This window comes from Schistocerca americana, chromosome 1 (assembly GCF_021461395.2).
Source record: "Schistocerca americana isolate TAMUIC-IGC-003095 chromosome 1, iqSchAmer2.1, whole genome shotgun sequence".
Lineage (NCBI taxonomy): Eukaryota > Metazoa > Arthropoda > Insecta > Orthoptera > Acrididae > Schistocerca > Schistocerca americana.
In genome coordinates this window covers 1,225,423,463-1,225,495,551 of record NC_060119.1, presented here as the reverse complement: position 1 = coordinate 1,225,495,551, position 72,089 = coordinate 1,225,423,463, and positions in this window count along the sequence as shown.

The following is a 72,089-nucleotide window of genomic DNA, read 5'->3' as shown; positions in this document are numbered from 1 at the left end:
CGTGTCATGGGGACATAAAATTGCTCTTGGCTTCCGGTACGACTTTCGTACGTTTCTCCCTTTAACTGAATTGCGTTCGAATTCAAATCGCTTTGAGCACTATGGGACTCAACATCTGAGGTCATCAGTCCCCTAGAACTTACAACTACTTAAATCAAACTTACCTAAGGACATCACACACATCCATGCCCGAGGCAGGATTCGAACCTGTGACCGTGGCAGTCAGGCGGTTCCGGACTGAAGCGCCTAGAATCGCACGGCCGTACTTCACCATGTCGCCACCAGAACATCCATCTATACACAGCCAAGTATTATGTACAGCATGTTGCATCCCTCCGTAATACTTTAAAGGTTTCTAGATCTCACACGAAAAGTGATAGAAATGTGATATAAATTGATTTATACATTCCTGGTGTAAATACATCAGCTACATGTGAAAAAAAACTTATGTTCTAATTATAAAATTGTATCTCTTTGCTGTAACTGAGGCGTGCCGACTTTCATCCTAGCGATTCTCCTCCATAGATCGTACTCTTTCGGATTGGCAGGATTCGAACCAGTGACCGTAGCAGTCACGCGGTTTCGGACTGAAGCGCCTAGAACCGCTCGGTCACAGCCTCCGCCTTGAATTGACAAAAATGAGCCATTGTGTCCAGAGAAGAGCCAAGTTCGGCTCGAGCGGCCGGCCAGGTTCGCGCCTCGAGTTATGAGCTACTTGTCGCGCGAGCGGCGACTTAGCAGCTCTGGGAGCGAGGGGGCGCGGCTTGTACGCGTCCGGTAAGTACAGCTCCGCTGCCGGTGAGGCACAAATTACAGGAGGCGGTGTGGGTTCATTTCGGGCGGCGGCCGGCCCAGCCCGGCCTCCAGGCTATTCCAGGATCGTTAAGAGGCGGCCGACCCGTAAATTGGCCGCCTCGCCGGCTCGCCACCCCACGACACGTCTCGTTTCGACGCAGTAACTGCTTCCAGATGCCGCCGCGCGCCCGTCTGCCCAGACAACGACACATCGCCGCCCGTGTCTCTCGCCTACGCGGTGCTACAAAAAGGCGTGCCCTGACTTCCAGGACGGATTCCACACTTACAGAAGAAGAAGAGAGTATGCGGGTACACAGACATACCATCTACGTATTTATCTATACAAGTAATTCATTTGCCGGCCGAAGTGGCCCTGCGGTTCTAGGCGCTGTAGTCTGGAACCGCGAGACCGCTACGGTCGCAGGTTCAAATCCTGCCTCGGGCATGGATGTGTGTGATGTCCTTAGGTTAGTTAGGTTTAACTAGTTCTAAGTTCTAGGGGACTAATGAACTCAGAAGTTGAGTCCAATAGTGCTCAGAGCCATTTGAACCAAGTAATTCATTTTGGAAATTTGTGGTAGTACCTATGGGACCAAACTGCTAAGGTCAACGTTCCCTAGGCCTACACACTACCTAATCTAACTTAGGGTAAGGACAACACACACACGCATGCCCGAGGGCCGGCTCGAACCTCCGACGGAGTTAGCCGCATAAAACCGTGGCAAGGCGCCGTAGACCTCACAGGTACATCGCGAGGCAATGTATCGGGTGATCAAAATGTCAGTACAAATTTGAAAACTGAATAAATCACGGAATAATGTAGATAGAGGTACAAATTGACACACATGCTTGGAATGACATGGGGTTTTATTAGAACCAAAAAACTACAAAAGTTAAAAAAATGTCCGACGGATGGCACTTCATCTGATCAGAATAGCAATAATTAGCATAACAAAGTAAGACAAAGCAAATATGATGTTCTTTACAGGAAATTCTCAATTCGTCCACCATCATTTCTCAACAATAGCTGTAGTCGAGGAAAAATATTGTGAACAGCACTGTAAAGCATGTCCGGAGTTATGGTGAGGCATTGGCATCGGATGTTGTCTTTCAGCATCCTTAGAGGTGTCGGTCGATCACGACACACTTGCGACTTCAGGTAACCCCAAAGCCAATAATCGCGCGGACTGAGGTCTGGGGACCTGGAGGCCAAGCAAGACGAAAGTGGCGGCTGAGCACACCATCATCACCAAACGACGCGCACAAGAGATCTTTCACACGTCTAGCAATATGGGGTGTTTTTCTTTTTCCTTTTTTGGTTCTGATAAAACCCCATGTCATTCCAAGCATGTGTGTCAATTTTTACCTATCTACATTATACCGTGGTTTATTAAGTTTTCAAATTTATACTGTCTTTTAGATCACCCGGTACTTTAAACACTAATGTTTGGATTAGGATTTAATGCATCTGCTAAAGAGAAACAAACATTCTTTACTAGACAATCACCAGGCTAACAGTTTACAAAACCAGCCTGCTCGTCGTAAGTTGTAGACACAACCCTAGAGAATGGGCCAAATGGCTCTGAGCCCTATGGGACTTAACATCTGAGGTCATCAGTCCCCTGGAACTTAGAAGTACTTAAACCTAACTAACCTAAGGACATCACGCATATCCATGCCCGAGGCAGGATTAGAACCTGCGACCGTAGCAGTCTCGCAGTTTGTAAGGTGCCTCTTAGGTGAAGAAGACATTTTTACCAGTTAATAAATTATTGTCTCTTATTGATGTATTCACGATAGTTAGGAAGTGCTGGAGTCAGTAGCCGGCCATGAGTCGGAGAGCATTTCCCAAGGTGGCTGGCTAGGTGACGAAGCGACCATATGTCGCGCGTAGTGGGGTGGGACTCGGCGCTGGACCGTCAGTCTGGGAAATATACATGACGGAAAGTACCGCCATCTGGGCGCCAAAGACACCGATATTGTTTATTTATATTTAATAATTAAAGTCATTTATGACAACATGAATACTAGTAGGAGCCTCTGGATGTTTAAAACTATTTATCATAATTTTGCGTCATTAAAATTCACACCCGTTCATTAACAAATGCATATCTTAGTAAGTACGAACTTGATCGGAAATATACGAACTATCACGAAACTTGTAAGAGATACGGACTGCGCGCCAAAGTCGGCAGTCGGCGTTAAGAGCTCTTCCTGTCTTGTTCGATGGTAGCCATGTTCTTGGTTACGAGTAGTTTGTGATATGAGTGTTTCATCATTGATGTAATAGAAATAAAAGTGATATTACGGCATTCTGAATGTTAATTTCGAGTAAATAGATACCCCAAAGTTGACCGACAGCAATTTCAGATAATTAGCTTCCACCGACAGAGACATCCAATGCACCAATGAAGAATCTCCACGGGACGACATTTACGAGAGCTGCACCGCGAACAGGTAGGAGGAAATCCGACGACACGACCCAGCAAGGCGGATCAAGGAAGGTCCGACTTACACTCGCAAATTCCAGGTGTAAATGCTTACCAGTCATACTGTACGTTACATATACCACCCTCTACGGACTCGCGGCTAAGCTGAGTAGTAACAGTATCAGTTCAGAAGCGAGGGGATCTTGCAAGTTCCGGACTGAAGCGTCTAGAACCGCTCGGCCACCGAGGCCGGCAAGGCTAGAGAAGTACCCAGATAATCTGTGGTCAGGCAAACCTGTTGCCATCTACAGTGAGTCCAAAAAGTATTCGTCTAGCTGCATATCATTTAGAAAACAAAGTCTGTGTAGCATGGAAAGAAATGTATACAAAATCTAAAGAGCCAATCATGTAAGAAGTACCTCGGTAAGTCATTTTTGTTGAAAACTAAGGAAAGAAATACATCCAAATCGACAGCAAGGTTGACAAAACAGAAAATGCAATACAAGAGCTAGTTCATAAAGTATTCGTCCACCATATGGACGCGCGAAAATTCTGCGAGCAGTGATTAAACTGTAATGCTGACCCACGGCACACGCTGGAGTCAACTCTATCACCTGTTGTGGTTCTGAACGGCTCTGATACAGTGCAATTAGCGGCATGGGCCACAAGGGTAGTGAGACGACGCTGATCGAAACTTATTCTGCGCGTACATAATGAGTGCAAATCTTCTTACGATACTGCAAAAGTATCGGTAGTGCTAGATCGACGGTTTGCGCAACAAAATCATTAAGAAACCAACCAAGTACCGGACGCCCTCACACTTTGACTGATGCGGACGTGAGATTTATCATGAGGGAATTGAAGAAGAAATCTAAAATCAGCGCTCCTAAGTTGGCTGGGGAGTCAGTCGGGAACCGCGCTGCTTCTACGGTCGCAGGTTCGAATCCTGCCTCGGGCATGGATGTGTGTGATGTCCTTAGGTTAGTTAGGTTTACTTAGTTCTAATTCTAGGGAACTGATGACCTCAGATGTTAAGTCCCATAGTACTTAGAGCCTTTTGAACCATTTGGCTGGGGAGTTAGAGTCTAGGGGAAAAAAAGGTATGTGCCAACACAACCAGAAATTCCATCAAAACGTTTGGGTATCACGGCCGGGTATTGCGAAAGACATTTTGGGTCAGTGAACAGAACTGAAAGAAATGTCTTCATTTTGAGATGGAACATAGATTCAAAAAGGAAGACCGGAATAGAGTAATATTTTCTGATGAGAGTAAATATAACGTATTCGGGTCGGATGGCAGGCGAATGGTGTGGCGTAAGAAGAATGCGGAGATGTTGCCACGCAATCTTGTGCCAACGTTTAAAAACAGTTGTGGCTCCCTGATGGTGTGGGGCTGTACGAGTGCTGCAGGTGTTGGAAAATTACATTTCATAGACTGGATCACCATACGTATATCAACATTTTAAAGGAAAATCTGAATCCTAGAGCCGAAAATTTAGTTCTGCAAGGAAATTAAATTTTTCAACAAGATAACGATCCAAAGCATACGGCTTTAAATACACGGCTGTGGCTCCTGTACAACACCCCAAAACAACTTAACACCCCTCCTCAGAGCCCAGACATTAATCCTATTGAACACCTTTGGAAAGTACTGGAAGATAACATCAAGAGAAGTGTAGTGGACTGACAAGACAGCCAGTCCACAGTGACGGGTAACCGAAAGGCACGCGCTTAAACTCACGCAGGCTGGCGTGAGGTCTGAAACAGGATACGTAATGAATGCTATAAAGAAAAGTACGTAGCTTCTGGAATACTTAACTTTAATCCACAATTGGTGAACATTGGTCTTGTTACTGTACATGCTTCATTAGATATATAGCAAAGGATAAATGGCGCCTTGCTAGGTCGTAGCAATTGACTTAGCTGAAGGCTATGTTAACTATCGTCTCGGCAAATGAGAGCATAATTCTCAGTGAACCATGGCTAGCAACGTCGGCTGTACAACTGGGGCGAGTGCTAGTAAGTCTCTCTAGACCTGCCGTGTGGCGGCGCTCGGTCTGCTATCACTGATAGTGGCGACACGCGGGTCCGTCGTATACTAGCGGACCGCGGCCGATTTAAAAGGCTACCACCTAGAAAGTGTGCTGTCTGGCGGTGATACCACAAGAAGAAACATTTCTAACGAGAGAGACCTAAAAGAAGCACTTCAAGACGAACGGAACAAAATTTCAGCTTGTCTGACGGCAAACTTGTTGAAGTCGATGCCCAGACGACTAGAAACAGTAATAGCTGCAAAGAGAAACCCAACTAAATATTCATTTTTGTGTTTGAAACCGTATTTTCAGACGAATATTTTTTTGTAGTAGTCCATGAATCAATTCTCCTTTTTGTCAAATTTGTTATTGCTATGGATGTATTTATTTCCTTGTCCTTCAATAACAATGACTTACCAAGGTTCGTTGCATATGACTGGATGTTCACAGTTTATGTTCCCTTCTTTCACGTGACATATACTTTTTTTTTTAAAATTACAACTAGACGAATACTTTTTGGACTCCCTATATGTATTTGCAGTTCAAAGAGATGTCCAAGTGAGATCCAACAAACAGCCCCGCCACGTACACACAGCGTCAGCGAGGTCGCTACTAGAGCGCAACGCGATACGAACTGAATTCTGCAGCCTAGATGGCCTGTTGTATTTCCTGCTTGACGTCACAGGGCAGGCCCCTGTGACAGCTTGCTGCCCCATCTCACCGGCTACAGATGAAGTCTTTCGGCAGCGTGAATAATAAACTATCGATCTGGCTGTTGAAGAAACACATACACACCCTCTACTGTAGCTGCTATTGCATAGCAATATGTATTTGAGAGATGTACCACAGTTTAGGGTGTCTTCTCGTTCCATTTGAAGCGCGCGAAGAAGGCTGTTGGAACGTCTCTTCGTTCAGTATTATTAGCCTAATCTTGTGCGACCAGTAATCCCCCCATCACCCAGCTAACACCAGTTTTTTAAACAGTCTAACTCCCAAATATAAAACATCTCCAAATGTCAAACAGCAGGTACAAAATTATCTGGATCTCCTAGGAGGTAAGGATTAATCAAGCACAGTATAATTAATAATGATGTTATTAATACAAATGTAATAGAATCCTTGAAAGTAAAGTGGATGAGATAGAATGGGAGACCGCATATTGCTTTAGGAAAAGATAAATGTTGGAACACGTGAGGCAATACTGACCCTACGGCTTATCTTAGAAAATAGATTAAGGAAACGCAAACCTACGTTTCTCGCATTTGTAGACTTAGAGAAAGCTTTTGACAATGTTGACTGCAATACTCTGTTTCAAACCTGAAGGTGGCAGGGGTAAAATACAATTTGTACAGGAACCAGATGGCAGTTATAAGAGTCTAGGGGCATGAAAGGGATGCAGTTGTTGGGAAGGAAGTGAGACAGGGTTGTAGCCTATCACCGATGTTATTCAGTCTGTATATTGAGCAAGCAGTAAAGGAAACAAAGGAAAAATTCAGAATAAGGATTAAAATCCATGGAGAAGAAATAAAAACTTTGAGGTTCGCCAATGACATTGTAATTCTGTTAGAGACTGCAAAGGACCTGGAAGAGCAGCTGAACGGAATGGACAGTGTCTTAAAAGGAGGATATAAGATGAACATCAACAAAAGCAAAACGAGGATAATGGACTGTAGTCGAATTAAATCGGGTGATGCTGCCGGAATTAGATTAGGAAATGAGACACTTAAAGTAGTAAATGAGTTTTGCTATTTGTGGAGCAAAATAACTGAGGATGGTCCAAGTAGAGAGGACATAAAATGTAGACTGGCAATGGCAAGAAAAGCGTTTCTGAAGAAGAGAAATTTGTTAACATCGAGTATAGATTTAAGTGTCAGGAAGTCGTTTCTGAAAGTATTTGTATGGAGTGTAGCCATGTATGGAAGTGAAACGTGGACGATAAATAGTTTAGACAAGAAGAGAATAGAAGCTTTCGAAATGTGCTGCTACAGAAGAACTCTGAAGATTAGATGGGTAGATCACGTAACTAATGAGGAGGTATTGAATAGTATTGGAGAGAAGAGAAATTTGTGGCGCAACTTGACTAGGAGGGATCCGTTGGTAGGGCATATTCTGAGGCGTCAAGGGATCACCAATTTAGTATTGGAGGGCAGCGTGGAGGGTAAACATCGTAGAGGGAGACCAAGAGTTGAATACACTAAGCAGATTCTGAAGGACGTAGGTTGCAGTAAGTACTGGGAGATGAAGAAGCTTGCACAGGATACAGTAGCATGGAGAGCTGCATCAAACCAGTCTCAGAACTGAAGACCACAACAACAACAGTTTTTTCATGTATCTCAGTGTTAACGACGCCATACCTCCTCAACTATGTCATACTGTAACGTAGCAAGTTATTTCGAGATGACATTCGTTGCACTAAGGCACCCAGCCTTTTGGTACGTTGGCTGCGGGATACCTATGTTGGTTTTGTTTTTTTTTGTTTTTGTGTTTCGCTCTGCTCACAACGCAGCTGATGCTGCCTACTGTCAGAATTGCATAGCGCAGTTAGTCAATACGAAGATTATACCCCCTACGAATCTAAATAATCCGTCCTAGTTATTATCCGATTTTGTTCAAATTTGGTACCAAGCCTTTTGTTGTTAATGGAATGGTGCTGTCAAAATGTCAGATTTTTATTTATAATAGTACCGGAGATAAAGAAAATTACCTAAAAGTCCTAAAACAAATGCTTGTTTTTTTTAAAACCATGTTAGCAACAAATACAGAGTGACTTTCATTATCATTTGAAGCCATTACAAAGTTACCAATGCATAAAAATCAGTTAATTATAGTTTTTTAACACTTTAGTCACTATGCATTACCTAATACAAAAATCGTTCAAAATTATTGTTTGATTGCATTATGTTGTGTGAGTGCGTGAGAATGCTTGAGAGAGTGTATGTGGGACATACGTTAAAACTTAATGTGTCATTTTTCATAAGACCTTGTACAAATAGATCGTGGGAAAGTTATGGTGCAACCATGATTCAGATGACGTGTGGCGTTGTGAGCTTGATTTTGTATAAAAGCAGCGAGAATGAAAGTTAGAGACTGAATAAACTTATTAATCAATTTGGAGAATAATTCGTACTTCGCTTATTTTGATTAAACAATATACTAGAAATTAAAGTATTAACGGCGATGATTAGACCTACTGTCAGATTATTGAATGGATAGTTTTGCGCAAGAACATTCTGATTGGTCGTTTAGATCAACAGCCAATCAGAATTCAGTTGTTCCCGCGCGAATATAGTTGAGTTGACAGTGAGTAGAATAGTTAAAGTCGCTTACTCACCTACCTACGTATAACACCATGTTAGATAGCTCCCTAAAATTACTCTGAAAAATGAAGAAATAGTGAGTTACTTGCGGTTCGAATACATCGTGACTGAAGCGACTGGAGTTAAGAACATTTTAAGGAAAGTTTGGTGTTTTTAAATTAAATAGTTTTGAGAGTTATGAGCGTGTGAACTTTCTGGTCGTAGTAACAATTCCGCGTGGCATGTTTCGTGCTCTGCACGGAATACTTTGGCGAGCACTTCTTTCGAGGAAGACCACTGAAACGACCGAATGTTTAACTCGCGGATCGTTGTGGGTATGTTCCTGGTAGAACGTGAAAATTAGTCAGGTCGGACTTGCAAAAATTCTGGCTGCTTTTCGACTGAAACTATGTTGTACAGACAGTGAACTTTGAATGATAGAGCATTACCATATTAAATATGGAGTTGATGGCCATTTCATCTATCGCAAAGCGAAAAACGTGGTCCAACTAAAACATTCATATTCCTTTACGTACTACACGAATATGTAATACAAATGGGGGTTCCTATTTTAAAAAAACGCAGTTGATATCCGTTTGACCTATGGCAGCGCCATCTAGCGGGCCAACCATAGCCCATCTGGTTTCCCCCTTCAAGTTAGACACGTTCCGTTCTTTGTAGTTTTTCCGTTTGTTGCTTATTTCGTGAGATATTTAGCCCGGTCACGATCAATGGACCACCCTGTATACAGGTTGGTCAGAAACGGAGTGAAAAGCATTTAAGGATGTTGCAAGGTAGGCTGTGCTGAGAAATACTTGTTAAGAAAATAATTCGTTACGTTGCGCCGCTTCCGAGTTAATTAGCATGGAATTTAGCCAAACAGGCCGTTTCGCGCGCAAATCAAAGAGGCCCGCCAGATAGAATTTGCGGCAGCGGCTCTCACAGTATAGGTGATATCGCAGGAGACTACTCAGTCTCTATCTTGGGTTCTATTCTTACTACCGGCACATGTCCAGTTTTTGTATCGCTCTCTTGTTCGCTTGTAGGAAACCAAATGAAGAACACGTCTGGCGACACCATCTCAGGGGGGCTGCGTGAATTTCCACGCACAACGGCCTGATTCGGTAAGTTGCGCCGTTTCCTAGTTAATTAGCATTGGGTGACTTCAGTGCTAATTAACTCGGAAACGGCGCAACTTGCCGAATTTTTTTTTTCGAAAAAATTATTTCTCAGCAAAGGCTACCCTGCAAGACTCTTAAAAGCTCTTCAGACTGTTTCTGACCACACTGTATATAAATATTGAAACATAATCAGCTGTATGAGAAAAATGGCAATTAAATTTGATCAAACACAATATACAACATGTGACAAAATTATGCAACGGTGAAACGATTGGGAATTACTATTTTAGATCCATAAATTTTGAAAATCTTTTTTTCCTACTTGCCCGCGAATGGCAGAGGTTTCTATTTCGTTTCTCGCTCCGGCACACAGTTCTAATCTGCCAGGAAGTCTCGTATCAGCGCACACTCTCCTGCAGAGTGAAAATTTCGTTCTGAGAAAGAGAGGATTCAAAGAATGTGTGAGCGATTCGACACAGGATCGTGTAGTCGGCACGGGTGCATTACGGAGATGCTCGACAAACTCCAAGGAAAATACTACAAGAGAAGCTTTGTGCGTCACGGAGAGGCTTACCATTGACATATCGAGATAGCTCCAGGAAGAAAACGAGCAACGGACTAGGAGGTGCGGAGAAGTAATGCGTCAGAATTTTTTATTTGAAAATTCCTAAAAATTTTTAAATAAAATAAACGTTATTAACATTTAACACCTTCATTCTTCATGGCTACTTACTTGCGGCTCTCTAGCGCTAGAGCGGTATCACGGTATACCTACGTGACATCTACGTGATTACTCTGCTATTCACAATAAAGTGCCTGGCAGAGGGTTCAATGAACCACCTTCAAGCTGTCCCTCTACCGTTCCACTCTCGAACGGCGTGCGGGAAAAACGAGCACTACAATTTTTCTGTGCGAGCCCTGATTTCTCATATTTTATCGTGATGATCATTTCTCCGTATGTAGGTGGGTGCCAACAGAATGTTTTCGCAGCCGGAGGAGAAAACTTGGTGATTGAAATATCATGAGAAGATCCCGTCGCAACGAAAAACGCCTTTGTTTTAATGATTGCCACTCCAATACACGTATCATGTCTGTGGTACTATCTACCCTACTTCGCGGTAATACAAAACGAGCTGCCCTTCTTTGTACTTTTTCGACGTCATCCGTCAGTCCTCTCTGATGCGGATCCCACAGCGCACAGCAGTACTCCAGAATAGGGCGGACAAGCGTGGTGTAAGCAGTACCTTTAGTAGAGGTTGCATCTTCTAAGTTTTCTGCGAATGAATCGCAGTCTTTGGTTGGCTCTACCCACAACATTATATATATGGTCGTTCCAATTTACGGTATTTGTAATTTTAATCCTAAGTATTTAGTTGAATTTACAGCCTTCAGATTTGTGTGACTTATCGCGTAGTCGAAATTTAGCGGATTTCTTTTAGTACTCACGTGAATAATTTCACACTTTTCTTTATTCAGGGTTAAATGGTTCAAATGGCTCTGAGCACTATGGGACTTAACTTCTGAGGTCATCAGGCCCCTAGAACTTAGAACTACTTAAACCTAACTAGGGACATCACAAACATCCATGCCCGAGGCAGGATTCGAACCTGCGACCGTAGCGGTTGCGCGGTTCCAGACTGTAGCGCCTAGAACCGCTCGGCCGCCCCGGTCGGCATTCAGGGTCAACTGCCGCTTTTCGCACCATACAGATATCTTATCTAAATCATTTTGCAAATCGTTTTGGTCATCTGATGACTTTACAAGACGGTAAATGAAAGCATCATCTGCAAATAATCGAAGAGGGCTACTCAGATTGTCTCCTATGTTGGTAATATAGATCACGAACAATAGAGGGCCTACAATGTCGGATATTATTTCTGTTTTACTCGATGACTTTCCGCCTATTACTACGAACTGTGACCTTTCTGAAAGAAATCACAACTGAGGCGATATTCCATAGGAACGCAGTTTCGTTAGAAGACGCTTGTGAGGAACGGTGTCGAAAGCCTTCAGGGAATCTAAAAATATGGAGCCAATTTGACATCCCCTGTCGATAGCACTTATTGCTTCATGAGTATAAAGAGCTTGTTGTGTTTCGCAAGAACGATATTTTCTGAATCCGTGCTGACTACGCGTCAATAAATCGTTTTCTTCGAGGTACTTCATAATGTTCGCATACAGTATATTTTCCAAAACGCTACTGCAAATCGACGTTAGTGATATGGGCCTGAAATTCAACGGATCACTCCTACTCCCTTTCTGGGTGTTGGTGTGAACTGAGCAATTTTCCAGTCTTTAGGTATGGATATTTCTGTGAGCGAGTGGTTGTACATAATTTTTAAATGTGGAGCTATTGTATCAGTATGATAGTGTGTAAAATAACTCTGTCGCTGGGTGAGAAACAGCTTGCTGTAATCGGGTTTCAAATTCGAAGAGTCCGTCCACACTCGGAGCACTCTCTCCAGCGGCTTTCCAGTGTTGGATCACACACCAGCGCTGCGACGTCTGCAACAATCAGACGCCTTGGGTTCAGTGTCATCGACCACCTTGCTTACAGTCCCAACGTGGCTCCATATACACTCCTGGAAATTGAAATAAGAACACCGTGAATTCATTGTCCCAGGAAGGGGAAACTTTATTGACACATTCCTGGGGTCAGATACATCACATGATCACACTGACAGAACCACAGGCACATAGACACACGCAACAGAGCATGCACAATGTCGGCACTAGTACAGTGTATATCCACCTTTCGCAGCAATGCAGGCTGCTATTCTCCCATGGAGACGATCGTAGAGATGCTGGATGTAGTCCTGTGGAACGGCTTGCCATGCCATTTCCACCTGGCGCCTCAGTTGGACCAGCGTTCGTGCTGGACGTGCAGACCGCGTGAGACGACGCTTCATCCAGTCCCAAACATGCTCAATGGGGGACAGATCCGGAGATCTTGCTGGCCAGGGTAGTTGACTTACACCTTCTAGAGCACGTTGGGTGGCACGGAATACATGCGGACGTGCATTGTCCTGTTGGAACAGCAAGTTCCCTTGCCGGTCTAGGAATGGTAGAACGATGGGTTCGATGACGGTTTGGATGTACCGTGCACTATTCAGTGTCCCCTCGACGATCACCAGTGGTGTACGGCCAGAGTAGGAGATCGCTCCCCACACCATGATGCCGGGTGTTGGCCCTGTGTGCCTCGGTCGTATGCAGTCCTGATTGTGGCGCTCACCTGCACGGCGCCAAACACGCATACGACCATCATTGGCACCAAGGCAGAAGCGACTCTCATCGCTGAAGACGACACGTCTCCATTCGTCCCTCCATTCACGCCTGTCGCGACACCACTGGAGGCGGGCTGCACGATGTTGGGGCGTGAGCGGAAGACGGCCTAACGGTGTGCGGGACCGTAGCCCAGCTTCATGGAGACGGTTGCGAATGGTCCTCGCCGATACCCCAGGAGCAACAGTGTCCCTAATTTGCTGGGAAGTGGCGGTGCGGTCCCCTACGGCACTGCGTAGGATCCTACGGTCTTGGCGTGCATCCGTGCGTCGCTGCGGTACGGTCCCAGGTCGACGGGCACGTGCACCTTCCGCCGACCACTGGCGACAACATCGATGTACTGTGGAGACCTCACGCCCCACGTGTTGAGCAATTCGGCGGTACGTCCACCCGGCCTCCCGCATGCCCACTATACGCCCTCGCTCAAAGTCCGTCAACTGCACATACGGTTCACTTCCACGCTGTTGCGGCATGCTACCAGTGTTAAAGACTGCGATGGAGCTCCGTATGCCACGGCAAAGTGGCTGACACTGACGGCGGCGGTGCACAAATGCTGCGCAGCTAGCGCCATTCGACGGCCAACACCGCGGTTCCTGGTGTGTCCGCTGTGCCGTGCGTGTGATCATTGCTTGTACAGCCCTCTCGCAGTGTCCGGAGCAAGTATGGTGGGTCTGACACACCGGTGTCAATGTGTTCTTTTTTCCATTTCCAGGAGTGTAATAGTGTATTTTAATACTACAGTATGCCATCTTAGGCAATGTATAACAATTAAAGCACTTGATGATGGCACTTTGAAGTCGAACTCATGATTGTGCAAGTGTGAATGTAAGACTGTAAACAAACAACAGTCTAATAGCGGTCTGACTTTAAAGAAATACACTACTGGCCATTAAAATTGATACACCACGAAGATGACGTGCTACAGACGCAAAATTTAAGCGACAGGAAGACGATGCTGTGATATGCAAATGATTAGCTTTTCAGAGCATTCACACAAGGTTCGCGCCGGTGGCGACACCTACAACGTGCTGACATGAGGAAAGCTTCCAACCGATTTCTCATACACAAACAACAGTTGACCGGCGTTGCCTGGTGTAACGTTGTTGTGATGCCTCTTGTAAGGAGTAGAAATGCGTACCATCACGTTTCCGACTTTGATAAAGGTCGGATTGTAGCCTATCGCGATTGCGGTTTATCGTATTGCGACATAGCTGCTCGCGTTGGTCGAAATCCACTGACTGTTAGCAGAATGTGGAATCGATGGGTTCAGGAGGGTAATACGGAACGCCGTGCTGGATCCCAACGGCCTCGTATCACCAGCAGTCGAGATGACTGGCATCTTATTCGCATGGCTGTAAGGGATCGTGCAGCCACGTCTCGATCCCTGAGTCAACAGATATGGACGTTTGCACGACAACAACCATCTGCACGACAGTTCGACGACGTTTGCAGCAGCATGGTTAGGTTAGGTTAGGTTGGTGTTGTTTAACGTCCCGTCGACAACGAGGTCATTAGAGACGGAGTGCAAACTCGGGTTAGGGAAGGATGGGGAAGGAAATCGGCCGTGCCCTTTCAAAGGAACCATCCCGGCATTTGCCTGAAACGATTTAGGGAAATCACGGAAAACCTAAATCAGGATGGCTGGAGACGGGATTGAACCGTCGTCCTCCCGAATGCGAGTCCGGTGTGCTAACTACTGCGCCACCTCGCTCGGTCAGTAGCATGGACTATCAGCTCGGAGACCATGGCTGCGGTTATCCTTGACGCTGCATCACAGACAGGAGCGCCTGCGATGGTGTCCGCAACGACGAACCTGGGAGCACGAATGGCAAAATATCATTTTTTGGGATGAATCCAGGTTTTGTTTACAGCATCCGTGTTTAGCGACATCGCGGTGGACGCACATTGGAAGCGTGTATTCGTCATCACCATACTGGCGTATCACCTGGCGTGATGGTATGAGGTGCCATTGGTTACACGTCTCGGTCACCTCTTGTTCGCATTGACGGCACTTTGAACAGTGGACGTTACATTTCAGATGTGTTACGATCCGTGGGTTTACCCTTCATTCGATCCCTGCGAAACCCTACATTTCAGCAGGATAATGCACGACCACATGTTGCAGGTCCTGTACGGGCCTTTATGGATACAGAAAATGTTCGACTGCTGCCCTGGCGAGCACATTCTCCACATCTCTCACCAACAGAAAACGTCTGGTCAATGGTGGCCGAGCAACTGGCTCGTCACATTACGCCAGTCACTACTCTTGATGAACTGTGATATCTTGTTGAAGCTGCATGGGCAGCTGTACCGCTCGCATCTGGTGGTCGTGCGGTAGCGTTCTCGCTTCCCACGCCCGGGTTCCCGGGTTCGATTCCCGGCGGGGTCAGGGATTTTCTCTGCCTCGTGATGGCTGGGTGTTGTGTGCTGTCCTTAGGTTAGTTAGGTTTAAGTAGTTCTAAGTTCTAGGGGACTGATGACCATAGATGTTAAGTCCCATAGTGCTCAGAGCCGAGTACTCGCAGCTGTACCTGTACACTCTATCCAAGCTCTGTTTGCTGAATGCCGAGGCGTATCAAGGCCGTTACTGCGGCCAGAGGTTGTTTCTCAGTATCTATGCACCCAAATTGCGTGAAAATGTAATCACACGTTAGTTCTAGTATAAAATATACAAATATATTATACCCGTTTATCATCTGCACTCCTTTTTGGTCTAGCAATTTTAACGACCAGTAGTGTATATTATGAGTGTGGCCCCGGGTTATGAAAAAATTATTAAATGGCTCCATCCGATTTTCATCTATTTCCAAAAGTTAAAGAACACGTTCGAAGCCTTCACTTTGGTAGTGTTGAAGCGGAGCAAGCAATGGTAAGGTTGTGGCTCCGTCAACAAAGTCCTGCATTCTACAGTGACGTTATTTCCGAAGTGGTCTCTCATTTGCAGAAATGTGTTCGTCACCGGGATGACTGCTTTAAGAAATAAGTATGTAGACATGATGAATAAAGATGTGCAATGTTAATGACAATTGTTTTATTCTCAAAACTTTAAGAGTTGTGTCTAAAAACTAAAAAACGAACTCCGTCGTCAGGCCACGAATGGCCTACCGGGACCATCCGACCGCCGTGTCATCCTCCGAGGAGGATGCGGATAGGAGGGGCGTGGGGTCAGCACACCGCTCTCCCGGTCGTTAAGATGGTTTTCTTGACCGAAGCCGCTACTAATCGGTCGAGTAGCTCCTCAATTGGCATCACGAGGCTGAGTGCACCCCGAAAAATGGCAACAGCGCATGGCGGCTGGATGGTCACCCATCCAAGAGCCGGCCACGCCCAACAGCGCTTAACTTCGGTGATCTCACGGGAACCGGTGTATCCACTGCGGCAAGGCCGTTGCCTTTAAGAGTTGTGTCATAAAAAAAATTCGCAGACATTATTTCAGCACGCCCTCGTGTTATTACTTGCCACATACGTCTCACGTAAAGACTTCAAACGAGAGAAATTAACGTGGAGGTTTTCAACAATCATTCTCCACAGGCAGTATTCGCGAATGAAGCAGGGAAGCGAGTAAAAGATAATGGTACGAGAAGTACTCTTCGCCATACGTCGTAAGGTGGCTTGAAATCGTTGTAGACGCAGATGAAGATAGTTCGTATCCTGTATTCGTTGCTAAGCATTCTCCAGGTTCAGTAAGCAGTAGCAGCGCGCAGTGTCTTAATAGCCCGGAAATATCGTGTTCAGCTGTGGCAATGGATATTACGAGGGTTAGAGCGCAGCTACACGACCCGTTAGTAACAGGACTGTCATCCAGTGTGTCTGTGGCGGTAAACGCCATTGAAGCGACAAGTAGACGACTAGCGTAGGCGTGTCGCCGAGCGGGGAGATAATTTCGTTATGTCTAGAGGCACACGCCGCGTCCGGAGACGGGCCGACAGCTCTGGAGGCATCTGGAAGCGACAACGCCTCCGCATCTGTGCTCGAGTAAGAACTGTTGGGCCGCCGCGTGGGTGGTCCCCCGGTTTTTGTGGCACGGCTGCGGTGGTTGAGCCCGAAGCGATGAAAAGCGGGGCGCACCAGTTCTCCCGCACGTCAAGTAGCAGAATGGGCTTTATTTATATCGCGCACGGGACGAAAAAATACGCGGTATCTGCGATGTGGCTCTCTTCAGAAAACGTTGTCGACAACAGTGCACTCCACTTGTGGCGCGCGCATTTCTGGGGAGAGCAAAGAACCTTCAGAGAGGTCAGAGATTTATACTGTGTTGAAATCCTGGATAAACAGGGGCCGGCGGTTCACACGAGAATTTGTCACGGTGCTCGTATATGAAGCACGAGAGAGAACTCTTGAAGCTGGTTTACAACAGCAGGAACCTAGAAGGCGTTTTGTGAAACTTTAGAAACGCGTGCGTACGTCTTTACGTCCAACATCGTCGCTGTGAATTATGACGCAAGACACCCAACACGATTCCACTTCACAATTTTGTTCTCTTTTAGGCAACGCAGAATTCCCTACTGTGTTTTGCGGGGCTTTCTTTTCAGAAGAAATCCTTTGTGAAATAATCATTATAAGTAGCAATTCCACATTCACCGCTGAACGTGCGGCGCACATCTTAGCTGATACAGTCACTTACTATTCTTGGAAGGATACCGTTTGTTGACCAGTTCTCCCATACAAGCCTAAGTGTACCGAATAAGGTTATCAGCCTAGGGACGCGTCACTAACAATACCCGTGCCGGCCGAAGTGGCCGATCGGTTCTAGGCGCTTCATTCTGGAACCGCGCGACCGCTACGGTCGCAGGTTCGAATCCTGCCTCGGGCATGGATGTGTGTGACGTCCTTAGGTTAGATAGGTTTAAGTAGTTCTAAGTGCTAGGGGACTGATGACATCAGAAGTTAAGTCCCATAGTGCTCAGAGACAGTTGAACCATTTTTTGAACTAACAATACCCGTACTATTTGCTATCTCCGATAGTAACCCAGGACTGTATTAATAACTTCACCTGAGTGGTCAGACATTTGTGAGGACGAACGTATGACGATTCTCTAAAAACATTACCACTCTCTAAGAATAATTCACTTACGCTGAGTAAATGAAGTTTCATTTGCGAAAAATGCTGTCAGACAGAGTTAAGTTAAGCCAGCTTCCAATCAAGAAGTCGAACGTAGCTACAGTTGAACAGAGTAAAAGACCAAGATCCTACCTAAAAATACTTCCAGCAGAAATTTTTCTCGTAAAACACACAGCGATACGCCATTTACAATCTCTGATCACCGTTCAGAGTCCATCATTAGGCTCAAGAATAAATGCAAAATCATGCTTGGGCCAAAGGAGATCGATACTTGACCATGCAGAAAGCAAGAAAATAACTTTATTTCAACATTTTCAGTATTTCAACAATTTAAGATTGGGACACATCCGGAGACCGTTCTGGGCAGGAATATTGCTGCACGTCTTGCGCAGCATGTTGAGTTTCACGGGTAGTGTATGGGCGGGCAGTATCCTGTTGGAACAACGCATCACCTTCCTGTTATAAGAACGGCAAAAGAAAGTGTCTTGCAACGTTCAGACTATAAGGCCTGGCCTGTGGCCAGTGTGTCTTAGATGAATCCCACTCTACGGGACAGCGCTCACCAGGCCTACGACGTAAGCGGAAACGACCATCACTTAGGTGCAGGCAGAATCTCCTGCCATAGCTGAAGAACATGGCGCACCGTTACATCTTCCAAGTGATCCTCCAACGACACCATGTTATGGACTGAGTGGAAGATGGACTACAGGTGTGCGTGTCCATAGTCCCACTGCCAATAACCGGTTCGCAAATCCACACATAGGCCCTCCTGCTGTGGTAGCTATTACGATCAGCCACTGCCGCCCTTACAATACGACGATCCTGACGGGCGTCTGTGCAGCTTGGATGTCCAGAAGATCACCTAATGGTGTGACTTTGTCCACGTGATCAGCGACACCAGCTTCTCTGTACAACTGACACAGCACGTCCAACTTGGGTGGCAATTCTCCGAAAAGACCATCCCGCCACTCGGGAGGCCACAATCTGTCCCATTTCAAATTCGCTTAGTTGCGTTCTTGCTTCCTCGCGTGTTCCGGCTGCAAGCACTCTCTATTAAAGGGTATCTACATCTACAGCTACATCCATACTCCGCAAGCCACCTGACAGTGTGTGGTGGAGGGGGTACCTTGAGTACCTCTATCGGCTCTCCCTTCTGTTCCAGTCTCGTATTGTTCGTGGAAAGAAAGATTGTCGTTATGCCTCTGAGTGGGCTCTAATCTCTCTGATTTTATCCTCATGGTCTCTTCGCGAGATATACGTAAGAGGGAGCAATATACTGCGTGACTCCTTGGTGAAGGTATCTTCTCGAAACTTCAACAAAAGCCCGTATCGAGCTACTGAGCGTCTCTCTTGCAGAGTCTTCCACTGGAGTTTATCTATCACCTCCGTAACACTTTCGCGATTACTAAATGATCCTGTAACGAAGCGCGCTGCTCTCCGTTGGATCTTCTCTATCTCTTCTATCAATCCTATCTGGTACGGATCCCACACCTGTGAGCAGTTGGCGAACAAGTGCAATGTAACCTACTTCCTTTGTTTTCGGACTGCATTTCCTTAGGATTCTTCCAATGAATCTCAGTCTGGCATCTGTTTACCGACGATTAATTTTATATGGTCATTCCATTTCAAATCACACCTAATGCCTACTCCCAGATAATTTATGGAATTAACTGCTTCCAGTTGCTGACCTGCTATGTTCTACCTAAATGATAAAGGATTTTTCTTTCTATGTTTTCGCAGCACATTACACTTGTCTACATTGAGATTCAATTGCCGATCCCCGCACCATGCGTCAATTCATTGCAGATCCTCCCGCATTTCAGTACAATTTTCCATTGTTACAACTTTTGTGGACTGGCAAGACAGCCAATCCACTAGGACGGGAGGCCGAAGGGCACGCGTTTAAGCTCACGCAGGATGGCGTGAGGTCTGGAACAGGACAAGGTCTTTATAGTAGCAAAAATAGTACGTAGCTTCTGGAATACTTAACTTTAATCCATAATTGGTGAACATCGGTCTGACGGTACATGCATCACAAGATAAATAGCAATTGATAATGGCGCCTTGCTAGGTCGTAGCAAATGACGTAGCTGAAGGCTATGCTAACTATCGTCTCGGCAAATGAGAGCGTAATTTGTCAGTGACCCATCGCTAGCGAAGTCGGCTGTACAACTGGGGCGAGTGCTAGGACGTCTCTCTAGACCTGCCGCGTGGCGGCGCTCGGTCTGCAATCACTGATAGTGGCGACACGCGGGTCCGACGTATACTACCGGACCGCGGCCGATTTAAAGGCTACCACCTAGCAAGTGTGGTGTCTGGCGGTGACACCACAACATGCGCAAAAAGCCTCAGTGAACTTCCGATGTTATCCACAAGGTCATTTATGTATATTGTGATATAGCAACGGTCCTATGACACTCCCCTGCGGCACACCTGAAATCTCTCTTACTTCGGAAGACTTCTCTCCATTGAGAATGACATGCTGCATTCTGTTATCTAGGAACTCTTCAATCCAATCACACAAATGGTCTGATAGTCCATATGCCCTTACTTTGTTCATTAAACAACTGTGGGGAACTGTATCGAACGCCTTGCGGAAGTCAAGAAACACGGCATCTACCTGTGAACCCGTGTCTAGGGCCCTCTGAGTCTCGTGGATGAATAGCGCGAGCTGGGTTTCACACGATCTTTTTCGAAACCCATGCTGATTCCTACAGAATAGATTTCTAGTCTCCAGAAAAGTCATTATACTCGAACATTATACGTGTTCCAAAATTCTACAACTGATCGACGTCTATAGTTCTGCACATCTGTTCGACGTCCCTTCTTGAAAACGGGGATGACCTGTGCCCTTTTCCAATCCTTGGGAACGCTATGCTCTTCTAGAGACCTACGGTACACCGCTGCAAGAAGGGGGGTTAGTTCCTTCGCGTACTCTGTGTAAAATCGAACTGGTATCACATCAGGTCCAGCGGCCTTTCCTCTTTTGAACGATTTTAATTGTTTCTCTATCTCTCTGTTGTCTATTTCGATATCTACCATTTTGTCATCTGTGCGACAATCTAGAGAAGGAACTACAGTGCAGTCTTCCTTTGTGAAACAACTTTGGAAAAAGACATTTAGTATTTCGGTCTTTCATCTGCCATCCTCTGTTTCAGTACCGTTTTGGTCACAGAGTGTCTGGACATTTTGTTTTGATCCACCTACCGCTTTGACATAAGACCAAAATTTCTTGGGATTTTCTGCCAAGTCAGTACATAGAACTTTACTTTCGAATTCATTGAACGCATCTCGCATAGCCCTCCTCACACTACATTTCGCTTCGCGTAATTTTTGTTCGTCTGCAAGGCTTTGGCTATGTTTGTGTTTTCTGTGAAGTTCACTTTGCTTCCGCAGCAGTTTCCTAACTCGGTTGTTCATCTGAAACTTACGACTTGCATCCGAGTCTGCGGCTTACAAATAGGCGACCGTGTTGGTAGTAGAGCGCCAAAGATGTTGCCAGTCTCAGTCTAGCACTAGACACCAAAAAGAAAAAAAAATTGGTTGATGTGATGATGTACATGTACACACAAAGAAATGATAAAAATTTCAGAAAAAACTGGATAATTTGTTCGACGGATAGAGCTTCGTGAATTGAGCAAAATAATGCGTTCGTCCATTTCTGGCCCTTACGCAAGCTGTTATTCGCGTTGGAATTGATTAGAGAGTTGTTGAGTGGTTCTCCTGAGGGATATTGTAACAAATTCTGTTCAACTGGTTCTTTAGATAGCCAGAATCCCGAGATGGCTCGGGGGGTTCCTGCTCATAATATTCCAAAAGTTCTCTCTTCGATAGAGATCCGACGACCCTTACTTGCCGAGGTCGAGTATGGAAACCACGAGGAGAAGAAGGCTGGTATTATCTTTCTGAAATGGAAGATCAAAGCCTGCAGCTCGTGGTCGTGCGATAGCGTTCCCGGGTTCGATTCCCGGCCGGGTCAGGGATTTTCTCTGCCTCGTGATGACTGGGTGTTGTGTGACGTCCTTAGGTTAGTCAGGTTTAAGTAGTTCTAAGTTCTAGGGGACTGATGACCATAGATGTTAAGTCCCATAGTGCTCAGAGCCATTTGAACCATTTTTTTGGAAGATCAAAATGGCTTGCCACAAGCGCAACAATATTAGGCGTAGAATATCGCAAAAGTACCGCTGTGCGTAATGGGACCAAAGGGGTACTGTTATGAAAGGAAATGGCGCGCCAAACCATCCCATGTGGTTGTCAGCCAGTACGGCCGACGAAAGTCAGGTTGGCGTCTCACCGTTGTCTGGGACTCCCCCAGATACGTCTCCAGCCTGAAATCTCATTGAGTGGAGTACAATCGCGTAAAATCGTGATGAATTCCGCTTCTAAATGACAAGGAACTCATTGAGTGCTATATCGCAAGTTCAATCGTTAGTAAGGGTCATTTGAAAGTGTTATGTTAACAATTACGACAGGAGAAATATAGGATGCTACTAAGTCACCGTGTGGAATAAAAGGGCGAAAGAAAATGGGTGTCCGTGAGATACAGGAATCAGACTTCCAGGGGATGTATTACACTTCACAAATTGAATATCGGCAATATTCAAGAAATTTTGAGCACAAACCATTAACTTCCACCATGAACACCGAATGAAAAATGGCGTACCACAGTGATCACAAAGGATCGCACTATCAGGATCGAAAGCGAACTCCTTGCGAGCTACAAACCTCGCAAGACGCTCAGCTGGGCATCTCCCCCTTAAAGAGTGCGTATGGAATCGTACTGATGTAACGGGATGATGAGAACTGATGGAATGTGATTGCATGCAATCCAGTGCGAAACAGTCTGTCATGGAGATAATCGTGGAACTGTCTGTCCTTCAAGACGTAGCTGCAGATAGTGCAATAATATGTTTTACAGGCACGGTAAAAAGAAAAAAAAAAAAAAAAACAAATATCCAGAGGCTTAATTTGTCCGGCGGTTGCCGGAGGGTAGTTTGCTCTAAACGACGACGATTTTTTGCTCTAAAGGACTGTGATTTTTATTATATATATATATATATATATATATATATATATATATATATATATATATATATATATATACATTGCATGGGGGCTTTATTAAATATGATTGAAAATATTTTTTAGTTTTTCTTAGCTGTAAGTCCGATTACGCTGTTTCGTAAACGGTTGGCCCTGACTAGTCTTAGTACGCAATCTGTCTGCATAGAACAATAACAAAGAATGAAATGAAATTTTCGTAAGCACAATTGATTAATTAAGTCCCCAGCAACTATAAAACCTACAAAACCAAAGCACAAATGTAATTGTTCTGTGTGTGGAAGTATGACTCAACGCACATCTGGCACGGTTCTTCTTCAACAAGACAAGAATTTTTAAATACTAATTTTACTGACGTGATAAAAGAAAGTTACAAATACTATAATTGCGTAAGGAAAGCAGAATTAAACTCTAATACAAGAACACACGCCAGATGCTTTGTTGACTGAACCTGTAATGACGCATTATTTAGGACACTGAAATAAAAAGAAACGGAGTTTATTACCTCATTTATATTGATGAAAATCACTCTAATCCTTACATTATATCTCACACCGACTCTCTACTATCACATTTCAAACAGAACTCTCCAATATCACATCTCAGCAAGCACTGCCTAATAGCACATCTCAACAAACACTCTCTGCTACAACATCTCAGCACACTCTACCCCGAGTCCTCGACAGGCACTGGCTACCACGAGCTCTCGACAAGCACTGTGGAGGCGGCTTAATAATACTCTTTGGCGCAATCTCTGGCACAGTGGCTCAGTGTAGCCACCTTTCATATGCCCCTCCTCCACAGGCCAGAATTTGATGGTATTTTTTGCCAGCATTGGTGGTGAAAATACCACCAAATTCGTCCACAAAAATACAGACAAAAATAAAAGATAATATTAATACCTAAATATCACATAATTAGTTAAAATTTAGGCTTTGCACTAACCTTTCAATAACCTAATATATGAAATACAGTAAGCAATACAACTTCTTTTCATACATGTGACTTTACATAAGAGTTCACAATACACAAAAAATCAGTTTATACAAATGTTCACACAAAATGCTTTTAATTGTTCAAAAAAAAAAAACAAATAGTTGATAATTCCAGCCCAGCAACGGTCAACAGGTGCAAACACCAACAAGTGACATCATTTCAGCAGAAACAGTCCATCAGTTGCACCCAGCAATGTTGAGTAGGTGCAGACACCAACAAGTGACATCATTTCAGTAGAAGCACTTCCATCTGTGGCACCCAGTAAAGTTGAAGAGGTACACACAGCAACAAGTCACATTAGTTCAGTAGAAGCAGTCCATCAGTGGCACCCAGCAATGTTGAGTAGGTGCAGACACCGGCAAGTGACATCATTTCCATAGAAGTAGCTTCATCTGTGCACCCAGTAATGTTGAGCAGGTGCAGACACCAACAAGTGACTTCATTTCAGTAGAAGCACTTCCATTAGTGGCACCCCGCAATGTTGAGCAGGTGCAGACAGCAACAAGTGACATTATTTCAGTAGAAGCAGTTCCATCTGTGGCACCCAGCAATGTTGAGTAGGTGCAGACACCAACAAGTGACATCATTTCAGTAGAAGCAGTTCATCAGTGGCACCCACCAATGTTGAGTAGGTGCAGACACCGGCAAGTGACATCATTTCCATAGAAGTAGCTTCATCTGTGCACCCAGTAATGTTGAGCAGGTGCAGACACCAACAAGTGGCTACATTTCAGTAGAAGCAGTTCTAACAGTGGCACCCAGCAGTGTTGAGTAGGTGCAGACAGCAACAAGTGACTTAATTTCCATACAAGTAGTCCATCAGTTGCACCTAGCAATGATGAGCAGGTCCAGAGAGCAGTCCATGATATTCACTATCACTGATCACACTGTTCATCAGAGTATATAAGCACAAATTAACCATGTCCTAGTGGCACCAATCATGTAGAAAAAGTACAAGTAACAGTCCATAATATTCACTATCACTGATCACACAGTTCATCAGCAGAAATTAAACATGTCCTAGTGGCACCAATCATGTAGAAAAAGTGCAAGTAACAGTCCATAATATTCACTATCACTAATCAGACAGTTCATCAGCGGAAATTAAACATGTCCTAGTGGCACCAATCATGTAGAAAAAGTACTAGTAACAGTCCATAATATTCACTATTACTAATCAGACAGTTCAGGCATGAACAATAGTTTGAATGCACATACAAATGCTTTTACACTAAACATACAAATCATAACAAACACTCAAATGATGTCAGATAATTGTCATATTAACTATTACAAATACTCAAATATCAGTAAACCTATAATATTTATGGGTGTCAGTGCAAGCCACAACAAACAAATAAAATAATATTTAGGAAATAGGTGGGTAGGATTAGGAAAGGAAAACACACAAAACACACTCATTCATCTTTCATCCACATTAAGTACTATTGTGTAATTGAATAGTGTCAACTGTGTAAATGCAAGTCTGTCAAAATCTAATGTTCATCATGTGTATCAAGTAGTAGTGGCAGCAATGTGTAACAGTCAATAATAGTTAAGTCAACGTCATAGTCATCATGTCAAGACCAATGTTTGCCAAGCCAGATCAAATGTACTGTTGTTGAACAACTGTCAGTGAGCCAAGATATGCAAATACTTCCTCTCTTCAAAAAAAAGTGTATACTGCTTAGTGATTTAACAAAGTGTGTATAGACTATCTTCCTTCTACTTTAGTGTTCTAGTCAGCTATCTTCATCCTCCTTGTTCCATATAGACCAACAAAAAAATATGCTCCTCACTTACTTTACCTCTTATACACCAAAACTCCAATAATCATCAGCATCACATAATCTCAATACTTCAATAATACCTCTTACGTCGATACATATAAATCTTATCATCAATATCATTTACCTTACCTCTTGTCCACAAAAACTCCAATAACCATCAACTTCACACAATCTCAATAATACCTCAATAATACCTCTTCAATACGTCGATACATATAAACCTTATTGCCAATATCATTTCACTTCCATAACAACTCTTTCCTCTAGTCAGTCTCCTCGAACAAGTACAGATAAAATCCTAGTGCAAACTTCAGTTCATCATCCCATACAATCTGAAGACACATTGTCAACACACAACCTCTGTGTAATCCGTCTGACCCAAATCTTCTACTCATTATGAATTATAAACAAAAGAAATGCATACATGACCTCTAACAGACTTAGTTCGAATAACTCTCAGTAATTAAGTACAATTACGGAGTGTGAATGATCATAATATTTCACAGTGTGTACACCACTTCAAGAATTATGGCAGAAGCAAACATGTGGAGTATTTTTGTGTCAAGTGTCACTTTCTACTTCAATTGCTCACGAAGAATGCAGTGTAATAATTGTTAATGGTCTAAACCTAGTAATGCCGGCCGCGGTGGTCGTGCGGTTCTAGGCGCTGCAGTCCGGAACCGCGGGACTGCTTCGGTCGCAGGTTCGAATCCTGCCTCGGGCATGGATGTGTGTAATGTCCTTAGGCTAGTTAGGTTTAATTAGTTCTACGTTCTAGGGGACTGATGACCTCAGATGTTAAGTCCCATAGTGCTCAGAACCATTTGAACCATTTTTTAAACCTAGTAATGGTATGTCATGTCGTTAGCTTCCTTCCTATTAGCATAAAGTTATACAGTTTCCATAAAACCTCCAGCTCACGTGACTTCAACGAAGTTCTTTGTACCAATGTCGTTCGACGAATTATAGCAGTTCATTTTCTTATCTTAAAAATATAAGGCACTGAGCGTAAGCAAAACAAGCAATAGCGAGTAAATATACCAGTAGAGAACAGAATGTCAACAAGTGGATGCAGCACAATTCCTACAACGAGGCTCTGCCAAGCGAACAATCTATAATTAATCCGATAGTGTGACCTAAACTCTCTGTTTGTACACAGTATATCAGCATTTCTATATACCAAATTAAAGAGTAGTTATGACAACAAAACAGAAATGTGTAAATATGCAATCCATACGCATAGCAGCAAACAGGTCATTAGCATCATATCAGCATAAGCAAATAAGTGTTCATATGTAATCTTAATAAGTAAACATGAAGGCGCAAGCAGATAAATCACAAAGTATAACTTACATACCTAACCACATCAGCACAATTAATCAGGTGACAATTATAATTTAAATAAATAAGCACAGCAGACACATAATGTAAAAAAATATGACATCAGTGAAAAAACAGTGCAGCCAAGTGATGCATAATATACACAAGTTACAACCCAGTTCAAACCCAGTTCATTAATAATCATTGTCAAAATCAGTTAACGTACGCAAGCACGTCGCTTCACAAGTAAATTCATAGAACATGAAATTAGCACAAAGTATGAATCACGTAATCGCGAGCAGCAAATTACGTCTAAAGTACGTACCTAAGTGGAAATATGTTACCTGAAAAATGAACTCAATTAATAGTTACCTTTTTTAGTTTATTAGTTTCTTCTTCAAAATTACATTCTTCCTGAAAATTTCTCGATTACAAGTCGTCTTAACGTCGGACACGCACAGAACTTACCTGAAGTTCTTAAATATTTTATAGAACCGTATCCTGAAAAATACTGAATGTTAATAACATAATTCATCATGTCACTATAGCTTTATACTGAATTTAATCGGAGAAATTAAACTGTGTATTTGTTTACGACTGTCAGTGCATTCGCACTGAGCGCTCGATCAGCTGTAGGCGCGTGACGTAGGAAGCAATTGTTCGCGGTCAACGACTGCCTTGTGCGGCGCGCAGACTTGACTGTTGCTTTGAGTATGTGCCGCCGCCAAAACACAGCGCGGAATCCTTGTACTCTCCGCATGTTTACATCTAGCTGTTGGTTTCTCAAAAGTATGTCATTCCACAAACATTTTTACGTTAGATATATGATGTATTCCTTTAGAGCGTCGAGATTTAAGAGTTTCTACTTCGACAGTGTTATCATGAATAATTTTACGAATTCTATATGGACCGTTATAAAGCAGAAAAAATTTGCGACACAAGCCTTTTCCTTAGTGAGACAAACGGTGGGACTTAATTAACACCTTCTGACCAACTGACAAGATTTTTAAACGACCAGGACGTTTAGCTGATCTCTCTCTTCTAGCAGCCGCAGATGCAATATTTCGTAGAGCCAGGTTGACAACTTCAGAATGCCGCAGTTTCCGTGAAGGCAGAAAAGGAACTATTTCAGAAATGCGATTTGTCGGTGCTTTATTTTTTAATGTCAATATAGGCGGTAAAGAAGTTGAATCATTAGGGAGTTCATTCACAATGTTTTGAAAAATATGAAGATACTGATCCCAAGTTCTGTGATTCTGATGACAATAAAGACGACACAATTTATTCATTTCCTTCATCCATCTCTCTGAAGCGTTAGATTGAGGGTGAAAAAGTGAAATGAAGATTGGCTTAATTTTACGACGCTGTAGAGTACGAAGCCAAATTTTAGAACGAAACTGTGGTCCATTATCTGATATAACCTTATCAACATGACCAACTTCTTTAAGAAAATGTTTGATGAAAGCGTTAGATACTGAACGAGCTGTTGCTTTGCGTAAAGGTGTAAAACACACATATTTTGACGTCAACTCCACTGCCACGAAAATGTACGCAAAACCATTAGTAGAACGAACCACTGGACCGAACAAATCGACTGCAGCCATCTCCTTTAATTTCGCTGGAATGATAGGAAACAACGGTGCTCTGTGAGAAACTGTTGGCGGCTTAGCCTTTTGACATAATTTGCATTTGGCCAGAACAGATCGAATACGTTTTTCCATATTACTGAAGTAGCAATTTTCTCGTAATTTGTGAAAGCATTTTCTGGGACCAAAGTGTGCATAACTGAAATGCGTATACCAAATCAATTTATTGACCCACTCATCAGGAATACAAACTAACCAAACAGAGTTGTCGACCGATTTTCGTTTAAAAAGAACTTTCCAGATAGATCGCAAAAACAAGGTGTGGCCAAATCGTCCAATCTAACAAAGCGTCGAAGAAAATTACAGACACCAAGAAAACTACGAACATCACGTTTTGTAGTAGGAACAGCATAATTACGAATAGCGTCTAATTTTTTCTGGATCAGGACGAATACCTTCTGTACAAATAATGTGACCGAGAAATTTCACCTGAGAACGACCAAATTCAGATTTTTCTAAGTTCACTGTAACGCCAACTCTTGCAAAAATACGTAATAATGAATCCAAAATTTTGTTGTGCTCACTCCAATAACGTTTAGCAATAGGAATATCGTCAACATAAGAAGTAATATTGTCACGAAGATAAACAGGTAACATTTCGTTAAAACTACGAATGAATGCTGCAGAAAATATAGTAAGTCCAAACGATAAATTCCAAAGTCACTTTTGGGTAAAACAGTCATATCCGGTTATTGTTTACTTACTCTCCAGATAGATTGATAGTCGAAGAGTTGTTTTGACAGATGCAAAGAATAGTAAAAGAGTAGGCAGCGGTACAGAAAACTAAAAGGGAAATAGCACCACTACAGCTCGGGGCCCTATGCTCGCTACGGCACATATTCACTTAGAGTAGTGAATCCCCTGAGGACTTTAATAGCCGCACATAATTTCCAGTTTGTGACTTAGTGGCAAATTTGGCGGGAGTGCGTACATAAATTGATCTAGCCATGCACATGGATGTATGTCATTCTTAGAATTGCGGAAGATCTTAAATTTCCGAACAGTCAAAAAGTGTTTATAGTCAAAGTTTTCGCCTCGTGGCGACAAAGACCTACCGCGTCTGTCCCAGTCCGTATGTCGATTATTGTCAAGTTCGCGCGCCTGGCGCTCTCTTGTTGCATCCCGTAAATGAAACAAATTATTTTCTTCAAACCCCTCTGGTATCTGTGATTTTAAATTTCTTTTGCCGTCTTTTCCTACGATTTCGCCTTCAATTTGTTTGACTTGCTTTTTTAATGCCTCAAATTCCCTTTTCACGCGTTGATTAAATTTTCCTTGATTTTCAACATGCTTATTAATGTTCTGGTACTCTTCGGTTTCTGCAAATGGTAATGGAGCTGTATCATCCGAATCTCTGTCCCCATTTGAACTAAGACTTATCAGTTTATCTGAGATCTCCTCAACTCTTTCCGATGAGTCACCTATTTTTTCTTTCTGTTTATCTACGTCTGCCGTAAGTGTCGCGACTCGGGTTTCGGTATTGTCACATTTAGTAGTTAACTGTTCACACTGTTGCGTTAAGTTATTTATTCTGTCATTTGGTACGGATTCCTCGATTCTTTCAATTATTTCTTCCTTATCGTGTGCACGTTGTAAATTTAACTCTGAAAATTTTTGTACTATCACGCCATCTTTTTCTTCCTGTTCCCTGCCTTGTTCCTCTTGTCTGATTTCTGTTGAAATTAAGCTATTATTGTGAGCCTTCAAAATCGGTTGTACTTCTTCTCTAATTTCTTTATCTGATTCGTCTTTCATGTATTTGAAACATGTCCCTGTTCGTGAGCCTAACTGTGTTTCCATTGTTCCCATATCAGTTTCTAATTCAGATCGTAACTGTGATCCCACTGCTTTCATCTCGGTTTTAATTGTTCCTATTTCTGTTTTTAATTCAGATTGTAACTGTGATTCCAGTGAGTCTAACCGTGTTTCCATTGTTTCGCTATATGTTTTTAATTCGGATCGTAACTGTGATCCCAAATTTAATATTGCACTCATCAACTGCTCCATCTCTTCTGTCGTAAATCTCGTATTCTGAAAATTTTTCGATTGTGAAAAATTTTGAACTGTTTCCGGCCTATTTTCCCGACTTATTAAATTGTTTTCAACTCCATTATTCATCATCCCTTTCTCCTGTGTTGGTGAGTTCGCCATTTTAACAATTTCGCTATTCTGACTATCCATCATTTTTGCCTTTTTCATTGACCGCGTAATCATTTACAAAACATAAAAAATTCGTCACTGTACGAAAATTACACACAATGACTCTTTATCTCCAACAATACCATTCACATGAAATGTTTCCCTCAAACACGATTAACAAACAATTGACATAATTGCACTAGATTGTCAAACGCGTATACAAGACAACAAAAAAAAAATTTTGAAAAATACCATTAGAAGAATGACAATTAGCAAATCTACACATGCAAAATAGATTACAACTACTAAACTACAAATTACTACAACAATACTACTGTCTACTATTTTTACAATCAGAAGAATCCAAGGGACGATCCGAAGCAGCGGTCGCCACGTGCATGGGGGCTTTATTAAATATGATTGAAAATATTTTTTAGTTTTTCGTAGCTGTAAGTCCGATTAAGGTGTTTCGTAAACGGTTGGCCCTGACTAGTATTATTACGCAATCTGACTGCATAGAATAACAACAAACAATGAAAGAAAATTTTCGTAAACACAGTTAATTAATTAAGTCGCCAGCAACTATAAAACCTACAAAACCAAAGCACAAATGTAATTGTTCTGTGTGTGGAAGTATGACTCAACGCACATCTGGCACGGTTCTTCTTCAACAAGAGAAGAATTTTTAAATACCAATTTTACTGACGTGATAAAAGAAAGTTACAAATACTATAATTGCGTAAGGAAAGCAGAATTAAACTCTAATACAAGAACACACGCCAGATGCTTTGTTGACTGAACCTGTAATGACGCATTATTTAGGACACTGACATAAAAAGAAACGGAGTTTATTACCTCATTTATATTAATGAAAATCACTCTAATCCTTACATTATATCTCACACCGACTCTCTACTATCACATTTCAAACAGAACTCTTCAATATCACATCTCAGCAAGCACTGCCTAATAGCACATCTCAACAAACACTCTCTGCTACAACATCTCAGCACAGACTACCCCGAGTCCTCGACAGGCACTGGCTACATTTTTGTAATGTGTTTATCTGACGTGTTACACACCCAGGAGGATCTACTCTTTTGTGGGTCCATGGAATGAATAATTAATCTACTCTAATCTAATCTATACGCAGACCAGGAATAAAGAAACAGCAAGTTATATTGACCGACTATTGGCCGAAAGCAGTGCAGTTGTGGTTCTCTTACACCGACTGCTGTGGCGTAAATATTCCCTACTGCCCTTGCAAGACCACGCACACGAGAAAGAATCGTAGTGGGCAGAGGATCTCCAACTTCTCGCAGCACAGTAAATAACTTTCCAGCCAATATACCATTCAGATTAACAGCTGATCTTGATGACACTCTGCCGGCCGCTGGTGGCCGAGCGATTCTAGGCGCTTCAGTCTGGAACCGCGCGACCGCTACGGTCGCAGGTTCGAATCCTGCCTCGGGCATGGATGTGTGTGATGTTCTTAGGTTAGTTAGGTTTAAGTAGTTCTAAGTTCTAGGGGACTGATGACCTCAGATGTTAAGTCCCATAGTGCTCAGAGCCATTTGAACCATCTTTTTAATAACACTGTCTTGTTACCTCTAATTTCCAGGGTTGCTTTCATACGCATTCCCTATTCAAATGCCAGTTGGTCATAGTTGAAAATAAATTCCTTACTGAATGATGGGATGAGTTTGTGTATCTCATCTACAAATTTTTGAACCGATTCGCAATTGGCTGTGCATAGACAAGTTGATGCTTTGTTTGAAATTTCATTTTCTTACATCTTCCAATTCTGTACCACTGTTTAGGTTTATGCATCCATCCAATGCTTTTTATATCCATAACGTAGTCTGTCGGTATCATGCACATCCTGTAAATTGATAGAGCATCTTTGAAACGCGCAAACACAAATTTTTGTACAAGTGCGCCTTGTCATCCCTTGTATATCTGTAGTTTTTCATATGTCCTACGCGACTGTATTGCTGCAGACTAACTCGAAATCTGCTCATAATTGTTTTTTACTATACTACGGATGATCTCCTACATACAAAATTATGTTAAGTTCCCTTCCTTAGAGAACTATTGTCATTTACTCCATTCCACTAGAGACTGGATTTGTGGCTCCCTGACTGACAAGGATTATGAACTATATTTTCGCACAATAGATCGTGTACAACACCACACATTCCACTGAATCTTTATGCAGAAACTCTAATATTTCATCTGCCACTTCTTTCTCACTCTGCGAAAGTACTTGGGTTTCTTTCTGACGAAATGTCAACTTCAGAAACTGTTGTTGCAGTGCAATGTTTGCTTTCTTTATCGTTGCCATTACTCTGCTTTGCATCAGCACCACTACCACTGTAGCACTGTTATGAGTTACTCGGCGACTAAGCAGTTCGACTACGCTTCGTAGCCTCATGCTGCGTTCACCATTGGATACCTCGCGTCCCATCACCTGTTGCCATGAGCAGTCCATATTGTGGCTGCATAGTAGACAATATGCGGGCGGCCGAATGCCGTAAACATCATTGCATCATTGGCCTTTTGTGAACAAGCACTCAAGGGTCCTCGTAATCTCTGATGACCAGTTCTTTTTTTTTTTTTTTTTTTTTTTTTTTATTCCGTAGAAATGTTGGAACACGTGAAGCAATACTGACCCTACGACTTATCTTAGAAGAAAGATTAAGAAAAGGCAAACCTACGTTTCTAGCATTTGTAGACTTACAGATAGCTTTTGACAATGTTGACTGGAATACTCTCTTTCAAATTCTAAAGGCGGCAGGGGTAAAATACAGAGAGCGAAAGGCTATTTACAATTTTTACAGTAATCAGATGGACATGAAAGGGAAGCAGTCGTTGGGAAGGGAGTGAGACAGGGTTGTAGCCTATCCCCGATGTTATTCAGTCTGTATATTGAGCAAGCAGTAAAGAAAACAAAAGAAAAATTCGGAGTAGGAATTAAAAACTTTGAGGTTCGCCGATGACACTGTAATTCCGTCAGAGACAGCAAAGGGCCTGGAAGAGCAACTGAACGGAATGGACAGTGTCTTGAAAGGAGAATATAAGATGAACATCAACAGAAGCAAAACGAGGATAATGGAATGTAGTCGAATTAAATCGGGTGATGCTGCCGGAATTAGATTAGGAAATGAGACACTTAAAGTAGTAAATGAGTTTGGCTATTTGGGGAGCAAAATAACTGATGATGGTAGAAGTAGAGAGGATATAAAATGTAGACTGGCAATGGCAAGGAAAGCGTTTCTGAAGAAGAGAAATTTGTTAACATCGAATATAGATTTAAGGGTGAGGAAGACGTTTCTTAAAGTATTTGTATGGAGTGTAGCCATGTATGGAAGTGAAACGTGGACGATAAATAGTTTAGACAAGATGAGAATAGAAGCTTTCGAAATGTAGTGCTACAGAAGAATGCTTAAGATTAGATGGGTAGATCACATAACTAATGAGGAGGTATTGAATAGAATTGTGGAGAAGAGGAGTTTGTGGCACAATGCGATTAGGAGAAGGGATCGGTTGGTGGGGCATAGTCTGAGGCATCAAGGGATCACCAATTTAGTATTGGAGGGCAGCGTGGAGGGTAAAAATCGTAGAGGGAGACCAAGAGATGAGTACACTAAACTGATTCAGAAAGATGTAGGTTGCACTACGTACTGGAAGATGAAGAAGGTTGCACAGGATAGAGTAACATGGAGAGCTGCATCAAACCAGTCTCAGGACTGAAGACCACAACAACAACAACAACTTCATGGCAAACCATCCTGAGGTTGCATGCCAGTATTTCAACAAGATAATGTCCACCCGCACATGGCGAGAGTTTCTACTTCTTGTCTTGGTGGTTGTCAAACTCTAGCTTGGCCAGCAAAGTCTTCGGATCTCTCGCACATTGAGAACGTTTGGACCACTGTAGGCGGAAGCCTCCAAATCTCGTGATTTTGACGATCTAGCGTGTCAGCTATATAGAGTGTGACACGATGGCTGCTTACATAAGGGCCAGCGGTAGACCTACGCGTTACTGACTTGCTCAGTTTGTGAAGGTCTTTGCCTTGAATAAATCGTACATTTTTTCTGAAGTGATGATTATTTGTTTGTCTGTACATGTAGGTAACTGTGGTGTCACCGCCAGACACCACACTTGCTAGGTAGTAGGTTTAAATCGGCCGCGGTCCATTAGTACATGTCGGACCCGCGTGTCGCCACTTTCAGTGATAGCAGACCGAGCGCCACCACACGGCAGGTCTCGAGAGACTGACTAGCACTCGCCCCAGTTGTACGGACGACTTCGCTAGCGATGCACACTGACGAAGCCTCGCTCATTTGCAGAGCAGATAGTTAGAATAGCCTTCAGCTAAGTCAATGGCTACGACCTAGCAAGTCGCCATTAGTAACATTGCATGTATCTAAAGAGTCTCACTTGTATCGCCACAATCTCCAGATGTACCACAAGGATGGATTGAAGTTAAGTATTCCAGCAGCTATGTACTTTTCTTTATAGCATTCATTGCGTATCCTGTTTCAGACCTCACGCCATCCTGCTTTAGCTTAGCGCGTGCCTTTCGGCTTCCTCGCATTGTGTCTTGCCTAGACACAACAGTAACATCTACCGATTTCCATCCCATTCGGATAATTTTTTCTTGTTGCGTCTTAGAGTATACTGCACTAAATTTCTGTTTATTTACCAGTTTTCATTTTAGAGGGATGGTTACCATCTACAGGCCACCCTGTGCAGCCGCGGTTTGTTCTCTGTATGGGAGCTACAATCTTCGTTTTCTCCCGACCAAACTGTCGTTTTGTCTCGGGTGAACACTTCACGCACGCAGGAGGCGCGCTTGGGATCTGGACTGACATCTGCTCGCGCAGAACTCACACCGCTTGGCTTCCGCGTAGAACAGGCGTCACACGGACGCAGAGTTCTTCCACGAAGATCGCGTTTCCCGTCGATCAGCTGTTCGCAGCGTCCCATCGCGGATGTCAGCTGGCGTGTGACGTCAGCCGCCCACTCATACAGCAATCGGAAGTCCCTTCCCTTCTCAGTACCGAGTTGTCCTGGGAACACTGGCCACTGTGGCTAAGTTCCTGGGATAGCACGCTAGTGTCCTCGCGGGCTCTGAAGTCCCAGTGCGTCATCAGGATACAGCACACCGCCTGTCTTAGAATGAATCACCATGTTTACGGATAAACCAGTTTCGTAACTGTAGAGATATGATAAACTGTGTGTACAGAGAGTGCCACGTGAAGCAAGCGCTGCATCTATTGTTCAAGAATGGTTCAAATGGCTCTGAGCACTATGGGACTCAACTACTGAGGTCATTAGTCCCCTAGAACTTAGAACTAGTTAAACCTAACTAACCTAAGGACATCACATACATCCATGCCCGAGGCAGGATTCGAACCTGCGACCGTAGCAGTCTTGCGGTTCCAGACTGTAGCGCCTAGAACCGCTCGGCCACTTCGGCCGGCCATCTATTGTTGCGCGGGAGAAAATGGATGGCAGGCAGCGGCCGAGCACCACTAAGTGCCTGATCAAAAGTATCCGGACACCCCTACGTAATACGGCTGTAACCAGTATACGTCACGGGAGGCGAACCCGTCAGAACAGAAGGAAGCAGGTACTTTTGTTGTTAGCAGACTAGTTGTAACAACAGTACTATAGAGACTGCCTACACAGGCAGGAGAACATATACATTTCTCCTTAACATCACGGAGGGATTAAAAATGAGATTTGTTAACTCATCTAGTGTATTGATACATTACCTGACTGTTCATGGCCCTTATGCCACGTATCTATACAAACTCAGAAGACAGATGAATGATGGCTGCGACTGAGGCAGTGTGGGCTCACCAGAACACACATTGTACCACTGCACGCTCTATGAAGATGCAGGGGGTAGTGGAGGTCAGATATTAAAGATATTGGATCCCAAAGCAGCACTAAGGGGTGACTCGACGTGGCGCATTTTGGACGATACTGCAGCCGCAGTATCCAGGAAGGCCAAGGAAGACTTCAAGAGGTGTTCAACCGTAAGTTATGACGCCGCCATCCAAGCTAGACAATATACTCTGCAGCTAGAGAGAAGATAACTGGAGATGGCGACCATCGAATATAATACTGTCCCAAGAATCTGCAATACATTGGTGCAACTGGTCGCGGAAATGTGGAATTTAAGTAGTAACAGGGACGGGTGGAATTACTTGCTGTATCAAAAACACACCTGACGTACTGCCTGACGCCCAAGGAATCCAAAAGACTATGGCTATTGACCGGGGTAGTATGAGGACGAATCCAGTAGCGGAGACAACTATCTACAAGTTAAGTGCACCAAAATAAATGAACACGCAGAGAACAAATTCTGTAGTACTTGTAATAGATTAGTAGCTGGGTAATTGGTTAAGGGTTTCAATGTAGTTTTGTGGTAGTAGAAGTTGTTGTGGCGTAACAAGCTAGCTACGCCACACTGAGAAGGGAGCCGAAAGGCACGCGTACACACACGCCGACTGGCGTCAAGTCTGCAACAGGATAAGTATTGAATTCTAATAAGAAAAGTATGCAGCTCCTCGAATACTTAACTTTATTCTATCCTTGTGGTACATCGCTCTTGATAATACAAATAAGACTATCTTCAGATACGGTTAATGGCGCCTTGCTAGGTCGTAGCCATGGACTTAGCTGAAGGCTGTTCTAACAGTCTCTCGGCAAATGAGAGAAAGGCTTCGTAAGTGTAGTCGCTAGCAAAGTCGTCGTACAACTGGGCGAGAGCTATCCCGTATCTCGAGACCTGCCTTGTGGTGGCGCTCGGTCTGCGATCACACAGTGGCGACACGCGGGTCCGACATGTACTAAATGGACCGCGGCCGATTTAAGCTACCACCTAGCAAGTGTGGTGTCTGGCGGTGACACCACAGAAGTAGTTATAATTTTTATCTTTCTTTTTTAAATTAAGTGTCAGAAATAGATAATTAATACATAATTTATTACTATCCAAGGAAATGTGGTTTGTATGGCCTATTTTAGCTTTTCAAGGTAAAAGGCAGTAATTACAAAGAATAAATAAATAAATGCAGTATGCTTGTCCTTCCCCTTCTGGAGTACTGCTGCGCCATAAGAGTGTCTTATCATTGACGGACGACATCGAAAAGATTCAAGGAAGGTACAGTTCGTCTTGTATTATTGCAAAATAAGGGCGAGAATGTTGCAGATATGATACATGAGTTAGGGTTGCAATCATTGACATAAAGACACTTTTCGTGGCGGCGAGATCTTTTCACGAAGTTTCAAATTTCGCCTCTGAATGCGAAAACATTTATTGACTCCCACGAACAGAAACAATCACGAAATAAAGGAAGAGAAATTAGAGCTCGCACGAAATATGTAATAATTCCTTTTTTCCACGCGCTTTTCGAGAATGGAACGTTAGAGAAATAGTCTGAAGCTGTTCAGCGGATCCCTGCCAGGCACTTAAGTGCGAATCGGGGAGTAGTCATGCAGATGCAGATGCGGAATGAGTCGATCTGGAGTGCTCAGTGTCTTCGAACATGGACTAGTCATTCTGCACTAATGGCCATTAAAATTGCTACACCACGAAGATGACGTGCTACAGACGCGAAATTTACCGACAGGAAGCTGATGCTGTGATATGCAAATGATTAGCTTTTCAGAGCATTCACACAAGGTTGGCGCCGGTGGCGACACCTACAACGTGCTGACATGAGGAAAGTTTCCAACCGATTTCTCACACACAAACAGCAGTCGACCGGCGTTGCCTGGTGAAACGTCGTTGTGATGCCTCGTGTAAGGAGGAGAAGTTCGTACCATCACGTTTCCGACTTTGATAAAGGTCGGATTGTAGCCTACTGCGATTATCGTATCGTGACATTGCTGCTCGCGTTGGTCGAGATCCAATATCTGTTAGCGGAATATGGAATCTATGGGTTCAGGAGGGTAATACGGAACGCCGTGCTGGATCCCAACGGCCTCGTATCACTAGCAGTCGAGATGACAGACATCTTTTCCGCATGGCTGTAACGGGTCGTGCAGCCACGTCTCGATCCCTGAGTCAACAGACGGGGACGTTTGCAAGACAACAACCATCTGCATGAACAGTTCGACGACGTTTGCAGCAGCATGGACTATCAGCTGGGAGACTAAGGTTGCGGTTACCCCTGACGCTGCATCACAGACAGGAGCGCCAGCGATGGTGTACTCAACGACGAACCTGGGAGCACGAATGGAAAAACGTCATTTTTTCGGATGAATCTAGGTTCTGTTTACAGCATCATGACGGTCGCATCCGTGTTTGGCGACATCGCGGTGAACACACATTGGAAGCGTGTATTCGTCATCGCCATACTGGCGTATCACCCGGCATGATGGTATGGGGTGACATTGGTTAACGTCTCGGTCACCCCTTGTTCGCACTGACGGCACTTTGAACAGTGGACGTTAAATTCCAGATGTGTTACGACCCGTGGATCTACCCTTCATTCGACCCCTGCGAAATCCTACATTTCAGCAGTATAATGCACGACCACATGTTGCAGGTCCTGTACGGGCCTTTCTGGATACAGAAAGTGTTCGACTGCTGCTCTGGCGAGCACATTCTCCACATCTCTCACCAATTGAACACGTCTGGTCAATGGTGGCCGAGCAACTGGCTCGTCACGATACGCCAGTCACTACTCTTGATGAACTGTGGTATCGTGCTGAAGCTGCATGGGCAGCTGTACCTGTACACGTCATCCAAGCTCTGTTTGACTCAATGCCCAGGCGTATCAAGGCCGTTATTACTGCCAGAGGTGGTTGGTCTAGGTACTGATTTCTCAGAATCTAAGCAACCAAATTTCGGGGAAATGTAATCACATGTGAGTTCTAGTATAATATATTTGTCCAATGAATACCCGTTTATCATCTGCATTTCTTCTTGGTGTAGCAATTTTGATGGCCAGTAGTGTACATTCCATTAGACCTCTATGCAGCTTCTCTTCAAGGTTTGGCTTACCTTTCCTCTTCATTCCAACTGTTTTAGAGCGTTTGTTTATCTTTCGTCCAAGTAGTGGAAGAGAAGTGGGCCTGCGTACCAATTGTCAATATACCTCGCGTATTTATTAAGAAAACTACGAAATGTACACAGCTTCCAGGCACACTCGGCTTCTGTCGCATATATACTACTACTGTGCCTGGACATATAGCTCGCTACCACTTAAAGCACCCTTTCTTAAGGGGTAGGGTAGTACTTGTGGAGCCGGCCGGAGTGGCCGAGCGGTTCTAGGCGCTACAGTCGGGGACCGCGCGATCGCTACGGTCGCAGGTTCGAATCCTGCCTCGGGCATGGATGTGTGTGATGTCCTTAGGTTAATTAGGTTTAAGTAGTCCTAAGTACTAGGTGACTGATGACCTCAGAAGTTAAGTCCCATAGTGCTCAGAGCCATTTGTACCATTTTTTAGTACTCGTGGTATAGTGGTAGCGTATTTCTGTATACAGAACGCTGCTGCTACCCTTAAAGAAGGCCTGGGCGTAAATAACTTGCGTTGCACACAGGTAGAGTTACGTTGTTTCTAAAAAGATCGATTCATATTTAAGACAGGGACCATTGTCGCTGAGTGCGGACGCGCACAAGGCAGCTAAGTCCGACGTGAGCTCTTGTGCAGCAGCGTGTGACAGAGGTGCTCAGCCGTAGTGGTCGCTAGGCGTATGGGGATACGGTACATTGCAAGGTACCAGACTTCAAGAATTGGATGTTATGGCCAGGCATAGCTACGGTGTTAGCTCGGTATAGTGCGAAAAGCATCAAGAGGAATTAATGTGAAGATCACTGTGGGCCCAAAATTGTTTATTGCAAAGCGACGCTAAGAAGAGCCTGTTGCCGTGCATTGTCGGTTATTGTTACTCTACGCAGCACCAGCAGCCACTCACTGAAGTAATAACAGGCCAACTTTAATATTTAGAAGCGTATCAAGGCTAGTCAGTGTAGTACGTTCATTTTGTGAATAACTACCAACTACCAACTACAAAACTCTGGGTTAGAAAGTACTTAAACCTGAACAATTACCAAGTAGGGTTCTATCCCGCCATTATTAATTAAAGCCGAGTGTCACTGTTGATGATAGAAAAGAATAAAACTGCCGAGATAATTTAATTTTGATAATTAGTTTAAAAAAGTGGAAGTTACAAAATTTTAAAAAATAATTGAGACTGATAGTTAAAGATAATCGACTTCGCTGCTCAGCTAAATCTTCACTTAAGAAACCAGTATCTGATTTTGTATTTTAGATTAGAACGTTTAATTTCTTCCTGTCATCAATAATTTCTGCTCTTGTCTCCAAAATACATAACAATTTTACGAAATATTTAATCAGTAGTTATTTAATGGAAGTTAGGTACTATAAGAATATTTTTCTTAACAGGGAATATTTATTTAAGAGGAATTATAATAGTGGAAATACTAGCATTAGGCATTATGGTACGCTGCACGAAAGTATTTATTACACAAACTGAGTGCCAAACAATTAGCGGTCAAGCGTATATGCTCAGAACTACTTGCTTTACTGATTTTACGATTAGGTTCAAATGGCTCTGAGCACTATGGGACTTAACTTCTGAGGTCATCAGTCACCTAGTACTTAGGACTACTTAAACCTAACTGACCTAAGGACATCACACACATCCATGCCTGAGGCATGATTCGAACCTGCGACCGTAGCGGTGGCGCGGTTCCAGGCTGTAGCGCCTAGAACCGCTCGGCCACCACGGCCGGCTTTCACGATTAGGTTTACGTCATGTTGTTAACTGTGGTTTTACATCTAAACTCCAGTCCTTGTTGATCCCGTTCCTCCCGATTGTTCTGCCTTAATTATTATTTACACATTTTTCCCACTTTTTTAAAGATTTATGCAATATTGTTCGGTCACAACGTGAGTTGGCGACCGTTTTTTGTGAGCATTGTAATCTAAACTATAAAATATGTAACGTCATTATGTGAAATTTCACTAACTACTTTGCAATTTCTATTGTTTGTCAAAACTCTTTCTATTCTTATCGCGTAACAGTAGTCGCGCATTAACGATTCAGATTCTAACTGGTTCTATTGTTTTTTTGGGGGGGGGGGGGGAGGGGAATTAATTTATCTTCAGAACCGATGCTTTTTCCCAGACAATAAGACGTTAGGAGCACGTGTCTTTAATTATTTCAATTATCGTAAAGTATAGGGCCGTTGTAGTATCGGGTCGATGGGAACCGTGCCTTAGTTGCTGAAATCGGTGTGGTTGATTACATCAGTCTCTTCAATTTGCCGTTAATGGAATGAACAAATTTTAATCTAACACAATGAATTCTTGGTTATTTGCACAGTTATGTGAAGAAATTGATGGGAACATTAATCGATTACGCCCTCACACTGAAGTATTCTGGCTGTAAAAAGACCAACATTTGACTAGATGAAACTTTCTGGCAGATTAAAACTGTGTGCCCGACCGATACTCGGGACTTCCAAACTTTACAGAAGCTCTCCTGCGAGCCTTGCTAGTTCTGCAAGGTCACTCCGCTGCAGAGTGAAAATTATATTCTGGAAACATCCCCCAGGTTCAGCCTAAGCCATGTCTCCGCAATATCCTTTCTTTCAGTAGTGCTAGTTCTGCAAGGTTCTCAGGAGAGCTTCTGTAACGTTTGGAAGGTAGGAGACGAGATACTGGCAGAAGTAAAGCTGTGAGTACCGGGCGTGAGTCGTGCTTCGGTAGCTCAGATGGTAGAGCACTTGCCCGCGAAAGGCAAAGTTCCCGAGTTCGAGTCTCGGTCGGGCACACAGTTTTAATCTGCCAGGAAGTTTCATATCAGCGCTCACTCCGCTGCAGAGTGAAAATTTCATTCTCATTTGACTAGGTTTTTCTCACTTTTTAAGAACGTTTTTGAAATTTCGATGCTAAACATCTGATTTTAAAAGAAAATTTCATCAAGTGGACACCAGACAGTGCCTATTTGACAGATTTGTATGCTACATTTAATGTGGTTCTGTTAAGAACAAAGCCCATCATTTCAGCTTCTCTTGCCAGAACTAAACTAAAGATGTAGAACTTAGTACGGTGCAATTTTTCTCAGTTTTCCAGTTTGTCACAACAATCTGTCAGCGTGGTGACGTTTCAATCTGTATTCAGCATTTAAATGTTCGTCACACAAAACTTGAGACTGCGTTTGATGATGTTTCAACGACGGGAATGCCACTGTGGATTATCAATCCATACAGTTATACTGAAGAAACTGATGGTATTACAAGAACACTTAAGCTACAATCTAGAAAGGAATATTAGCAATCGTGGATCCTGATTACTGTGAGAAAGTTTTTAACAGCTTTTTTTAAAGGAAGGTTGACAACCGTGCTGGAACTCTATTGGGGCGGCCATTGTGGCCGAGCGGTTCTAGGCGCTTCAGTATGGAACCGCGCGACCGCTACGGTGGCAGGTTCGAATCCTGCCTCGGGCATGGCTGTGTGTGATGTTCTTAGGTTAGTTAGGTTTAAGCAGTTCTAAGTTAGAGAACTGATGACCTCAGATGTTAAGTCCCATAGTGCTCAGAGCCATTTGAACCAATCTTTAGATATTGAACTACGATTAAATGTATCAGCCTTTTTTAACTTGCTATTATATAAGTCTCTCTCCACCAGATATGAAGATGGAAAAAATATCAAAATTTTCTCACAACACTCAATAATACAGGAATCTGACATTTTGGATGGAATTACCAATTTCATCTAGGCAACAGCCATTTTCAGAATCTACAATAGAAGTAAATGAAAATACATTACTAGCTACTACGTGAAGAGATTAAAAACAGATTTACAGAAGTTATAACAAAAGCAAGATACATTTCTCATTCAAGAAGTTGGAAAAAAAGAGTTAAATTTTCCTTGCATGCTTCAGTGCTTCAACCAGTAGTAATTATTACAGATTTTTTTCCTACACTATTGATGTTTGTTGTTGGTAAAGCCGTCCCACATACCTGTGAAGAATCTTCAAACTGCAAAGCTAGGTATTTGAATCTGATGATATATGCAGCCATAGATGGACAGGTACGGTGCAGTCTGTTCCTCAGGCCACTAAGCAGAATAATTAGTCCGCTTGGCACAGAAATGGATCATAACTTACAGTTCTGGCACTTGCAACTCGTACCTACCACCCTAATCATATCACAGCATTATAACCCCATACTTTTCAACTGTAAATTAATGAAATAAAAGTGCATGACTATATATTCACAAATATTTCACATGTAAGAGTTATATTAGTAACGAAGCAACATTGGCGACTGTTCCAAGCAACTCTGCCGAAGTTGGAATTTTAGCTCTGGTGCTGTGATTATTCGAGGACCGCACCCCGTCATTTGCTATTAGCACTTAACTCTTTCAGCAGCTGCGATGGCATACCGGTGTCGGCATGCAGTGACATCACTGCCGCGTTACGTATGCACTACGCACTCGTTTTCGGTCCGTGCTTCACACTCAATAATTCCTTCCCCTGCCACGCGCCTGCAGTTGAACGACCGACGGCGAGCAAAAACGCGCTCCCATCATGTTGGCATCGTTTAATAGTACAAGAATGTATCCACAACTTGATGTTCAGTTAGCGCCTTTGTTTTCGAACGTCCTTCTGTACATATAATCAATGAATAGTAGCTTGTCTTTAGTTGTCCTAAATGTGCAATAACGAATTCACAACAAGCTGATCTGATGAAAACGAATGGAAAATATAGCTTTTAACTGTAATTTACCGTTGAACTCTAGATTAGAATGTACTCCTCACTCACTGAAATAGAACAGAGATCATGCCCGTCTACGAAAACAGCAGCATAACCTGTCCACAGAATTACTGTGGCATGTTGCTCCAACCTATGAGCCTACTGCGACATCGTCGCCGTGTGCTGTCGATAGCATTGTTGCTATTTGGAGGGAAAGCAGACATAGTGATCGGCTACAGTGGTGCAGTGTGGAAGCCGATATTCGTGGCTGTAGGAACTTAAGTACACCCGGATGCCTAAAGAGAATAGAGAACGTCTAACAACACACGGTCGATGGCTAGATTATTTAATTGCTGATGAGTTAGTTCAACGTCTCATGTTTCGCTGTAAAAGCTATAGTTAAGTACGAGTCAGAAACTGTAACTACATAATGAGTACTAAAATGTAAACTTTCATGAGTCTCGTGTTCCAACACTCATTTGCGAAAGTAAGTAACTATTATTACCAATGAGATTGAAGTGTCTATTTTAAAGCGGAGCAGGAAAAAAACCTATGACACGAATCCATTGTGCTTTAGAAATGGGCAAGGTACTAGTTGTGAACCAATTTATGGAATGCAACGATCGGTAAGTGCAAACATTTTCTTTGGATTTCATCGCTTTTGAGACAGCTTTTGACTCGATTGGCACAAAATCTTTTTAACAGTTGTTAAAAAAAAGTTACTGATTTAATCTTCATCACAGTCAGTCACATTATATTCATTAATACCATACCTCTGCGATAGTTTACTGAAGAACATATACGTTAAATGTACGTCTTCCTTTATGTATTTTGAGGAAATGTGGAAAATTCTGAACCAAAAGAGGAATCACGCATGATGAGTTCATAATTATAGCGAAAAATACTCTCGGCAACACTACTGAAAATGCTAAAATGGGAAAACGACGACGGCACACGTATTAATGAAACATGTCTGTACCACATTCGTTTGGCTTGCGACACTGTATCGCTTTCTTCCAGTGAAGCTAAGCTAACACGTAAGGAATAGATCGACACATTAAATCAATAATGAAACAAAGCCTGATTAAGAGTTATCATAATAACAAAAAGGCGTACAATCAACACGTCTAGAAGAAAGTAGAACAAATTAACAATTGTGTCTTAGGAAAAGTTGACGAGTTTTATGTTTAGGGTACATGGAGAGAACTCACAAATGTCCGGAAAGTTAGTAAACGGAAGAGTCAAAAGTCTTGAAGTGCTTTAACTAAATTAAAGCTTTCTGTTTTCAGTAATATCAGAAATTGAGTCCGTCTTGCTGCAAAACACCTCGTTATTCGTCTATTTCGTTACTCTCCCAAACTAGTTTCGGGAACAAATATCACCATCATCTGTGGGATTTTTCAATCTAAACATGCAGAAAATAGCATGGTTTTTACACACACAGTAGCACATTATTACATTTTTTTACTATTCGCTTTTTTGAAAATGTAGTTTACTGTGGATACTTTCATACTACCTTATTTATTGTATGTTACAGTTTTAAGCAATTATTGTCGCTGTTTGTGACATATTTTCTGTGCGGTTTTTTTTCTGTTGCCGTTTTTTACTTAGCTAACATCATGTTATCTGCAACTATGTGAGCGGCTGTTGGTAAACAAAATACTAAAAGGTGAACTTCGTATGTCAACAATATATACTTGGGGTTGTGGTTTTGTTGTGGAAACCAGTTATTTGGTATGTACTGAGCTGTTACTTAGCTGTTCATGTGCTCACGTTCGTTGGATGGTATGTAGTTGCCTTTATACACAGAAAAACAAAACTTTCGCACTTTGTTTCTGGTCCAGAATACTACGCCATCTTGCTGTTCGCGTGTGTCGCGAGAGGTGTATCGCATGTGTCGAGGAAGGCTATGAAAAACTGTAGCGCGAATTACGACGACTTCCGTTCATTATTTATGTATCTATGTGTGATGGGAAAGTGGTTCTTTTGCGTGTGTGTGCTTACTGTTCTGTGTCCTTGGTCAGTTCTCTCAGAGCGGTAAAGAGTGTGTTGGTGCAAAGTTTTGTGTTTTCGTTTATTACATTTTTCCCTTCGGTTATAGCCTTTTGGATGTAAATTTTCTTCTATTGCTAGTTGTCGGTATAGCCTGTTGCTGTTTCTCAAAATGTGTGGATCGTTTTCGATATTAGTGGGGTTGTGGGTTTTGTTCATTAAATGTTCTGCAAAAGTTGAATGTATGCTGTTTTAGAGCTCTCATGTGCTCTGTGTACCTTGTTCGGAAGTTTCAGCTTGTTTGTCCTGTAGTGGGCCTGACAGGAGTTGCAAGTGAGTTGATATATTCCAGCGTTGCTGAATTTGCCAGAGGTTTTACTGACTGGTCTTAGTCTTTTCTGAACTGTATTGTTTGTTCTGAATGTTATTGGGATCCATTGCTTTTTCAAGATGTTTCCTATTCTGTGTGATATTTTTTTGTTGTATGTTAGTGTGTACCACCTCTCACTTGTTTCTGAGGTGGTATGGTCTGCTGTGTTGTCTGTGTGTACTGAATGTTTCTGTTTTACCTTGTTGTTGAGTTTGTTCATGATGTCTGTTTTGTAGTCGTTTTCAACAGCAAGTTGTTTGATTGTATTAGTTGCTGTATGTATTTTCCTGGTTTAAGAGGTGTTCTGTTTATCCAGTGGAGCATGTGTGTGAAACTGGCATATTTATGCACCGTTGGGTGGTTGGATGAACTGTGGATAACAGTGCTTATGGATGTGGGTTTTCTGTAGATGGAGAATTCATGTTGGTGGTTGTTTCTTGTGATTGTAAGATCCAAGAAATTTAGTTTCTTGTTGTTGTCTATTTCCATTGTGAAGTGGATTTGTGGGTGTACTGTGTTGATATTACTGTGTAGCTCTTCTTTCCTGTTATGTGTTTGATCTACAAGACTTATATCACCTACATATGTACCAGTAGATTATGTACCGTGATTTGTCACTCCACACAACGTTTTTCCACTGTTCAATCGTCAAATGTTTACGCTCCTTACACCAAGCGAGGCATCGTTTGGCATTTACCAGCGTGATGTGTGGCTTATGAGCAGCCGTTTCACCATTAAATCCAAGTTTTCTCAACTCCCGCCTAAATTTCATAGTATTTGCTGTGGATCCCGATGCAGTTTGGAGTTCCTGTGTGATAGTCTGGGTAGATGTCTGCCTATTACACATTACGACCCTCTTCATCTGTCGGCGGTCGCTGTCAGTCAACATTCCAGGTCGGCCTGTACGCTTTTGTGCTGTCGTGTCCCTCCACGTTTCCACTTCAACTATCACATCGGAAACAGTATACCTAGGGATGTTTAGGAGTGTGGAAATCTCGCGTACAGACGTATATCGCAAGTGTCACGCAATCACCTGACCACGTTCGAAGTCCGTGAGTTCCTCGGAGCGCCCCATTCTGCTCACTGACGATGTCTAATGACTACTGAGGTCGCTGATATGGAGTACCTGGCAGCAGGTGGCAGCATAATGCACCTAGTATGAAAAACGTATTTTTTGGGTGTGTCGAGATACTATTGACCACATAGTCTACATACGTGTCATGGACATTGTACTTTATTAACGATAATAAAGAAATTTGTACCGGAAATTTTTAAAACAGCTATTGTAGAGCATCGTAAATAACGAACAATGTTCAAGACTGAATTTATTCGCAAAACCGTATGTTTTGAGGCATATTTTGTTGGGGTGGCGCGTCGGGATGTGAGTGCCATTGATATCGGTGGGTTACCCCGCAGGTATTAGCACTCGGAGCGCTGTTCTTGTGTTACGTGACGAGACAGCCCCCGAGCTGAAGTAAGAATGTGAATCAGCCCCACGGGTCAGCAATTGTGAGCACCAATATTCAACTTCCAAACACGTGCAGGTAAAACTAAATGGACTCGATCTCACACAGAAGCATACTAACAGTCCTTCCCGCGGACCAATACAGACTGGGTACGTGACACTAGTAATTACACACCTTAGGTAGCCGGGGACCAGCGATATGCACATATTCAGATGGCGGTAGTATAACGTATAAAATGGCAGTGCATTGGTGGATCTCTCAGTTGTGCACAGATGATAAGTGTGAAAAAGATTCCGTCGTGATTATGGCCGCACGACGCAAAGTATGAGATTCTGAATGCGGCATGGTAGTTGGAGCTAGAAGCATGGGACATTCCATTTCGGAAATTGTTAGAGGATTCAACATTCCAACATCCATAGTGACAAGAGTGTGCCGGACAAGGAATGCTGCTTGAAATAGCAGCAGAAATCAATGATCAACGAACCACGAACGTATCTGTTAGGACAGTACGCCGAATTTTGGTGTGAATGGACTATGGCTGCAAAGGATGGATGCGAGTGCCTTTGCCAACAGCACGACATCACATGCAGCGCCTCCTCTGGGCTCCTGACCAGATCGGTTGGACTCTGGACGAGTGGAAAACCATGGCCTGTTCAGATGGGTCCCGATGTCTGTTGGTAAGAGCTGATGGTAGGGTTCGTGAGTGGCTCGACGCCACGACATTATGGACCCAGGTTATCAACAGTGGACTGCCCACGCTGGTGGCTGGCTCTACAGTGATGTGGGCTGTGTTTACATGGAATTGATTGGGTCGTCCGGTCCAACTGAACCGATCATTTGGGTTCTGAATGTGGTTAGGTTCGGCTCCTTGGAAACCATTTGAAGCCATTTATGTTCCCAAATAACGATGTCATGTCACCAGGCCACGATTATTCACTGGCAGGCCGGAGTGTCCGAGCGGTTGTAGGCGCTTCAGTCTGGAACCGCGCGACCGCTACGGTCGCAGGTTCGAATGCTGCCTCGGGCATGGATGTGTGTGTGATGTCCTTAGGTTAGTTACGTTTAAGTAGTTCTAAGTCCTAGGGGGCTGATGACCTCAGATGTTAAGTGCCATAGTGCTCAGAGACATTTGAACCATTTGATTATTCGCGATTGGTTTGACGAGCATTCTGGACAATTAGAGCGAATGATTGGGCCACCAAGGACCACAGACATGAATCCCATCGAAAATTTGTCGGACTTTAGTCAGTTAATACACAACATACAGCACGGGCAACACCACTGAAATTATGAATGGCTACAGAGGCAGCGTGGCTCACTATTTCTGTAGGAAAATTCCAACGACTTTTCGAATCCATGCGACGTCGAGTTGCTGCACTATGTCTGTCTGACACGATGCTAGAAGGTATCCCATGACTTTTGTCACCTCATTGCAGATCTAGAGAGGGAGGTGGTTGTAATTGACCAGTCCACGGTTTTCCACTAGTCCAGAGTCCAACTGATGTGGTCAGGAGCCCAGGGCAGGCGCTGCAGGCGATGTCGTACGGTTAGCAAAGGTACTCGCGTCCATCCTCTGCTGCCATTCTCCATTCACACCAAAATGAGAGGACACTATATAGGTCACTATATAGGACACTATATAGGTCTCTATGGTACACCTCGCTTGCGTGGTTCCAGTTCAGATTTTTTAAATAGAGGTGGAGCCCCTCCACGCCCACACCGGCATGATGGCCAACACAAAAGGTCTACTGCCATCTCTGAATAAGGGTTAGTATTCACTAAGGTGAGGTGTCGCAGGATGTGGGTACTGCGATGTTTGCGTACGTCTGGTTAGGATTAACCATTAATACGCGTTCATCTGGAGATAGATTGGTCGAAATCTGACGAAGGGTAGCGGTTTGAAGGGCAGAGGAAAAAAAAGTGCCAAAGCAAGAGCCAAGGAAAAAAAACCTCTGCGAAAGTTAGGTCGGGCGGCAAGAGCAGTAGCGGTTGTCTTGCTGCCTGCGATAGGTTGTGCAAGGATAGGCTTTGTTAGTAGTGGGTATCATGCATGTCGATACCTTGACGTTGTGCGTTTGTGCTTCTCGGCGGCTGGCGCTGGGTGCTGGTACAGAGTCCTCGTTCAGCGTCCTGCAACCTGCAACAGTTAGGTTTGTTATCGGTCTTGTGTCCGATAGGTCATATACCGGAGGCACAGTGTGAGGGAGTGTTGGCAGATTGTTCGTGCGTCTGTGGGCGAGCTCGTCGGAGTCCCTGCTGTGGCCTGTTGGTTGGCTCTAATAGCAGCTGGTAGTTGCCAGTCAGTGTTGCTGATGTGCAGGGGCTTACCGGCGTTTGTCGCTGTTTGCGTATGTTAGTTTACCATAGGTGGTTATGCCCTAGCTAGCAGTGTCTTTGGCCGCTTGTGTTTCCACCTGTGGTTGTGATCCTAGCTTCCCAGAGTGAGGATGAAAGGATTGTTCGAGTGTCTCGAGTTCCTGTATAGTCGTGTGGCGTGTTTCTTGAATACTTCCTTGAGGGTATCAAGGCGGTATTCATGGTGAAGATCCACGGTGCGTGTGTAGCGTGGAGCATTGCTGATGATTCGTAGCACCTTGTTCTGTATGATCTGCAGGCGGCGCAGTCGTGTGGGAGCTACATATTCCCAGACGGGAGCTGCGTACGTCATCAGAGGTCTAATCAGTGTCATGTATAAGGACCTCGACACCCTCCTATTCAGTGTGCTTTCCCTGTTGAGCATTGGGTGGAGCTGTTTGAGCCTCGCGTGCGCTCGGTTGGCAACGTATTCGATGTGGTCCCCCCATGTAAGTTTCCGGTCCAGCCAGACACCAAGGTATCTGACTTTCTCTCGGAAACGTATTGGGCGTGTATGTAGTGTTATCGGTCTACAGTGTTGGTGTTTGCGCAGTAGTTTCGGTCTGCGTGTGAACAGAACTGCTTCGCACTTGTCGACGTTTACTTTAATACGCCATCGCTCCAGCCAAGGCTCAGCTGTTCTGAGTGCTGTCTGTATTCGTGAGTTGATGTTCGACGGTTTCCAGTCTTGCGCGAGGATGGCTGTGTCATTGGCGTAGACGGCTAACGTCGTGTTTCGTGTCGCTGGGAAGTCATTAATGTACAGGTTAAACAAGATGGGCCCTAGGATGCTTCCTTGGGGTTCAGAGCGCCAGTCGCTGTACTTGTATCAGAGATGGACTGAAGGATTTTTATTCCCAGAGGTAAACAATACGAGCAGGAGTCGTGGTCGGTCGTTCGACGACCCCGCTTGACCGGTCTCGCTGGGAGGCGTCGGCCCCTAAGTTCCGGGAAGAGCGCACGGGCCCGATCTGGTGCCCATCTGCAGCCGTAAATCCTGTGCCCGGCAGGGGCAGCGCGCCCGCGGAATGCGGGCGAATGACCCGGCCGGGCCTAAGTGAGGCAAATTAGAGTACTCGCGCACACAATGGCCTCCCGGCAGGTTCTCGGGTTCACGACCACCAGCCGCGTCCCGCCACCGCCGGCGTGGGCGCACACTGGCGCTCTCTGCAGGGCTGCGTGGTGGGGGCGGACGGCCGCGGCCGCGGGGCCAAGGTTCGCCTCCCGCCACAGCGGAAGGTTCCACTGAGCGGAGGCGGTCTTCCGCGGATCAGCATTTAAAAGTCATATGCGCTGCGAAAGCCACTTTATGGTGCGTGGCGTTGAACGCTTCTGATACTACACTACTGGCCATTAAAATTGCTACACCAAGAAGAAATGCAGATGATAAACGGGTATTCATTGGACAAATATGTTATACTATAACTCACATGTGATTACAATTTCACGCAATTTGGGTGCATAGATCCTGAGAAATCAGTACCCAGAACAACCGCCTCTGGCCGTAATAACGGCCTTGATACGCCTAGGCATTAAGTCAAACACAGCTTGGATGGCGTGTACAGGTACAGTTACCCATGCACCTTCAACACGATACCACAGTTCATCAACAGTAGTGGCTGGCGTATTGTGACGAGCCAGTTGCTCGGCCACCATTGGCTAGACGTTTTCAATTGGTGAGAGATCAGGAAAATGTGCTGGCAAGCGCAGCAGTCGAACATTTTCTGTATCCTGAAAGGCCCGTACAGGACCTGCAACATGTGGTCGTGCATTATCCTGCTGAACTGTAGGGTTTCGCAGGGATCGAATGAAGGGTAAAGCCACGGGTCGTAACACATCTGAAATGTAACGTCCACTGTTCAAAGTGCCGTCAGTGCGAACAAGAGGTGACCGAGACGTGTAATCAATGGCAACCCATGCCATCACGCCGGGTGATGCGCCAGTATGGCGATGACGAATACACGCTTCCAATGTGCGTTCACCGCGATGTCGCCAAACGCGGATGCGACCATCATGATTAAACAGAACCTAGATCATCTGAAAAAATGATGTTCTCCCATTCGTGCTCCCAGGTTCGTCGTTGAGTACACCATCGCAGGCGCTTCTGTCTGTGATGCAGCGTCAAGGGTAATCGCAGCCACGGTCTCCGAGCTGATAGTCCATGCTGCTGCAAACGTCGTGGAACGTTTCGTGCAGTTGGTTGTTGTCTTGCAAACGTCCCCATCTGTTGGCTCAGGGATCGAGACGTGGCTGCACGATCCGCTACAGCCATGCGGATAACATGCCTGTCATCTCGACTGCTAGTGATATGAGGCCGTTGGGGTCCAGCACGGCGTTCCATATTACCCTCCTAAACCCACCGATTCCATATTCTGCTAACAGTCTATTGGATATCGACCAACGCGAGCAGCAATGTCGCGATAACGATATATCGCAATCGCGATAGGCTACAATCCGACCTTTATCAAAGACGGAAACGTGATGGTACGCATTTCTCCTCCTTACACGAGGCATCACAACAACGTTTCGCCAGGCAACGCCGGTCAGCTGCTGTTCGTGTATGAGAAATTGGTTGTAAACTTTCCTCATGTCAGCACGTTGTAGGTGTCGCCACCGGCGCCAACCTTGGGTGAATGCTCTGAAAAGCTAATCATTTGCATATCTCAGAATCTTCTTCCTGTCGGTTAAATTTCTCGTCTGTAGCAGGTCACTTCGTGGTGTAGCAATTTTAATGGCCAGTAGTGTACTATCTTGTTTACACCTCAACTTTCCTCTCCCATTAAAGAAGTATGGAAAGTATGTCGTTAAGCACTATATGAGCGCAATTTCTGTCATTTTCTCGTCATAATTATTACAGGAGACTTATGTGGGCCTCGCATACGGAAATCATTCTCAGACTGTATCTACACTAGTACAAAACTAATAGAAAATCTCCTTGTACTGAATGTACCAACTTTCCTTACCTTCATCGGTTTTAGTGAGGAACTATATTGGTACCCAAAAACCCAACACCAGCCGCAGGTTGCCTGTCTGATCGCTTCCATAATGAACTAAAATTATGTTTTCAGTATTTCGTATAATTACACATCAGAATCAAAATGTTAAATGTCGTCATAATCTACTCATTAAGAGGTGTATTCTTACGTTAATGCTTTTAACACAATGAGTTACGTATCACAGTTCGAAAATGTGTGTCTATCTTGAGGCAGAGTAACTGAAAGCGTGCGAATCAGTTGGTTGTAATTGAGCTGCCGGTGTTCCCAATACTGCATTGCGGGCTGTATACAACGCATGGCGCTAAAACATCGTAGGTTACTAAACTTCCTGGCAGATTAAAACTGTGTGCCGGACCGAGACTCGAACTCAGGACGTTTGCCTTTCGCGGGCAAGTGCTCTACCATCTGAGCTACCCATGCACGACTCACTCCCCGTCCTCACAGCTTTACTTCTGCCAGTACCTCGTCTCCTACCTTCCAAAATTTACAGAAGCTCTCCTACGAACCTCGAGGCAGGAGAGCTTCTGTAAAGTTTGGGGTGGGAGACGAGGTACTGGCAGAATTGAAGCTGTGAGGATGGGTCGTGAGTCATGCTTGGGTAGCTCATTTGGTAGAGCACTTGCCCGCGAAAGGCAAAGGTCTCGAGTTCGAGTCTCGGTCCGGCACACAGTTTTACTCTGTCAGGAAGTTTCATATCAGTGCACACTCCGCTACAGAGTGAAAGTCTCATTCTGGATCGTAGGTTATGTTCGTTAATCAGCGTGCAAGTCGAGTGTATTGAAAAAGTAATAGTTCTACTTTCTGCGACCAGGAGAAAATATTGTGCTGTAACTAGACAGAATGTGGTGTGGGTACAGGAATAGGGGAGAGACTATCGAATACATGACAACGGTGATTCTGGCACGTTTATTACGAAACGATCACAAGTTACATGTGTTCGGTATTGTCTCCCGACTCAGCAACACACTGTATCCACAACATGGCATGGTCAACAGTTGCTCGCAGCATGGACAGTGTGATCAGAGCGATATGTCGCAAGCCACTCTTCAGATCAGGAAGAGTCCAGATACATCCCTGATAGACACGGTGTTTCGAATTGCCACACAATCAGGTGTCACATTGGGGGACGGGAGGGGGAGAGAGGTAAATTATGGATAGTCACACGTTTTCAAATTGCCTAGAGATGATACGGTTGTTAGCAAAGGATTCTCGAAGCAAATTTTTCACCTGGCAAGCGATATCTGGTATCGTCTCATATTGCATGAAAATAGTGCTGTGGACAAAGTTGCAAAGCTGGAATCGCGTGTTGCACAAAGAGGTCCTTGTAACGTGCAGATTTCACTGTACACCTAACAGGCCATCGAGGTGTTATCTGTTCGAAGAAGAACGGACCGAGAATGAAGGAGCTTGTAAAACCACAACACATAGTCTCATAAGCTGATGCTGTGAATGTCACTGCCAGAGCTGAACCCCATAAACGACAGAGTAAAATGTACTCCGTCCGTCCGAAGAACGATCCCAACACACGTCATCCGTTTCCATTCATGCCAAAAAACCAAGGGCGTAGTCACAGCATTGTACGTTATCTGAGGGTTAAGTAGTGGAAAGACAACTCCCGTGATTTAACCCGACCATTGGTTGCAGAATTTGAGGCATGTGCTGCAAGGTCGTCTATAGCTACAGGCACTAGAACTGCTACGGGGATAGGCCCTCCCTCTCTCTCTTGCACCACCCTATTTACATGTTTCTTCAAATTTCTTGATCATATTCTTTAGCTATCAGTTTAATTGTACAACCAATATTTGAGAATGAGGGCACTTAGTGACTACTAAAAAACGTAAAGCATAATTTGAAACCTTTTCGAAACTACTTCTCTCTGATACCCCCCACCTAATGACGACTACATTTTGGCTGTTCACGCAGTAAAACTGCCGCATCAGGCATGGCGTTTAAATTTATTTCTTCTTTACTACTAACTCTACACACAATGTGTTGTGCAGACAGTATATACCACAGAACATACCCGCAAAATAATATCACTGTATGACGCACAGTTCAGGAGATATAATGTCATAAACATTTAGATATGTGATAAACGAATGTTCGCTCACAATGGTGCGCAGTGTAATTTCAACATCATGCATGACGTTTTAAATTATTACTTCTTTACTACTAACACTACTGGAAACACAATTTACAGACATGATCTAAAAATAACACTGAGTGTACATGCAACATTCTATTATCGCATGACACATACTTTTTTAATTTATTTATTTACATTCTGGATCTGGGCGGTACATATATTATACCCTAGATGTTGGGCAAACTTTCATTAATTTAAACGTGGTTACATGGACTATTGTTTGCTAGAGTCATTTTTATGATGTTTGTACAAGCATACTGTACAACAGGTAAATGCTTACCACGAGCATTTTTCATCATTTTCTTTTGTTAAGTGGGATATATTTAGCATATAATAAAATGCAATGCAATACTAAACACTTAATGCAGTTTGGCACTTTTGAACTCTCCTTTTTACAATACCTGTACATACATATTTTTCAGGAGAGAACTTCTTGGCATCAGCAAAATTCAGTTTGTAAGGTGCTGTGATACTGAGTAAAAAGAGTTTTCAGGAAGATATAGAATACCAGATTTTACAACAGAAATTCTTAACATGGACATTTTTCATAATTTTCTTTTGTTAAATAGGATATGTTTAACATATAATACAATTCAATAGAATGCAGTTACTGCAATTAGGCACTTTTTCACTCTAATTTTACAATACTTGTATGTACATATTTTCCAGCCATGAGATGTCCACTATTTTTGTAAATTCAGTTTTCAGGAAACTATGATAGTAAAAACAGATTTCCAGAAGATATGAAGTTACAGCGTTTTAAATATAAGTATTTTGTTAATGGTCTTTAAGTGACATGGCAGCCTATGAAACAATAGTGATCCTCAGTGATATACACCTTTCTTGCACAGGTTGGTAAAACAATGATTTCTGTATATGTCACTACTTGACCTTATATGGTATTCATATACCGTTTTATTTTGAATTAGTACATTTTCCTTTATTAGCTTGCTTTTTTTTTGCATACATGACAACATTGAGTACATCATACATGATAGGGGCAGGCTCTTAAGTCCTTTAAAGAAAGGTTTACATGATTTTTGGTTGTTTCTGGAAAGTTATGCTGCGACGGGAAATTCCCTAGAATATGATAACATATACAAACAGCGAATGTATGCGGATATAGTACACTGCTCTAACTATGTCAGCACTTGTTCCATATAGTTCTCATTGCACTGGTCATTTTGGATAGTTTAGAATTTAAGAATATGATGCGGGAATTCTATTTAAGATTGTCTTGTAAATAAAACCCAAGGAAATGGAAATGAGCGTATGGCATTGTTGGCAGGGAGGCCCCAACCGGGGGAGTTCGGCCGCCAAGTGCAAGTCTTATTTCAGTCGACGCCACACTGGGCGACTTGCGTGCCGGTGCTGATGATGAAATGATGATGACAACACAACACCCTGTCCACGAGTGGAGAAAATCTTCATCCCTGCCAGAGACCGAACACGGGCCCACTTGCATGGGAGGCAAGCACGTTGCCATCCAGCTAAGCAGGCGAACTAAATGCCAAGAAATCTTCTTTCAGAGTCACTGTTAATTTTTTCACGGGATATGACGTCATAAAATCGAGACGCATAAAAAGCTAGCGTTCTCTTAAAATGGAGCGCAAATTACTCAGCTTATATTAATTCAGTGTTTGATAATGAGAGAACTTAGCGACTTGCAACAAACTTTAAACATAATTTGAAACATTTCCTAAACTTTCTCGCGCTTACATGTTTAAAGCCAAATATTTAACACATTAAGTCAGTTGTAAGATAATCAAACGTTTGAAGCTGATTCATACGTGGAAGTTCGATTATTTAAAGAGTACAAGTTTACTAATAGACTACAGAAACGCGTTTGATAAACGAAGTGGTAAAAACTGTGGGAAGCTTTGGGAAACAAATGTAACCCATCTCATAAGAGATGTACATGGTTTATAAGTCAGTAATAAATTACAAAAAAAAGCAGCGGACTGTAGACATATGGCAGAAATAAACCATGAAGTTAAGCTGTTTTTAATATAGTATACCGACGATGTAAGCAAAACTTGGGTATATACAATAAAACATTTTAAAATTGATATGTGGATGTTAGTATCCTGTTCTTTTTTTACGATCAAATAACTAGTAGAATGTAAACGACCAATAAATGACCAACAAGAAGCAACTTTTAATTATATTAAATGTATGGAGAATATCATCTCAACATTTCCGTTACGAAGACAAAATAAACGTCATTTTTTAGGAGATTAGCCCATGGGAGTTATTATAGAAATTTCTAAGCACAGCTTACAGCAGGTTAACACATATTGTAGTTCTTGAAGAAATACTACAGAGCCAAATTGCATTTAAATAATTATTTTGAACTGATGACCAGTTTCAACAGTACTTTGCTGTCATCTTCGGAACTGCAATACGACGCAGACATGCACTGGATCCATAGAAATATTTTCTACTCTAGCAACAATGAAACACATACATATAATATTTTACATGTAGGTAACATCGTCTTCAAAATTGTGCCACATATTTTGACAATGTTGAAAATTTAGATAGATTAGAAATGCAAGCTTTACCAGCAAGTAGATCGCAACCAATTAGTATGTAATTAACAAAAATAATATGTACAATCATGTTGCCATGCAACTGTGGTCGATTACGTGCGACCACGCAGTTGTTCTTCTGGAACTGTACTGAGTTGGGCGCTGTGACAGGCAAGCTACCTCCTACGTATGCTAAATTGCAGCGTGGTAACAGAAGTAACTATTTGCGTGACATTACATAAATTATATAGTTCGGTTGTCATAAATTTGGAAAGAAATTACAGTACTCCAGATCTAAAGTTAAAGGAAACCACAAACATCTTATAAAGACTGTACAGCAGAAGTAAGTGTCTAGCTTTTATAAAGGAGCAATGTAATTGTTTAAGTAACACACTGCTAAAAATTATTTTATTCTGCAATGTTCATGTTATTTTCATAGGATTTAAAAGCAAACCAACAAAAGTTTTTTTTAATTTTTTTAATTTTGTTGTCACTGCACATCGCAAGTACTGTAAAAAATTCTTTTTTAAAAAATAAATGACCACTACAGTATAAGGTTCAATGGTTCAAATGGTTCTGAGCACTATGGGACTTAACTACTGAGGTCATCAGTTCCCTACAGTATAAGGCAGACATTATTTACACTCATCATTTCTTAATCTGAACATCTCATCCATTTATGTGTACGTATTTCGGGTGATATCGACGTTTTTATTGCGCTACCTAGTAGTACAAACGACTAACGTAGTAACATCAGTGTACAATTACAAAATCCTGACTTAACATTTCAACTCATACAGAATACAATTATTCAACGAACAGCCTCCAAGACTACATGTCACGTAACGTATAGATTGTATCATACAATCCGTAAAAAATTGTCTTCTTAATATAAGCTTACCATAGGATTTCTACACGAATCCCATGTCGTTTTTTTTTCTCATTTATCTCCATATTTATATTTGAAGAAAAGCTTCCAAGCTACACGGATGAAAACCGTTTTTAAATATGAGGCAGTCCAACTAGGATATGTTAATTTTCCTTGTCGCTAACTAAAACACATCCGGACTAACACAGACATCAACTAGCTTATACTAACATAATAATAAAACATTTTATTTGTACATTGTACGAATTGCTGTGAAGAATATTAATGTAAAACGTCATGGCACCCAATCACTAGGTGAAATTTACTATATTTATAATGTGAGTGGCAAATAGCTGTGAGTGATATTATCACGTCAGGCAGCAAGAAGGATTCTAAGGCTAATTATGTAGAATGAGTTCGCTGTGGTATAGGTGATGCCAAAATTTGTAAAACACCCCTTGTCAAATAATCATGAGCCTCCTTACCACAAGCCTAGGTGGCATAGGTATAGTTTTATGAACTATATATTCTTTTCCTAATAGCACCCACTGAAGGATTTCTTGTACTGGTGTACAGCTATACAGTATAAAGTACGATGCGTTAAAGGTGCCATCAACACATTTATAAAATTCATGCCGTTCATATGATTTCGAGATAACGATGAACTGATACGTCCAACTGATACAAAAGTAACATTGTGTACGTCCCAAGAAAGCTAATTTGTTTATATGGGATGTCTTTTCATTGTATGTGAGTACGTGTGTAAAAAGATAAAAAAGCACAAGTAATGGTAGAAGGAACCGAAAAAAGTCATGTTCCATTTGTCAAGCAACGACTGTTTACGGGCTGTTTGTGTCGCTTCGGTCCAGGAGAATTCGTGGTAAACTTGCAGTCCGTTTACACACACCCTGGGGAAACGAACTGCTATGTTCCCACGAATGCCCTTGGGTCGAAGCGACACAAGTTCAGACAGGCAATCCCAGCTTTTTTTGTATCAAATGTAAAACTCAGAATCAAATACGGTTATGAGAGTTAAATGAAGTGACGAAAATCATGTGTCCCTAATAATACAGCTTGTAACCTTTCGCAATCAACCTCTTGGAGAGGAAGTCTGTGTAATTCATTGCTCCATCTGACATTTCTCATTAGTTTCGCAGTAGTATCTGCCCACGGAGCTGCGCACAACCTAGAAAAGAAACCCAGCAAAGTGTCAGCAGAGCACCGACCCAGTTTCAGTACTGTCGCTTGTTGTCAGTACTGCAATTCACAGTTGCAGTCTACGCATAAAGGAGAGGTGGATCCTCAAATGCTCTTTTGTTGATGACTTATGGCAGAATTTATCTCAGTAAACTCGCAGAAGAATCAGCGTTGTTTCCCTAGAGTATCAGTTACACGGGGAGCCTTCGCATCACACAGAAAGAGTATTACCCAGGCGGGTCACATAGAAAAGGTCTCGTAATAGCTTCGTAGACTCGTTTTTGCTGTGCGCTCGTGTATTGTGCTATAGAAAGACTTTTCTTTACTTTTCACGTTAACTCGAAAGAAAATGTTGGAATATACAGGGTGTTACCAAAAGATACGACCAAACGTTCAGGAAACATTCCTCACACACAAATAAAGAAAAGATGTTATGTGGACATGTGTCCTGAAACGATTAATTTCCATGTTAGAGCTCATTTCAGTTTCGCCAGTATGTACTGTACTTCCTCGATTCACCGCCAGTTGGCCCAATTGAAGGAAGGTAATGTTGACTTCGGTGCTTGTGTTGACATGCGACTCATTGCTCTACAGTGCTAACATCAAGCACATCAGTACGTAGCATCAACAGGTTAGTGTTCATCACGAACGTGGTTTTGCAGTCAGTGCAATGTTTACAAATGCGGGATTGGCAAGTGCCCATTTGATGTATGGATTAGCACGGGGCAATAGCCGTGGCGCGGTACGTTTTTATCGAGACTGATTTCCAGGACGAAGGTGTCCCGACAGGAAGACGTTCGAAGCAATTGAGCGGCGTCATAGGGAGCACGGAACATTCCAGCCTATGACTCGCGACTGGGGAAGACCTAGAACGACGAGGACACCTGCAATGGACGACGCAATTCTTCGTGCACCTGACGATAACCCTAATGTCAGCGTCAGAGAAGTTGCTGCTGTACAAGGTAACGTTGATCACGTCACTGTATGGAGAGTGCTACGGGAGAACTAGTTTTTTCCGTACCGTGTACAGCGTGTGCAGGCACTAGCAGCAGCTGATTGGCCTCCACGGGTACACTTCTACGAATGGTTCACCCAACAATGTGTCAATCCTCATTTCAGTGCAAATGTTCTCTTTACGGATGAGGCTTCATTCCAACGTGATCAAATTGTAAATTTTCACAGTCAACATGCGTGGGCTGACGAGAATCCGCACGCAATGTGGTTTATGCACGATGAAGCTCCTGCACATTTCAGTCGAAGTGTTCGTACGCTTCTCAACAACAGATTCGGTGACCGATGGATTGGTAGAGACGGACCAATTCCATGGCCTCCACGCTCTCCTGACCTCAACCCTCTTGACTTTCATTTATGGGGGCATTTGGAAGCTCTTGTCTACGCAACCCCGGTACCAAATGTAGAGACTCTTCGTGCTCGTATCGTGGACGGCTGTGATACAATACGCCATTCTCCAGGGCTGCATCAGCGCATTAGTGATTCCATGCGACGGAGGGTGGATGCATGTATCCTCGCTAACGGAGGACATTTTGAACATTTCCTGTAACAAAGTGTTTAAACTCACACTGGTACGTTCTGTTGCTGTGTGTTTCTATTCCATGATTAACGTGAGTTGAATAGAAGTAATAAAATGAGCTTTAACATGGAAAGTAAGCGTTTCCGAACACATGTCCACATAACATATTTTCTTCCGTTGTGTGTGAGGAATGTTTCCTGAAAGTTTGGCCGTACCTTTTTGTAACACCCTGTATTGTTCACATACAGAATTAATTTCCCTCTGCAGCGAAGTATGCGCTGATATTCAACTTCTTGGCAGATCAAAATTGTGTTCCAGACCAGAATTCGAATCTGGGACCTAGTGGAAGTAAAGCTGTGAGGGCAAGTGTAACTTTTGAGGATTTTCAGAATTCCAACGTCGACTGTCTTACGACTTCACGTACTGTCACAAATACAGCCAAGGTTTCATCAGACGAAATTAGCATCGCTTGATGAACGTCATATGTACATGGTATGCATCTGTAAATCACAAACTAATAGGTGACAGGAATATTTATTGATATAGATCCTCATAGATACGTTACACTTCCTGCAGGGTTATGAAGATAGTTTATTGAGCTATTTTTCAAAGAGATACAGCAAAGCGATACAATTTTTTAAATAAAACATAAGTTCTTTTCTATTGTGTAGCTGATGTATTTAAATCAGCTATGTACAAATCAGTTTAAATCACATTTTATCACTTTTCGTTTGGGAATTATAATCCTTCATAATGTCAGGGGTGGATGCACATACTGTACATAATACGTGGTTGTGTGCAGATGGATGTTCTGGTGGCGTAATGTTGATGTACGGGAAGTGTTCAAATGTGTGCCCATTTTCCTTAATGCACAGCGCGAGGCACATTCTGAACTACCTGCAGACGAGATGTAACGTCGTCACTGGTGTCACAGACCGACAAGCTTCTTCGATGTGGTTTTAGATGTAAAGTTCGGTTACACCGCCGACCATCCTCTTATACCGCCGTATACACTGTCTGTCGCACTCCACAAACAAATGGCTCTTAGTGTGCGGCGGAAACTGACGTTCGAATGAAGATGGCATTCACGTTAAAATGGGATGTTGACATGTAGTTGATGCTCGGCGAATGGCGACACGATGCCAATGAAGCAGCCACTGAGTATTTGGTGAGAAGGGCTCCGGCAGCCATTAAGCTCATACGTGCTGAACAATGGCTTCGTGAAACAAGTAGTTTCAGAAGGCGTGGTGAGAAATGAAGAGATGGAGACGTCTGCTTTAGCTGTGATAAATACGTAATGATTTCAGGTTATGTGACGTTGCTGCTGTCGTCGGTATGAGACTTAAATCACATAGTACAGGGCCACAGGTTCCACACGACCCAGTCAACGCAGGAGTGGCATGGGGCGGTATCAATCGGAAAGGTACTGTCTTCAAACTTGCCTTGCGTAATTTCACTCAGGGTGCTTAACACAGTGTTATGTTCTCGTATGAATCCACATTCACAAATTATGGTGCTGTGAACCACTATAATATTCATTACTGGGCCACAGGAAGTCCTAGGTGTGCATGTCCTGTCGATCATCAATGGAGGTGGTGCATTAATGTGTGCTGTGGAATCTTTGGGGATGAAATCGTCGGTCCACACCACTTCGCAACTTAACTGACAGGTGAGAAATATCGAGCTTTCATCGTCGGCAGTTGACATAGTCACTGTAGCGCCACCACCGTTTAGGATAGGGAAAGTTAGTTTTGTGCAACATTCTGAACACATGTTACAGCCAGATGCAGGCCGGATTGCAGTGAGTTACGCGTACCAACAGTTGCGAAGTAGAATAGAGGCCACAGGGCCATCAAATTGCTGAAAGAGTATACGTAGGAGTTTTGCATGTCGCAAATCACAGGCAGAAAGGGGCCCACTGGCCAACCTAGCATGTTTTGAGTATGTGACGCATATGTCAAAACAGAGGCACACTGCCACATATAAACAGGTGCGGGTTTCTAACGAGATTAATTCAAGTGTGGCAGGTTTCCTGGACGGCGGGGCATGTCACACCACCCCACCAGCTACATGCAGCAGCAGATGGGGTGCCAGCATCCCAGTCCACGGGAGGTCGTTGGTTTGACCCTCTGAGGCCAATGCGGGGTCCATAGTGCCGTGTCCCACTGACGTGTCCTGAGAGGGAGTGGAAGGACTGCGGTGGTGCGCGTCAGAGAACTTACTTGGCATGAGGTCTCGGTGGTGTGGACCAACTCCTCACTGCTCCGTTGTAGAGAAGGCTGCAAGGTGAGCTAGAGTACGGAACTCGGATAGGATCTTAGGGAACCTTTGCCGTGCGGGATTAGCCGAATGGTCTAGGGCGCTGCAGTCATGGACTGTGCGGCTGGTCCTGGTGGAGGTTCGAGTCCTCCCTCGGGCATGGGCGTGTGTATTTGTCCTTAGGATTATTTAGGTTAAGTAGTGTGTAAGCTTAGGGACTGATGACCTTAGCAGTTAAGTCCCATAAGATTTCACACACATTTTTTAGGGAAGCTTTCATGTATGAACACTCGATGTATAGAACGATTATACTGGAAGTACCCCTGGCACTTGTGATTTAAATAAGATTCTATATACAGTCTCCAATGATTGTCTATCTGGATATGCAGTTGCCATCCCTAACTTCCCAAACCTAAGTCCTAATACAGCAGAGGCGAGCGCACCAGACTAAGTGTCAGCTGTGTCGATTCAGCCTAAGTCCCTACTTGTTGCTGTGCTCAATACTCTCCTGCAACTCTTGCAGCATCCCGACGCTGACTAACGTGGACCGGCGTCCTAAGTACCTCACTCCGTCACTGTCCTTCGATCTAGCGGCCATCCGCTTTTATAGGGGGTAGTGCACCCGGCACCACTTGTTCTAGAAGGTTCTAGCCCTGAGTAGGCTAGTCACGCGGCAGCATGTGATGCATACATGATGAACTAGCCATTCTCCACTGTTTGCTGTGTCCAAGGGTTGCCACTAACTGCGCTTGAGCCTCGTGATACTGCATACTCCGCTCTTGTTAGTCGAGTACACATTACTCATTACACATGAGATAGTCTGGTCACGTCCGCCTCGCTTGATCTGTAGCAATAATTTTCCAGCCTACAGCCTACATGATTTTAATTCTATCTTCTACTATTCGCGACAATAGGCAGCCAGCTAGCAGCGGGCCACTCTTCACCTCACTACCATGGACAGTCTTCGTGGCTCCAACACACACCGGTGGCTGACATCCAGGGCGAGGGTTGCAGATTCGGCTATGGATCACAGGCGCTTGTTGTCGCCATGTCCTAAGCCACGCCATTGAGGGAACACGCTGCAGACCATCTTGCTGTTGTCTGGCAGGCCGCTTGTCGGCTTCTCGGAGTGGCACGGAAACAACGAGGACAGGGACAGCTGAGTTGGCAGCCAGCGCATCCTGGCGCCATCGGAGTTCCACGCCTGGCCAAGGCCGGCTCGATGCAGTGTTGCATCGCACGAGCTCCTGGGGTGCTTCCTCAGCATTGTGGGTCCCTGTGACGCAGACCGAGGTGTACGAGGGCACTGTGGTTCGAAGCAATAAACCATTTGGAAGCTCAGACGAGTCTTAATACGGTGCCTTCTACCTCTTCTCACTACATTTGGTCATCCTGATACATTCAGTGGCAGAAGTTGCCATTACAGTCACCTTGGAAACAACATTCTGGACATTAGAGGCTGCATGTCGATGCACCACGATATTCACCCAGACCATTCTGTGCATGATGTTTGGGAAGAACTGAATAACAGTTTCCCCTGTGGTCCTCAGGAATGGACTGCACGGTCGCCACAGTTACCACCGCTAGCTTCCTTTTTTTGGGGATACCTAAAGCATCGTGTTTCTGTTACTGAACGCACGGCACCAGCTGACTTCAAATGAAAACTTGTTGCTCCATGACACTGGAGACATCACATTTCATCTCCGGGTGGTTCATAAGGTGTTCTGTATTGTTCATTCAGGAACATGGGCACACATTTGAACAGCTCCCATACTTCAACAAATGGGTCCAAAGGGCTCTGAGCACTATGGGACTTAGGTCATCAGTTCTCTAGAACTTAGAACTACTTAAACCTAACTAACCTAAGGACATCACACCCATCCATGCCCAAGGCAGGATTCGAACCTGCGACTGTAGCAGTCCTGCGGTTCCGGACTGAAGCGCCTAGAACCGCACGGCCGTACTTCAACATTTCGCCACCAGAACATCCATCTATACACAGCCAAGTATTATGTACAGCATGTTGCATGCCCCCGTAGTACTTTAAAGGTTTCTAGATCTCACACGAAAAGTGATAGAAATGTGATATAAATTGATTTGTACATTACTGGTTTAAATACATCAGCTACATGTAAAAAAAACTTATGTTCTAATTATAAAATTGTATCTCTTTGCTGTAACTGAGGCGTGCCGACTTTCATCCTAGCGATTCTCCTCCATAGATCGTACTCTTTCGGCGCTCGTGATGCGGTCGCGAGGTGGCGCGCCTGAAAGAGGTGATCGACCGAGCGAACATGCGGATTGAGGGGCAGTTACTAACAGCGTGTGATCGATAGTGAACACTGAGCGGCAACATTGCCGGCAAATACTGTCGCTATGAAAAGGTTTATTCGGGTCGTCGGCGGCTGTATTGGGGTCGTTTTGAGATGGACTGCATAGCGAAAAAGTTTGGTGACATGCTGTTGGACACAGACTTCAACTGAAGTAATCAGGTGATATCATTGTATTTACGTCATTCGTTGAAAACACATTTTCTGCCATCCGTATTGCAAGCGTGATGATACCTGAGACAGTTTACTAGTTGATTCTCAGTCACGAAACTGTGTGCACAATTTATCTTGTGGTTCGCCACTGCGAAACTTGTCTACATCTACATCTACATGGATACTCTACAATTCACACTTAAGTGCCTGGCAGAGGGTTCATCGAACCATTTTCATACTACTACTCTACCATTCCACTCTCGAATGACTTGTGGGAAAAAGGAAAGCCTAAATCTTTCCATTCGAGCTCCGATTTCTCTTATTATGATGACCATTTCTCCCTACGTGGGTGGGTGTCAACAAAATATTTACACATTAGCAAGATAAAGTTGGTGATGTAAATTTCGTAAATAGATCTCACCGCTAAGAAAACCACCTTTGTTTCAGTGACTGTCACCCCAACTCGCGTATCATATCAGTGACATTCTCACCCCTATTGCGAGATAACACGAAACGGTCTGCACTTCTTTGCACTTTTTCGATGTCCTCCGTCAATCTTACCTGGTAAGGATCCCACGCCGCGCAGCAATATTCCAGCAGAGGACGGGCAAGTGTAATGTAGGCTGTCTCTTTAGTGGGTTTGTCGCATCTTCTAAGTGTGCTGCCAACAAATCGCAGTCTTTGTTTCGCCTTCCCCACAATATTATCTATGTGGTCTTTCCAAATTAAGTTGCTCGTAATTGTAATTCCTAGGTATTTAGTCGAATTGACAGACCTTACATTTGTGCGATTTATCGTATACCCAAAATTTATCGGATTTCTTTTAGTACACATGTGGATGACCTCGCACTTTTCTTTGTTTAGTGCTAATTGCCACATTTCGCACCATATAAAAATTCTCTCTAGATCATTTTGTAACTGAAATTGATCGTCTGATGATTTTATTAAACGGTAAATCAGAGCGTCATATGCAAACAATCTAAGGGGGCTGCTCAGATCATTTATATAAATCAGGAAGAGCAGAGGGGGCCTATGACACTACCTTGTGTAACGCCAGATATCACTTCAGTTCGACTCCATGATTTACCGTCTATCGCTACGAACTGTGACCTCTCTGAGAGGAAATCACGAATTCAGTCACACAACTGAGACGATACTCCATATGCACATAATTTGATCAACAGTCGCTTTTGAGAAACGGTATCAAAAGGCTTCTGGAAATCTAGGAATATGGAAACGATCTGAGATCCCTTGTAGACAGCACTCATTACTTCGTGGGAATAAAGAGCTAGCTGTGTTGCACAAGAACGATACTTTCTGAATCCGTGTTGGTTATGTATCAATAAGTCATTTTCTTCAAGTTGATTCATAACGTTCGAGTACAGTATATGATCCAAAATCCTACTGAAAATTGAGGTCCGTGATACGGGTCTGTAATTCAATGGGTTACTCCCCTTCTTGAATATTGGTGTGACCTGAGCTACTTTCCAGTCTTCAGGAACAGACCTTTCTCCAAGTGAGCGGTTGTATGTGATTGCTAAGAAAGGCGCTATTGTGTCTGCATAGTCTGAGAGGAACCTGATTGGTATAACATCTGGACCGGAAGACTTGCCTTTCCTAAGTGATCTGAGTTGTTTCGCAACATATAAGATATCTACTTTTGTGTCGGTCATGCTAACAGCTGTTCTGTTTTCGAATTATGGAATATTTACTTCGTCTTCTTTCGTGAAGGAAATGCGGAAAACTGTATTTAGTAACTCCGTTTTCGTCAAGGAATTGACATTGCCAATGTCAGAATTGCCATTCTGACTGTAGTAATGCGTTTTGGCGTCTGACTGCGGTAGTACTCTGATTTACCATTTAAACCTCGGGGCCTTACTGTGTATTATTTCTTAATTTTAGTGTATAGTCTGCCTCAGAAAGCACTGTGTAGCACTGAACAGACCGATGCACCAATGTATGATTATTCCGCCAGATCTTTTTTCGGAGTCATGAATGTTTGGATCTATCAAGGACGTGAAATTATTTAAAGGCAAATTTATCATTTTGTGCCTTTCCTTGAGCTAATCTCATGACAGTGTGATTTGAATTGCTTGTTTAAAATACCTGGGGTTTGAGTGCGATTTGGTTACTGTTAGGAGGCAGTGACAATTTGTTTAACGTGTTTTGGCACTAATTTGATATTGTTTTTACCTAATGTTGCTCTAAATGCAGCGACTTTTGGTTTGTTAGTATAGGATTATTTATTTAAGTAGTTAAAGTTGCAGCGTGTTCGTTACCGTATGAGGACGCGCGATTTATTGTATCGTAATTTCTTACGATTTGTTGTATCTCTAACGCTCCCTTTATGCTCCAGGTACACCCAGTAGCAGCTGCCTGTATGACATTAATCCGGTGTGAGGGAGTATGTGTGAATCAAAGTCGGTCTGAGACTTGTACACCTACAACTGACCGTCGTACACGCACTCTGTTGTGTACGAAGTTCACGTCCGTACCTGGTCGGCGCCTGGAGCTCAGACACATTTACGTGTCGCCTGCTGGTCCGAGATTCACGAACTTAAAAGCAATTCCTGTATATATAATTACTGTAATTTCTGTTGTTCTTGTTGTGGTCTTCAGTCCTGAGACTGGTTTGATGCAGCTCTCCATGCTACTCTATCCTGTGCAAGCTTCTTCATCTCCCAGTACCTACTGCAACCTACATCCTTCTGAATCTGCTTAGTGTATCCATCTCTTGGTCTCCCTCTACGATTTTTACCCTCCACGCTGCCCTCCAATACTAAATTGGTGATCCCTTGATGCCTCAGAACATGTCCTACCAACCGATCCCTTCTTCTGGTCAAGTTGTGCCACAAACTTCTCCCCAATCCTATTCAATACTTCCTCATTAGTTATGTGATCTACCCATCTAATCTTCAGCATTCTTCTGTAGCACCACATTTCGAAAGCTTCTATTCTCTTCTTGTCCAAACTGGTTATCGTCCATGTTTCACTTCCATACATGGCTATACTCCATACAAATACTTTCAGAAATGACTTCCTGACACTTAAATCTATACTCGATGTTAACAAATTTCTCTTCTTCAGAAACGCTTTCCTTGCCATTGCCAGTCTACATTTTAATCCTCTCTACTTCGACCATCATCAGTTATTTTAATCCCCAAATAGCAAAACTCCTTTACTACTTTAAGTGTCTCATTTCCTAATCTAATTCCCTCAGCATCACCCGACTTAATTAGACTACATTCCATTATCCTTGTTTTGCTTTTGTTGATGTTCATCTTATACCCTCCTTTCAAGACACTGTCCATTCCATTCAACTGCTCTTCCAAGTCCTTTGCTGTCTCTGACAGAATTACAATGTCATCGGCGAACCTCAAAGTTTTTATTTCTTCTCCATGAATTTTAATACCTACTCCGAATTTTTCTTTTGTTTCCTTTACTGCTGGCTCAATATACAGATTGAACAATATCGGGGAGAGGCTACAACCCTGTCTCACTCCCTTCTCAACCACTGCTTCCCTTTCATGTCCCTCGACTCTTATAACTGCCATCTGGTTTCTGTACAAATTGTAAATAGCCTTTCGCTCCCTGTATTTTACCCCTGCCACCTTTACAATTTGAAAGAGAGTATTCCAGTCAACATTGTCAAAAGCTTTCTCTAAGTCTACAAATGCTAGAAACGTAGGTTTGCCTTTCCTTAATCTTTCTTCTAAGATATGTCGTAAGGTCAGTATTGCCTCACGTGTTCCAGTGTTTCTACGGATTCCAAACTGATCTTCCCCGAGGTTGGCTTCTACTAGTTTTTCCATTCGTCTGTAAAGAATTCGTGTTAGTATTTTGCAGCTGTGACTTATTAAACTGATAGTTCGGTAATTTTCACATCTGTCAACACCTGCTTTCTTTGGGATTGGAATTATTATATTCTTCTTGAAGTCTGAGGGTATTTCGCCTGTTTCATACATCTTGCTCACCAGATGGTAGAGTTTTGTCAGGACTGGCTCTCCCAAGGCCGTCATTAGTTCCAATGGAACGTTTTCTAGTCCCGGGGCCTTGTTTCGACTCAGGTCTTTCAGTGGTCTGTCAAACTCTTCACGCAGTATCCTGTGTCCCATTTCATCTTCATCTACATCCTCTTCCATTTCGATAATATTGTCCTCAAGTACATCGCCCTTGTATAGACCCTCTATATACTCCTTGCACCTTTCTGCTTTCCCTTCTTTGCTTAGGATTGTGTTTCCATCTGAGCTCTTGATATTCATACAAGTGGTTCTCTTTTCTCCAAAGGTCTCTTTAATTTTCCTGTAGGCAGTATCTATCTTACCCCTAGTGAGATAAGCCCCTACATCCTTACATTTATCCTCTAGCCATCCCTGCTTAGCCATTTTGCACTTCCTGACGATCTCATTTTTGAGACGTTTGTATTCCCTTTTGCCTGCTTCATTTACTGCGTTTTTATATTTTCTCCTTTCATCAATTAAATTCAATATTTCTTCTGTAACCCACGGATTTCTACTAGCCCTCGTCTTTTTACCTACTTGATCCTCTGCTGCCTTCGCTACTTCATCCCTCAAAGCTGCCCATTCTTCTTCTACTGTATTTCTTTCCCCCATTCCTGTCAATTGTTCCCTTATGCTCTCCCTGAAACTCTGTACAACCTCTGGTTCTTTCAGTTTATCCGGGTCCCATCTCCTTAAATTCCCATCCTGTATATCTCATTATTGCCTGTCCTTTTTAGGCGTTAGCGTAGTTGTCTTTCAGATAAAAGACTTGCATGTATAAAGTTGCTTATTCTATTTCTTCAGTTACGAATGCATTTGCCAAGCGTGTCATTTATTGTCTGCAAGTCAATTTTGTCACTGTTCTGTTTGTCTTCAGTCTCGTCCCCGAGATGCTTAACATCGAAAGTATTTTATTGTAATCGAATTACTATAATCCCGTGAAATTTGCATTAACGTAAATCGACGTTTGCGTTTTCGTCTGTAGCGATTAATCCCTATCATTCCAGCGCAAAGTAATCCAGTGGAAGTTGCATTAGCGTAAATCGGCTCGTGCCGTCTGAAGTGTAACTACTGATCACTAGCGACAAGATGCTCAGGGAATTGTTGCTTTTACCAAGTGTATCTAAACCGAAATTACTAACTCAAGGACAAACTCGTGCCTGTTTAGATATC